At 39.0% G+C, this 72,089-nt stretch overlaps 1 long non-coding RNA gene across 1 annotated transcript; it reads left to right on the top strand.

Annotated features, from left to right (window-relative positions):
• Positions 1-25,784: 25,784 nt before the first annotated feature.
• On the top strand, positions 25,785-46,134 carry LOC128153833 (uncharacterized). Its single transcript, XR_008239114.1, has 5 exons — positions 25,785-25,899; positions 30,396-30,524; positions 42,664-43,132; positions 43,727-43,763; positions 46,045-46,134. It is a non-coding gene; the product is annotated as an uncharacterized LOC128153833 (long non-coding RNA).
• The last annotated feature ends 25,955 nt before the right edge of the window (positions 46,135-72,089 follow it).

Here is a 72,089-nt window from a genome sequence, read left to right as displayed (position 1 = left end):
AAACAGTCACATGGCATACTGCCATGTCAATCAAGCTTTTTAAAATGAGATTTAATTGAAACACTGCTTGCTTAAATGCTGTGTCTACACAGGCCCACACATCTACGCTCTCAATGAAATGAATAGTTGTCTAAAGAACTAAACATGTATTATCTGTTCCTTACACTGACATGAGCAATAATCAATACCATTACAAAGGAAGACTCTAGCAGACATGACAGACTTGGGATTTTGTTTTTTTAAGATCACATCGGGAACACTGGATATGAATTAAAACATTAGTAGTGTGTGTGGAGGGAATCAAATATCTAGCAGAATTAGAATCACCTATTTTAATCTTCATTGCCATAACATTGGGAGAAGAGAAGGGCATAGGGGAGGATTTTCTCATCATGAAATGAAGTTTTGTACGAAAACAAAATAGATTTGAAATTGTCAGAAAGATTCAACCATGAAAGAAGATTTTAAATATGTGGCTAAAGAATTTTGTATTTCCCAAGACCTATTGTAGAAAATCATTTCTCTCAGGAGTACCACGGGGTAAGCATGTCCCACTTCAATGTACCATTACCATCCAACTTTGCTGACCCTTTTGCCTGATCCACAGGCTCATGAAGTCAGCTAGAGCTTTTCTATTACCCTTTGTGATGTTCTCACTGATGTTTCCAATTCCTGGCTGGCTTCTGTCTGCATTTATTACTGAGGAATCCTGCTGGGTTATGGTGCTAACTCATTTTTCTTGTACACCAGAATCCCTAAAAAAATTATATTTAAAAAATAATTGCCAAGGACAAACTTATCTTAACGATGATGATATTTCTCTGGTAATGTTTTTCTTCAGTGATTTATATTACATTTTTAATGGATATGTATTTTTCTCTCATCCAATAACAATGATCTGATATAGTGTTGCAGCCCACCTCTGGTACTCTGTACCAGGACATTTCCTATTGAAACTCCATGCCTACAGATAAGGTAGTGCTGTGGTTGGAATTTCTTTTTTTTTTTTACTTGTTTTAAGGGGCTTGGAAAAAACAAATATGAGATAGTGATGCGAGCTTCCAGTTTCACCCATCTCATAGTGTGTTACCTTTTCTGACATCTCTGGTTTTCTAGTGGACAAAATACACCAGAGCTTAAACAATTTGTTCGTCAAATGGCAAACAAACACCATTATATTCTGTGCTGCTTCTGCATGTGGTGCCCCTCATTCTTTCCTAGCCCCAGCTGTAAGTTGCAGGTCTGGGTTACAGTTTAGTGTGTACAATTTATTTAGGAATAAAAGGAATTATGGAAACAGTGTGGAATGTTGCTGCATACACTAGAGAATCCCCTGCACATAACCAGCTCTGCATAACTTGTAAAAACCAACTGGAAATAAGGATGGCTGCTATAATATAGCACTAGAACAGAATAATATTAAATATATAAAAGGGAAAGATGAAGACTTTTCTTCTGTTCTTAGAAAAAATAATGCAATATGAAGTTTGTAGGCATGGGAAACATCTTTATTGGTCCAACTAACCGCTATTAAAATCCACCTTCTGTTACTTAAAAAAAGGTTTGTGCCTGTAAAAGTGTGCCCCAAAGTTGCCCATTTTTTCCAGCTGCATCCTTTCTTCTAGGTATATTACCCCTTCTCTGAAAACCTTGCCTCACTTCTGGCTTCAGGCTGCATCAGCTGCTGGAATAACCGTATTAAATAAACTGTACACAGATAAAAATCTTTTGCAGATATATTTTGAAAACATGCAAGCAGCTATGTTTCTGTCTGTATTACTGGTGAAGCAATCTCCATCTCTGTCAGGAGCACAAGGTAAGGTAGTAAGTGCTTGTCAGGGGGAGTTGCGTTATATGAGCATCCTGCGTGTGGAAGAGAAATAGTTGATGTATTTCTGTTTGTCAGTGGTAGGCACCAATTTGTAATGTGATAAATGCCTGCATATGTAGGTCATATTTATATGACCTATGCCACTTCTTTGTTTACAGGGTCCTTGCATTATTATCAAACAATCAGCTTTAAATCCAAACCTCTTTTCTTCCTGCATATCTTGTCCCTCCTATCTCTTCCATGTGTTCTTCACCTCTCTTGCCTCCCCATTTACTCTGCAGTATGCGCTTCTGCCAGACCTGCAGGAGAGACACATTTTACCAAGACCTATAGTGACAGGACAAAGGGCAACTGTTTTGAACTGAAAGAGGGTAGATTTAGATTGGACATAAGGATATTTTTACAATGAGGGTGGTGAGACACAGAAACAGGTTGCCCAGAGATGTTGTGGATGCCCCATCACTGGAAGTGTTCAAGGTCAGGCTCCACGGGGCTTTGAGCAACCTGGTCTAGTGAAAGATGTCCCTGCCCATGGCAGAGGGTTTGGACTAGATGATCTTTAAAGGTCCCTTCCAACCCAAACCATTCTATGATTCTATGACCTGTCCAGTGGGAAGAGGCAATTTTTCATGTTTTATTTTTTGAGGTCATACTGGTTCCTGCATTTACATCTAGGGGCATTGGGTTTGTCCCTGAAAACAACCTTTCTAGTTCAGCATACTTAAACTTAGCCTTTATACTAGTTCCAATACACAGCCCCTTCTGTCCTTGGCTTCATGACAGCCCTTAATCTTATATACTCAAAGGCACCCTTTAATTTTTTGTTGTTTTTTCTTTATTTAATACCCAGTATTACTTCTACAATCGGCTTTTGACTACAGTGCTTACTATTTCACATCTGTACTTCCTGGATGAAGTCATCAGAGCTTATGAAGGAATGGCACGAATGAGCGTTGAGAATGAAACTTCCCTTACAAGTGGATGCAATGGGTTCTTCAGGTAATATTCTCTCAAATATTTGATTTCTCAACAAGCTACGAAAAAATCATAAAAAATTACAAAAGATGCAAAAGACAAGTATCTTCAGAGACTTCTAGATTATAGTCATGACTTCCCAAAGTCAGTCTTCTAAAAGCTTGAAATCCATGTTTTGGCAAGGAGGTAGTGTTAGTCCATGCATGTTTTCCTTGATTTGAATGAAATCAAAGTTGAATATATACTCAGTTTGTCCTTCACTTTTATATATCCTGACCACATACATTTCTCCTTTCCTTTCTGTGTCCTACCTCCTCCTTCTTTGCATTGCTCTTGCTGCATAGTTAATCTTTCAAAAATATTCAACATTAATTGATCATTATCCTGTCTTGCCTATGCTATGTCAAACAAGCACAAGAAGGACCCTTGTTTCTGAAATAGTCCATGTTTCTTGGTTCACTTATTTTCTTATTAAGTTCAGAGAGGGGATGAAGGATGCTATTTAAAAAAAAACAAAATCAATTCAAGGACACAACAGAAAATGGTCCTGTCATTACTGCACCTTATCCAATCAAGATATTGAAAGTTTTCTAAGTTCTAAAAAGCAGACTGTGTTGCAGATTAGATATTTTCTCTCAGCTTTGGGTTCAGCTTCAATACTGCCATCTTCTTTCTGTTCTAATTTTCTTAACTCCTCAGAGCTTTAATTCAGCTGCTACAGGTGTTTCCCTTTTTTTCCTCTTATCAGATCAGTTTCAATTATAAATGCTGCTGCCATATTTGATGCTATCTCAAACTTCTTTTTGGATTTCTTTTTAGTGGTTTATCTTTTTTGCTGAAATCTTTGGAGAGTTAAGAGCCAGTACAAAGATAAATTATTTGGGGCACCTGGGCTTGACTTGCATTGGGCAGATATAAAACTCAGTTCCATGTGGAGGGAAAAAAGTTACATTTACAGCCAACCAGGATCCTTGTTCATATTTCTGAAACCAGAGAAGAGCAAAGTTAAGCCACTTACATCTCATAATCTCTCATCACTGTGTGCCATGATTTATTATTAAACTGGTAATTCACTTTAACTGAGAGTATCTGTGCCTGAATGCCTCAAAGCTCAGTACAAAATTAGAATGATGACAATATTTTTATCCAAAAGCAATAGTCTAATACCCTGAACTAAATCAAGAAAATAAGTTCAGTCAGGCCCCTTTTCTTCTTTTTCTTACAATGACTTCTGAACTAAATGTTATGCAGCTTCTGGATGATGTCTTGAGACTGACTACCAAATGACTCCATATATTCATATTGAAAGTGTTTGGGTCCCTTCTAGTAGCTATGGCCCCTGCCTGGTTTAATCCAAATCAAGCAGGTGAAGTTCATATCTTCCTTGAAATGATCACACATGTGAACATTCTGACTGCACTGCCAGTGGTGGAGTGAATTCCTACTGAATGGTACCATGGTAAACTCCTGTAATTTTCTTACTGCAAAGAGTGAGTTTTAGAAATATGACTTTCTAACCTCTCCAGTAGTCTCCAGATTAACACAGTTTGTGTCATTTGAAATTACTACTAGATGTCATTGGGCTCAGACAATTCAGTCACAGAGGGACTACCATTGACATTTGTGAGCACAAGATGCCATGTTCTGGATCTACATACCTCATCTAAAGCTCATTGAAGCCAATATGTTTTCCATGGACTTCAGAGAGTTATGCATAAAACCACACAAGCACAAACAAAATCTTAACACTGACTTGTTCTGTAAAAAATTATAGGTGAGCCTATTCACAACTACAGAGTGATGTACTTCTTTTACCTATATCTGAATATTCAGCACTAATCCTCTTACTCCTTATACCTTCCTTAAAACTATGTTGGAATATGTGAATATTGAATTATGAATGCAAGAATATTATGCTAAAAATTAACTTTGGATAACTTGGCTGTGAAGAGGTGTCATGAATATGAGCTGATGACAAGCTCAATTAACATCACTGCAAAATGTGAAAGATGAAAAACAATAGGTCAGGAAAGAAAGTAAAATTTAAAAAATAAATAAACAGAAAAAATCCTGTTGGACCATTTCACAGCAACTAACCTTAGCTGAACCACTGGATCTGTTAATCTTGAGTAGGTGAAAATTGTTGGTATCAGCTGTTAACTAACCATGGGTACAGCTGGATTCTTGTCCTGCTTGGACATTCACAACGCAGCCTCTGTATGACTCGAGCACAAAGCATAAGTGTTTTCCTCCTCCCTTTTTCTCCTCAAAGACAGAAGTAGATATCCTTTATTCCACTGCACTTGAGATTCAGTTTGGAATTTGGCTGAGGGTGCTTTTGGCTTAGCATGTCAGAAATGGGACTTCTTTGGTCAGGCCATTCCATTTAGCTCTAACATTTCTCTCTATCATGATCACCAATGAAAAGAGGTCACGTAGTACCTGGATGTTTTCCAGGTACTATGGAAATCCTTTCTAATCCCTTCTATAAGGCAGAAAGGAAATATTGAAAGGAAATACACTGAAATGTCTACTTGGAAAGCAAAACCACACCAGTTTAATAGGAGCTGCTGACAAGCTTAATTAATATAATTGGAAAATTTGAGAGATGTAAACAACAGGTCAGGAAAGAAGCTAAGATTAAAAATATATATAAAATAAAAAATCTTGTCAGAGCATTCCACAGTATTTCACAAATGACTAGGAGGGAGAGCTAAAAATCATCAATCTATTTTTTAGGAATAACACAAATCCTTCCTTATCCTGCCTATTGCAACTTCTTTTAGGGCAGTTCTACTATATATAGGGAAGTGGTAGACCTTGCTTTCTGAAGGCAGAATTGGAATTCTGTAATTTTTTTGCCTTTCTTCCATATCCTTTCTTTACAATATTCCTTATCAGCTTTCACAAAATGTTCATTTCTTCTGCATGTCATCCACTAAGACAATTCTAATAGCACACGTTTGATTTATCGTTACTCCATTCCTTGTAGTCACCTGAGATTCTATATTAATTAAGAGCCTCAAGAGAATAATTGCAGAGAAAGGCCTATGTTTTTGTGATTTTACCATTATTACAGAATTGATAGTACTGTGCATGTAGTTTTACTCCATACATAAAGTCTTCAGTGTCCCTTGCCTTATCAGTACAAAATGTAGTATAATAAAGTAAGCCTACTAATAAATAAATAGTATGACTACAAATCTGATTCAGCTGTAATTTGCCAAGTTAGAAAAATCTCGGTCTTGCTAAAGAGCCCTGAGTTACAGAGTATTGTAATAAATCAAAATCTGTCAAGAAAAAAACACCCTACTTATTGCAGAAAGTAGCTTTGATGCTAATTCCTCTTTTACTTCTCATGAGAGGATTAGCTCAGGGTCTTGAAAGTGCAAAGGAATCCAATCTGTCAACTTAAAAGATTTTTTCCATGTGCAAATAAATAGATGAATTTCCTTATAAAGCCAATGTGTCACCACCAGATGATGAGTCTCACATTTCCTCTAGCTCCCTGTGAGTGGTAGATGTCTCTTCTGACACTTCTTTTTACAAAAAAAAAAAACCTCAGCTGTTTTTTTGTATTAGGAAGACCATTATGAACTCTGTCCTTGGGTAATAAGGGCCCGTGCTTATTTTTCTGTTCTGTAAAAAATTCTAGGAGACTAACTGAGATGGGACCATCTTTTTTTTCTTTTTTTTCTTCTTCTTTTTTGTTTGTTTGTTTTGGATTGGTTCTGGTAAATTGCTTTTCAGTATTGGAACAAGGAGTCTGACATTCATTTAAAAAACAGAGAAATACAGTGGGTTTACTGCTTTTTTACCATTTTCATGGCCTGATTTCAGAGAAGGGTTTCTAATAAGTTGTAGTCCGATTTATCTGTGAAAAGATTTTGCAAAGAATCCTACTATTAGATATTTGTTTAAATTGGTGACTGAATAGGTTCCTAAGTGACCATGCATGTTTTGCATACAGAGTATTATTCTGCTGAGGGAAGGTCATATGAATTAAGGTACTCACGTGTGGTGGTGTGTCCTTATCAGAAGACACAATACCTGTAATACTACACAGCTACACAGCTACTTGACATTTAAAACTTCAGTGGCTGATGCAAGTATGTATATAAGTTATATAAATTACAACAGTTATATTATTTTCATGTTCTGCAAAGTCAAGGATGAAATCCATGTCTGCAGTGCTTAGAAGTCCCAGCATTAGTCTTTGAATTTCCCAATATAATATGTCTAAAACACCCATTTAACAAAGACAAATTCACATCTGAAATCTTTGCCTTCAGCTGTACACAGAAGTGCCTTTTTTTTTTTTTTTTCTTAAGTAAAAGGCAGAAAGCTTTTAACTTAGCTGCTTGGATCCCTCGCTGCTTTTCAGCTATATACCCAGATACAAGCTTCTGAACAAGCAGGAGTCATGATGTTTGGTACTGAAAGTAGTAAACACAGGGACTCTGCTCTCTAAAGATTTCTTAAAGTTCATATTGAGATGGATCTCTCACTGCATTGCTGGGGCAGAGGCAGGTCAGGACTAGTAGACATTTCCTTTTAGAAAGAGATTTCTTTACAGACAATTAGGAAGCTTTTGTAAAGGTATGTCAAATGGAAGTTCAGAGCTTTATTTTGTTTGTTTCTAAGGATGTAAATACTTGCAGAGCTGAAAACAAGTAAAACAGGTGACAAGATCATATATTTAAACAGCTGAGAACAATGTAAAGCATACTGCAGTATTGATGGAAATCATGCATGTGAGCTTCTCTATACCAGTTGCTCCAAGAACTGTTCTCATTTCATCTCCATCCATTAATAGTGACTTCATTTCCATGGAGCATTAGAACATTGTATTTTCTTTCCAAGTTTCTTCATGTATCACTATCAAAAAATTTATTTTTGTTTCTCCATCAGTTACTGAGAAATAAGAAAAAGACACAACAAAAACCTGAGGGACAAGAAAATACAGTTAATTTTTCTGGTTTATAAAGCTATCTTTACCATGTGGTATAACAGGAAATAACATAATGTTTTTTAGATTTGCCCAGCATGGTAGAAAATGCTCTCTGAACCGCCAAGCCAATCTTAACATGTTGTCTCCTGAACATATTGTCACAGTATGTAGACCATACTGTGTCTGGATCTTTCAAGGATTCCCAAGGGCTTTAGCTGCCTCTCAAGCACAGTTAGCATTAGCTCTTAACAACACTGGATTTCCCTTCAAAGCTCTAGAAGGCCATTCCTACAGAAGAACACAGAGAAGGTAATTTAATCTAAATGCAGTGGGATTCTTCCTAACATATACATTCAATTAAGAAAGAGACATTGTCCTTTTGTTCAAATGATTAAGGTTGTATTTTCAAGAGAAGGCAGCAGAAGATGGAGATGCTTTGAGGAAAAGATTTCTGAGGAGAAGATAGAGGAAAAATTGGTATATAATGTTAGAAAGTGTAGAATATGAGGAAAAATGTGTCATTTTAAAGGCCTAAGGGGTTTTGATCTATTGGATCAAAAGACAAATAGAAACTGAGCAAGACAATCTTGTAATCAGAACACCAGTATGAATAGTTGTAAACCAAATTAAGGAAAGGCAGAAGATGATGAGGAACTGTGAACATTTAAAAATGAAGGATCTGGTTGAGAAATTCTTCAACTAAGATTATGAGGATGGAAAGCAGAGCAGAAATAGCTGAGGGCATTGCCAAAAGGTATTGGTTTAAAGCTGATAAATGTCAATAGGTCTGGGAACATTTCAAGTCACTACACACTATGCTTCCAAGTAGGAAGGGTCTAGTGGTTAGAAAATGAATCCACAGACCTGTATATTAGTTCTGCCTTTTTCACTGGCTCCCAGCATGACCATAGGCAAATTGTTTCTTAGATCAACAACCATGTGTCTCAGCTTCTCTCCGTGTGTGCTGCCTGAATGGGATTTTACTTAATTCCTGTAAAGATCCTTGGTGTAAAATGTTATTATGTATTTAGGACTCTGTCTGGAAAAGAACAGCAAGTCTACTTGTTTATGTGTTGATTTTCATATCCATTAACTGCTTTGTTTCATTCACTTGTGTACTGCTTTTTCAACATTTTCCAACACCCAGCTAAGTCATATGTACTACATTATCATCTGCCATATAAAATGATTGCACTTAATAATCTTCAGAACTATTAGCTTTCTTTTCCTTTACTCCCCTCCCTCGACCCAGATGTTCATTGCTGCTTCTTTTTAAGTTGCAGTCATTCTTCGTGCAACTGTTCCGTCTTTCTTAGAATATCTGGCTTCAGGCTGGTACAAGTTTTGTCATTCATTTCTGGATATTAATCATTCCATTAATATTGCAGTTCTTAATGGTGGGTACAGACACGATGTTAATGTCTGCTGTAACTTTTTTATGACTGGGGACCATTTACAGTGATAAACTAGTCCTAGAGGGAACGTTTGAAAAGAAGTTAAAACCGTATAGTAAATTAAATATATAAAAATTTCCAAACTTATTGAAAACATAATTTGCCTGTTAAGTATGGTGACCTTTGGGTTAGTCTACTTTAATATCTTTTTTCTTTAAGACTTTATACCCTTTAAGCTACATTGAAGGAAATTGCTCACTAGTGAAAATACCCACACAGCAAGCATTTGTTTTAGCCCATATCTGGAGTTGTCTCATGTTTCCATCAAGCTGGTGAGCAGACTACAAATCACCTGTATGGAGAGAGCAGCACAAAAGGGACTCAGGAAGGGCACACCTGCTTGCCACTGAAAATTTTCCTCTGATTTATTCACAGATAGAGGCGAAATATTTCTAACATGTCTAAGTCCTAGAAAGGCCTTGCCAGTTCTGTAATCTATCGGTGTCCTCAGAACAGTGATGAAGATCATCATGTGCATGACTCCTATATTTACATGCAAGAAGCCTCCTAAAAAATGACAGATACAACTTTATTACAGTAGGTCATTTGCCCTATGTGATGAATTGAATTCCCTTTTGCTTCACATTCTCATCTTTTGTCCTTTCTCAACTTCAATAAACAAAACTGTCAGTTGCTTCCCAGAGCATATTTCTCAGATTTCTGTTTACATTTTCTTCTTGTTTTCCCCTCTTCTCTTTTTGTTTTAGAGACTAACTGACATAACTGGATGCTGTGAACTTGCATTTCTACTGTGTTGCTTCTTATACTAATAGCGTTGGGTAGGACTGGGCAGGCGTGGCAAAACACAAAAGAGATGCACAGACTGGGGAAGACCTGGATTCATACTCCCTGGGTACCCTGGAACAAACCACTGAATATCTCTGAGTGTGATAAATTAGGAATTTCTTTTCTGTCGAACTTCAAATCACTGAGTAAATGTCTGTGAGAACGATATTTGGACACCTGTATATCTGCCACTGGTAATATAACTATCTCTTTAAAACAGAATGAGCTCGTCTGCCCTGTGACATTGCCTCTATTGCTCTAATTTTCTCAGCCTAATATATTTATTTTTAATGCAAAATTATTTTGTTTTGTTTTATTTTTCCCTACTGATAGCTTTGTCTCAAAATTAAGAAAAGATGTGCCATCATTTCTTTGTTATTTTTTCTTGTAACCCCTGTAGTATGCAATTGCAATTTATTGAAGAAAACTAATTTTATTTTCTTTTTTTTTCCCCTTACTTGGTTTGTAATTTCCTTAGCTACATAGTGAGGCCAGTTCAGTATTCAGCAGCTAATTTAAATACATGTGATAAGTGTGATTTATGACAATTCAAGCAAAGTTTCAATGTCCGGATTGTATACAATATTCAAATTTTAGTTTAGTATGGCAGGGCTGAAATACTCTCCAGAATGCCTTGCAGTTGTTTATTGTCTTGGTTGGTTTTAGACAGACGTGAACACCACCAGGTAAACAAGGAAAAAATGAACTCACCTTACTTCAGGTGTCTGAGTATCTTGAACTGAATCCTTTGTGTTTGAGTTGCTTTATTTTATTTTTAATAGTACATTCAAGAAAAGCATAGCACATATTTTTAGATGCTCTTGGAGCTTCCAAATTCACAAGAGGGTATATTTTCCCCCTCGCTGCTTCTACATATATATTCTGATTAATGCAGATGTGAGTTATGCATTAGCATCAAGGGCAGAATTTTACGGCAGCTGCTGAGGTGCAGCAAGCCTGAGTAGGTGGTGAGGAGAGAATAAACAGTGACTTTCCAGTGGGAGTTTGAAAAGGCTGATGGGGAGTCTGTGTAGAGAAAGACATCTCACCTGTTCTGCTGTATTCAGACTTGTAGACTAGACACCTAAAATAATACACATTATCAGAAGACTGTTGAAGGATCCAGTGCTGCCCTTATCTGCTATAAGGCAGACACACATTGATTTTTGTTTGTAGGTAGGAGAATTCTGCAGACTTAAAATGCAAAGCGGTATGCAGTCTGGAAGAGTGAGTAAAGTAACTTCAACAGCCACAGAAGTCAAAGAGAAATAAGAGAAACTACTTCGGTCAGAGAGGTCATCATTTGAGACTTGGAGGACAAACAGGAGCTGAAAATGTAGTGCAGAAATATTTGGAAATGTGGGGTTTTACTAACTGTCAGGAAGAATTATTTGAAATTCTTCCTTACTTTTTTCCACTTGTTTTTTTCCCCACTATGTGGAACTTTCTGAAAGCATGAAATGGCTGTGTAAACTTTCCAGGAGTGACTTCAATAACTTCTTCCTTCAATACATTTCTCTACATTTTTAATCAGCTCTAATGCCTAGCAACTGCTACTGTGGGCAAGTTCATAGCAGTGGGGGACTAAGGAGTGTGGGATACAGTAGAAAAAAAGGAAAATGAAAGCAAATAAAAAAAAAAAGAGAGAATAAAGAATATATTCAGAAATCTTACTGGTAAGTACCCATCGAAAAGTTTTACATCTGATTAAGAGTAGATGAGGGCTCAGTTTTCATAGAAACATGGAAATTCCTGGTTCATAAAGACTAATCCTCTCCTACTGGAAGAAACTGGCTTGCTTACACATTCCTCAAGCTTCACTGTGTGGTAAGTCATCTGGTAGCTATACCAAGAAAGTATCCTTCTGGATCATCATGACTGGACTTATTTATCCACCCAGCATCTGAAAGGTGAGACCACTAGTAAATACAACCTTTTCTGCTGCCCATCTCCTTCTAATGACAGAAATGCCAGCACAGTGGCCAGGAGCTGCTCATGGAGGCAGGTAAGGAAGGAGACAGGCTTAAACCTAGAGGGTTGTCCATGTTTCGGGCTATACCTGTGGATGCACCTGGAAGCATAAAGAGAGACATAAAGGTGTACCTGTGCCCAGATATCCCTTGGATAGTAGCTTCAGGAAACCCTGCAAGAAGCAATATAGTCATAACCCAAGTTGTACATTTTTATTTGAGTAATTAGCAGTACAATCAAGAGTCTTCCTAAAACCAACAGCTGGCATATACCTTTTAACATTATTAACAGGCTTTTAACATGCAAACCTGAGGTGATATTTTGATAGGAAAGCAGAAAATAAAATAATTGTTTTTAACATTAAACAGTATTCTTCACCAGCATCTCAATTCATTTAAAGAAAGGAGGGCAAAAATCAACGTCCTCATTTTCAGATGGGAAAGCCAAGGCACAGAAAAGTGAAATAGCTTGTCCTAGTTTGTGCAGAAATCTGAGTGATCCCTAGTGATCATTAAGAATCCAGCCTATTTGTGGCTAATGAGGCCACAATATATGATGTTCTGGATGTGACTGAGACAAGATCAGACACACTTTGTGAAAGTGAAAATTTTACTAGATACTATATTATATTCCGTTCAGTGGTGTGACAGAACAAAGGCAAGAAAAGAAATCCTTGGTTTGGGAGTATCAACAGTTCAAACTTAAGGTGATGCACCAGTCTAGACAGATTTACTGTAATTTTGTTTAATTAATGTGGAGCTTTTTTTTTTTTTTTAAGTATTTAAATGTTCTCCATATCTGAACTTTGTGGAATTAGTAGAGGATTCTATTAAACTGTGACTTTACTAGTGTAATTGATGGCTCAACATCTCAGTGTGCCTAGTTTTCACTATTTGTTCTGCTTCAAGATTTGACATGATCAGTCAGATCTGAGAATTATAATTATGCAGTGTAGAAATAGACTTCAAGATTTCAAGTCCCCACAGAAAAAGCCAGTGGGTATGTAATTAAGAACGAGAAAAAAGGTCGACCTACTTTTTCCATTTAGTTTAAACTTGATTGATCTATCTTTATTTCTTTCTATTGATCTATTTATCTGCCTCTCCAGTCTGTCACTAATAATCTTGACCTTATTTTGCATTGATTGATCATTTAAACTAATTTCTAGCCTGAATGCTGGTAATTTAATAATGTGAGCCAATTAGCAGTTAAATAGAATCAATAAACCACTCTAACGTCAGTGAAAGAAACATTGAAGTACCACTGTCTGATTCTCCCTTTCAGCATTTTATATTAATATTTTTATAGCTGAAGTCAACCAAAGATACTACTGAAACTAGGAAAATAATTCATAACATGTTGTTACATTTTAGCTATTAAATTTTTCCAGCTTCAGATAATAAAATCCAGAAAAGGCTGTTCTTTGTTCAACCTCAGCAGGCATTCTTCATCTAATCAACATCTGGTATGGGAAAAGATGTGTTTGATTTCTCACTCCCACATTCATCGTACCTGTAATCCTTGTTTTCCAGCTGTTCTGCCCTTCACATCTATTTCAGTAGTAAAAAAAGAGCCTGATATCTTCTTAGCCAACCATCCAACAATTCAGATCAGTGTAATTCATGGAGAAATCACCATGTTGGTGAGAGTTTGAAATGTTTCTTCCAGAGAAAATTTGGAAAAGCAGCATTTCTGATACTAGAAATACCAGAGGAGGAGTTGGTTGGATCATTCATGATAACTGCACATAGTCACATGCTTTCTCCACTTAAGGTATGGTTATTATTATGGTTTCATCTCACAGGTACATACAAATATTGGATTCATAAAGGAACCAAATGGAGCTGATCCTGTAGTCAAGTGCTTTCAGCTAGCTCACTTGCCTTCATAACATTTTGGCTTTCAAAGGACAAGTGTCGGTTAATCCATCTTTTGTGCAACAGCTTTTGCCAATCTCTGGTTCCTCCAGCAAGACCAAAAGCAAACCAAATATCGAGAAAACAGTTTCATATCCTGAAAGAAGCAAGATTGTAGGTATGTCTGGGGATATTTGTAAGAATCTCCTCCTAAGCCTGCTGCCTATCATGAGGATAGGGATGATGGCAGTTGCTTGCAGACATCCATCCTTCTTCCTTACTGAACACCTTTGTGGAAAAGCTATTTTCTTATCTATTCCCTGGGTATCTAAATGAGCAAATAAATATACAACAATATATGAAAACCTAGCAGAATCTGAGATCTCTTAGGTTTTCTCTTACAATTTTCATCTCCCTTTTATTCCTAGATTAAAAGTTTCTTTGGTCTATCCATTGCTTGTGTTAGATGAATTCTAACTATGGTTTCCCACAGGCTTGAGTACAGTTTGTTGCTACTGCCTCTGGATGGTGGCAGACACATTCTGCTAGGCCAAGAGCTGGACCATATGTAAGTGTTAATAGCATGCATTAGCACCGTTGTAAGCCTCTTGTTTACTTTCCTGTAAGCCCTATCAGATGTTGCTTTTTTGTTTTGGAGTTTATTTTGCTTCATTTTATTGCCTTCTTGATAAATCAGTCCTAGCAACGAAACACAGTTTATTATGGGTTTAGACATAAGCTTCTGTGAAGGTGCTAGATACTGTCCATGTGCCGCTGAGCAGCCAATATAATCCTTCCCCTAAAATCTTTGTAATTCTTTGTAATCCTCTCCCTAATTTCTACTTTTCCAGCTGGATGGACAGTGTGGTTGTACTGGCCTGCCCCGCACCAGGTTCTGATTTAGGGTTGTTAGCTCTATTCTGCACATGTCCCTCCTCCGTGCCAGAACAGATTAGCTGTATTGGCTGCTATGTAAATCCAGATGTTTGCCACATGAATAAGTCTTAGTCTGTCTGAAAGCCTGTGACACAGAAGGGGAAGGATACTACATGCCAAATAACAGCCTACTAGAATCCTGCTTGCCAATTACTTCAGTTTGGGGAAGAAGGTGATGTGTAGCAGCCACCCTCACAGATATTTGCACATCAGTGCTCACATCAGTGTCTGCATGACACAGCCACCTCCTGACTTCAGTTCTCTTACATTGGATCTTTTCTGAATTTCAGCTGTCTGAATTGTGAATGGGATGAACAGAATAATCAAGAGGCACAGCAGTAGCATAGCAGTCTGAGCCAAAGTAATACATGCCTTGCCCCCCCTTCAGAAAACCCAAAACCAAACAGCAAGCAATTAAGGCAACATTTTAATAGACTTCTGCAGTCAAAAAACCAAAGACTGCATAAGGGGATGAGAGAGAAGAATATAAGGTTATTATATGTTGTTACGGAACCAGATGACATCCTCATTTTAGATTATAGGCGCACAGCAGTTTTTTTAAATCTCTTGTAAAATCAAAAAAGTAAGTTGTATCAAGGGGCAATAAACAGTTAATTGATATTGTTAGTGGAGGAGTGGGAAGAATCTCTGCAAAAGTAGTACAGGATGACAGGGAGGGTTTGGTGTGGTAATAAAAAGCTATATGAGAATGCCATTAAGACTAACAGTACGGTCCATCTGTCCTCCTCCTCTCCTAGTTCAATGACAAGGAAGAGAGCTTTTTCAACAAAACAGGAAAATTCTTTTCCCTCCCTCCCCCATCTGTGCAGTTTATAAATACCCAGCTGCAGAGTATCGGGGAAAATAACATAATTTTTTCACGAGTGTTGTCATTCATGTGCCAGAACCACATGTACAGTTGGATTTACTATGACCAAGCTCAGAGCTTCTGGCCCTCAGGTTTCTGGGATACAGGTTGGTCTAGAGGAAATTAGACAGTACACAACAGTGTTTGACACTCTTTTCTAAAGCTTCTGGATTGATAGTTGTACAGTATTCACCCATTGTGAAAACTGGTTTTCATGGTGACCTAAGGTATTGCCACACAGACTTTTGAGGATAGTATTATTATTATTAAATAATAATAATGATGATGATTGATTAAGAAACTCATTGACAAGAAACATTGACATTAAGGAGATCTGGTATTGAAAAGACAAATTTTCATGACAAAACGTTTCAAATGAACTACATCTCTAATTTTGTCTCTGCACACCTTTGTCTTCTTAAGCTGTCTTGAACCACAGGATGGTCAGTATTCACCGTTTGAGGGAAGAACCCCAGTAAGCTGCAGTTTTCTGAGACTGCTGTATAGTCAGCTGAGTTTACATATACACACACAAAAAATTTGTTTCATATTTCTTATAGTATTCTCTAATAATCAACCATCATGTAAAGCATCCCAGATTCAGATTCAAAGCAAGAAAAGAGGTTAGAGAGCACAAAAGGAAACCAAGGTTGTGGAGGGAATACAAATTCTAAAGATGGAAAACTTGGAAAAGTACAGCAAAAAATTAACAGTAAGTAGATGGTAGTTTACCTTGCATAGGAATGAGAAAAGGGAAAGTGGAACCTTTACCTGTGTTGCAAAGATACACCACTTTTTCCTTTTTTTTTTTTTTTAACATGGAGCAAAAACCCCTTAGTAAATTAGAGTGATACATAACTTAATTTGGGGGGGTTGTTTGTTTGTTTGTTTTTTAATCACAAGCTATTCCACAAATTGAAAATCAATGCAGCTCAAAATGAGCCCTCCATTTGCTGATCTATAATCTATATATTTTTACTTTTTGTCTGGCTCTAAAAGCTAGATCAATGGAATAGATTTCCTTTAAGAGCAAATGAGTGTTGTCCGTTTCCCTTCCTCCCAAATCAGTTATTATTTTAATTTCTTTTTCATGTAAGCTTCTTTTTGCATTATTTCTAAACCTTGCTGTGAGTAGATTTGCAAAAAGTGCAATAAAGTACCTGGAGACTCCATTAATGGAGCCCATTCATTAATGATAAAAAGCATCAGATTAAGACTCTTACATCAGTGGAGTTTCCTAATAATATTCAAGATTTCTTCCAAACATTCCTTTTTTGATTTTTTTTCCAGAATTTATGTTTATATTTTAAAAAAACCCTTTTATTTAATTTCATTTTGTTACTGTTAACCATAATTTTTTTTTGTTCTTCATTTTGAATTTTAGTTTTCTCTATGTTAAACTTAAAAGAAAACCACACTTATTTAACTGCCAGCTCTTCAGAGCTTAGAGATTAAATTGCCTTGGAAACTAGAAGTTTATGTAAGGATAATGGATTTCTGTTATTTGACAAATCAGCAATCTAATTATATAGTGAGAGATATAGTTCTGATCACATCTAAATTTATGATTGGTTAAAATTTCATTTTACAAGAATAGATTAATGATTAAGTATCAAATTATCTGTAGATTTTTGTATTTTGATTTGTTCATCATTCCATAGACACAGATAATAAAATGAAAATCATTGCAAGAACTTGTTTAAAAATTAAAAGAAAATTACGTATTGAAAACCAATCCTGAATTTTGCATGGCACATGTTTAAACTGGGTTATAAAATATTACATATTTAATCTCTCAGAGTAAAAGCTCCTGGTGGTTACACTCAGATTATTCAAACTCAGTTTTCAAAGATGATATAAAAGTATTTGGAGTGCCTGTGTCAACTAAATGGATAATATAACTCCTCCACACAGCATGGGCCTGATCATCAGTATCAGCTTTGTATAGAAATTCTGCTGCTGTTCTCCATCCCTTGAGTCAGTGTTTTGTGGAGGATCTATAAGACTTCCCCAGGCTGTACGCATAGGGCTGCAGCGTGCTGAGGAATATCAGTGGTGCATCTAAGAAATCCATTTTCTCTCCTGTGAAGTCAAAGCACTCTTCTTGACAGGTGCTGTGAGGAGGAACAAGCTGGGCTGATTCCATGCTGCAAAGATGCAATTCCTTCATGATAACCAGAGAAAGAAGCAATAGGATGGATAAGTTAGCAAACTAAGCTGGGAACCTTGGGAAAAACAAAAGGAGCAAAAATGGTTCTTTCTAATATACAAGGAAACAAATAGGCAGTTACTAGACCAGCTTTTGGATTTTTGTATTTTCAGTGTCCTGTTTGATCTTATCTGATTTGACCAAGCCATGAGTTCTTTTTAAAGGAATACCTGCAACTGAAGGTGCAGCTTGTGCCCAGGTTTGATGGTGGCTTTGCATTTTAAAATTTTCTACCACACTGTCACAATTTTAAAGTTTATTGATCCTGCCAGGGTCCACTTCCTCCAAGATGGAGCAATTACCAAAAATATTCGTGCAGTGATAATCCTTCTAGATTTATGCTCTCAACATGCAGTTCACCACCTGGGCTGAGGATTATACAAGGATTAAAACAAATTTCAGATAAAATTATAATGCAATGTAAAACCTGCAATTTCTGATTTGGATACGCTTTGCTTGTTGCCATCTATTCCTAGCAACTCTCTGTTTCCCCAGTTACAAATTTAAGCACGTGTGTTATTTTCTTTTGTTTTCTATGTTTCAATATGGTACTACTAATGTTGTGAGTTTTGATTAAAAAGTGAGTAGTTTATGCAAGGGAAAATGTCTTGGAACGTATCACTTTAATTCACACAGCTTGCACACTACTGGAGTCCTTTCCAATATCAATTCTACCTAGTTCTTTCTCATAAATATTCACAGAGAGCACTCCTTCTTAGCTTTAAAACCTGACCCCAGGTTCCATCAGCCTTACCGTCTCACTAACGCTATCGGACAGGAATTTTTATCTTTGTAATCCTGAAGAGCACTGTCATGGTAAAGTTGGTTTCTAAATAGTAAGAGGCAGTCATGTATTGAAATGAACACCAGAATATGTATTTTTTACATTCTTTCATAAATCAGAGACCTGAGGGTGTTTTGCTCAAACTTTCCCCAAAATGTTACCTTTTAACAGAAATGAGCATTGATAATTTTAAAATAAAGGAGCTGTGGTTTAGAAAATCTCCAAGTTTTGTTCACAAATAAATGCTTAAACATGAGAAATCAGGTTAGGAGTGCTATATAACAAAATTCATCTTCAATGCAGAGCCTAAATTAAATGTAAAGTCTCAAACAAGGACTTCCTTTGCAAGTCTTCTACAAATTCTTTGCAGGTTGTGTGTGACCTTTGGGAGCGTCTGGGAAGCCGTGGCTCAGAGCATATGGAAACAAAGGTAACTGATATTATTTGGTTTTGCTATTCAGTCTATTGTTTTCAATGAAGTTGAAGATTTGGCAATAGCATAGAAGAGATAAAGAAAACTCTTAACCCTTGTCAACACAATTTCCTGGTTAAAATTCACAATGGCAAAAGATGTGGAAGAACTTAGCTTAGATGCACTGTCAGATAAACCTGACATGGGCTGTCTGCATGCCAGCTGGAATGGAAATTAGACATTTTTCAATCACTGCCTGCAAAGGAAACCTCTGGTTTTCCGTTACTGAGATTATGTCTTATTTTGGGTATTTCATGCATTTATCACTTGGAGGTTACATATAGAGCAGTAATGAAGAAATACACCAGCTATCAAGGTGGTATGCCAAAAACAGAATTCTGAACTCAGCTGCAGCCTTCTGTCTGTCCTGCTTGCCTGACCCTTGCAAGCATGCTACTCACTGGGAGATAGGGGATTAATCAGAAAACCGGTAATGATCAAATAAACTGGGTACAGACTCTGCAAAGCCTTGCTCATGATTCATATCTAATACTAAGTAGCTGGAGAATTCTCTGAGACCAGGATTGAGAAGGTGTGATATGCAGTGCCAGCACTGACAGATGAACCTTGATTTCCATGTGAAAAAATTATAGCATAACAAAGATTATTACAGTATTATTACAGCCCAGTAAGCTTTCTCACTTCCACTCAGGTCAGACTGATTCTAAGGAGAGAGCTCCCTGTGTGTTGTTACATCTCTGTTGTAGAAACCACAGCCATTCCAAGGAAGATGAAATTAAATAACAGAGAGTATCATTAGGTAAAATTAAAGGGTTAGTAAAAATCAGGAAAGAAAGGTAGACTCACTTTTTGTACTTGACTTGACTTACCCAGTAGATGTTAGGCATCATGTTTGTTGCTGAAAACTGCATCATCTACCCTGCTTCAGTAGAGAAGCTTACTTGGGTGAATGCACTGAATGTAAATATCTCTGGGCTTTTGGGTTTAAATCAGCCATTAGCACTGCCTTTTATTTTATCCGATTAACATTTATACATTCAGTAAGGGAATACTTTCTTAGCCTAGCAATAGGGGTTTGTATTTTCCTCTTTACATCCTCAAGTACAGACAATAACCCCCTAATGAGAGTTGAGTGGTTTTTTGCATTTGATATGTTCTGAGGGAAGAGATTTTGGTGGGAAAAAGTGATTGGTGATGGGTGATTGTTGTTTCTTTCTTGCTGGAAGTCTAGAAAGGCAAATAAGTGTTAGAGGCTGCCACATTTCTCAAGCAGCAGTTTTTCTCCTGTGCTAAGGGAGAGAACTGCTACCACACGCAAATGAAGATCACAATGCTATTTTAACTATAAATTTACACAAGGTATGTCCTTTAGCTTAAGCTGTATGCTGCAATGAGTCAGCTAATACAGAATAAGGTTTAAAGGAAGTTAATGCACCAGAGAACGTAGCAGGACCTAATTCAGCTTGATGAACTAACATACTATATTCAATGTGAAATACAGACTATCTTGGGAACACAGCTGGATACTTTGTGCACCAGGGTCTTGAACCAGAGCCAGAGAGATTAAACTAGCCTAATAGTAACTATCCTCGTCTTGTAGAAATAGTCACTGGAATTACTTTATGTTCTCCCAGGTGTCTGCCTGGCTCTAGTGCCCTTGGTTATACCCCCCTTGGGAGTTTTAGAAGGAAGGAGAACAGGCCAGCCCTGCTCCCTGCCACAGGCTCTCCTTTTAACTCTCAACAGATCAAGCATTCTGGGCAGTTGCTATGAAACACAGGCAATTGTCACTGTGTCTCAGTGCCACGTTTGCCGGACAGGGTTAAAACCATCTCTTTCACAGGAATATCCTCAGATATGTTGTGAGGAACATATTGCAGATCAAACAAACAAGGAAGAAATATCAGATTAAAAAAACCAACCAAACAAAAAAACCCCCTATACTCAGTTGTATCACTGATAAAGAAGCATAAGATTACAGTTTTCATAAACTTTCTAATTCTCTTAGGAAGATTACTGGAAAGTTCTCCTCTGGAGTTGCTTATGTGGTAACATCAATAACAAAACAAAAATAAACCTTCAGTTTTCCCTGAAGTTCTTGTAAGTTAAAACTATAGCTCTAGCTCCCCATATCTGATGGATAGAGAATGCAGCAGTATTCTCAAATTTCTTAGGTTTTATAGAGACGATGATTCATCCTTAGAGCCACTGGTAGTTGTGTGATAATTGAAGATAAATCTGAGATTCTGTGAAAAAATGAAGAAGCAAATACTCTTGAGCATCTTTTAAAATAGAGATTTTTTTTTCCCCCAGAGTATTTTGTTCTTGGCAAATGCAGATTTAGGTGTTCGTGTTGGGGATTGCAATCTGTATACTGTTTATTTTAGGGAGAAGTCTTATAACAGCTTCTTCCTTGTAAATACTCAAAAGTGGTAGATTAGAATATGCCTGACTTGTATCAGAGTTTGTATATATCTACATTTTGCAAAATGAGCCTTCTCATTTTACTACAGGTCATGCAACATTTCCCCTGTTTTTTCAACCCCATAAATTGGTGACATCTCTAGTAGTGCATCTCATGCTTCACAGCACTGACAGATGCAGCCTCAGTCTAAGTGAAAGGTGGGGAGGCTTCATTGTTACATGAATGTGAAAACAAATGTGTGTTACATGAATGTGGTTTATGTTGTGATAGTCCTTATCTCACTCCTCCCCGCTACCAACTTTCTCTTCTCGGGTATTCTGCACAGTGCTAAGTATCTTAAGACAAACCTATACAAGAATTTAGCTACGTAAAAATGAGAATACTTGTATTTAGAAAAGTGTAAGTAATTAGGCAAATCCTCTGAAGGTTTTGACTCAAATTTCCCAACTATTTTTGCTGATGTCTCTTTTATAAGGCCTCCTTGGGTGATTTTGTGAATATTACACTTTTAAATATCTTACTGTGGCCTTCCTGCATGTTAGATTGTTGGGTGAAGTACTGTTATCGATGTGCTATGTGAGAATATGGCATATATGTTAATAATCAACATGCTGTACCATAGATTCTCCATTAATAACCATTAAGTACTCGAGCTTGAGTACAGCCATTTTTCTATTTGCCCAGTTACACGCCAGAGACTCCAGGCAGGCTTTATGCAATCTCCTTTGGCAGACAAGCCTGCCACTTGCAGAATAAACCAGCCTGAACTTTTCACAGTTGCAAATCAGATTTCTCTATCAGCGCAGCTATTTTTAAAAGGGAATATTCTCCTTTTTACCTAATTCTGTTGCTCTCTGTGTAATGGATAGAAGCAATTGAAATATCCTAATTTTGTGCTTGCATTTTCAGCTGAGGAGAAAATAAACATCCAGGCACTACTCTGTGACAATGGCTCTCTGGGGAAAAAGAGATACACGCACTTCTTTTTCCCGTTCTGCAAAAGAGCCCCAAGTAATTTGTCCAGGTCATTTTATACAGTCAACATAGCTCCTGACACATATGTTCCTTTTCCCCTAGAGAAGGAGACACAGTAGCTCATTACTACTGTAGGAATCTTCCTCAGTGATTTAGTCAAGTTGCTGTCTGGCTCCCTGATTAATTCACGCGGTTTCCTCAAAAACTCTTAATGGAGTGACAGAGTTCTGGCTCGGCAGGTTCCCACTCTCTAGCATAATAATCACATGGATTTCTGCAGCAGGCAGGCTGCTGGAAAAGCTTCTGGGTCTGGACAAGCTGTTTGAAAAGGGATTTGGCTGCAAGACAAAGCCATGCTGGCTGAACCTCCATGCTATCTCCCAAGGAGATTGCCATGGTAGTGCAGATAGCCTATTAACAACCTTCTCTGTTTGCTTCTGTCTCACTGGGCAGCAAAAATACTTGTTTAAAGGCAAACACAAAGGCTGTCAAACAGAAAAGGAAAACAAACAGCTGAGGTCTGATAGCACATCCCAAGTCATGGCTCAGTGGCCGAGTGCATATGTGCAAATCAACACATTTAAGAGCTACTTATACACAAATGCCACCTTCTAGAAGCAGCCACTTGTCCCGGTCTTCAGACTCTGCACCTTGGTTTCATCAGCCCAAGGGTCCTCATGCCACTGTATCACTTCATGCACAACCACTAGCCCATGTAGCTCTTTGCCCTTCCCTACCTTCTTCTAGTGTATGTGTTTTCACCTTTTGCCTAGTTGTCAGCTGGTATCTCAGCATATATCTTTGAATTTTCTGTTCTTTATCAGCAGCCTTCTCCCTCACGGCCAATTTCTATTTCATGGTAATATGCAGAAAGTGGATATATAGGTAAAAGAGCTAATTAGGAACTTTGAATTGAGTCTCAGAAGACCCAAGTTCTGTGCTTAGATTTAAAAAAAAATACTTTTTTGTCTCCTGAATATAATTCTGGCAATATATAAACTTTCATAGCAGCTTAGATCAGAGCACAGAAAGAATCTGTTTCCTGTAAATGAAACAGAGTTATTTTTACCTGTTGTAAAAAGGGGATTGGACAAGATGACCTTCAGAGGTCCTTTCCAACCTCAATCATTCTGTAACATTTATATGTCTGAGCAAGAAAAGTAACTTCTAAGGATCTCTTATTTTACTACTATAATAACCCTGACAAAATCACCTCTGCTGTTTCATGCATGTTGTAATTATGGCTCAGAGAAGGGAAATTAGAAAGTTCACAAAATGAACAAACTAAGCTGTAACTGTGAGGTGTGGCTTGGAATGTTGTAATATCAACAGAGTGCAGTGAGTGGGGCTTGCACCTATTTATTAGCTAATTCAGAAGGAGTCTTCTGACAAACCCTAACAGACATGAACACCCTGTGGTGCAAACTCTCAGTATTTGTTCTTACTCCTCTTTTACAGAGAATGTGCAAAAGGGAGTGGTTTGTAGTTTGGAAATGGCCATTCTAACAGGTAAATATTTCCTTCTCGGGTTTAACGGTATGTCTCAGAGAATCTTTTCAATAGCTGTGAACAGCAGTTAGGAACTTGAGACCCCTTTTCTTCCTATTAGATTAATTATTTCTGTAACATAATCATGGAGATGCATGGGCAGGGATCAGGTCTCCAATCTTCTGAAAACATGTAAAAGAAAAACATTGTCTTAAATAACTTCTAGTTATAAAAGCACAAGAAACAGTAACGCACTTGAGTGTGAAGTAACACAATTTTCGTGGTTAACGAACACTGTTGTGCTCTTCATGGACTTTTCAGTTCAGTGGCTGTTCCAAAAAATTATGGGAACAATCCTTTGGAAGTGTCTCCTCCAAAAATATTTTGCTCAAAAACAAATTAATTTTTTTATTTCTTCTGTTTGGGGTGGTTTTTAACTCAATTTGTAATTAAAATATTTTAATTTTCTAATTGAAACAGTTCTAAAATTGAGGGTTGAAATGCTCTATTTATAACATGTTAACATCAAGTGATTGCAATTATCCAATGGCACCCTGTCCATGGCTATTATTGCTTTAACCATAATTGTCATCAAGTTTTTTGTAAGCGGCATGGTGCAGGACATTTAACACTTTTCTAAACTGTGCCTTCTCTTCCCTGTACTTTTTGCAGGAAGAATATCATATGATAGTCACTAATATGAGACAGCCAAAAGATTTGTCTTTAACTTTTCTTCTTTCATACATCTACCCCACCATGTCATTTGCTACGTTTTAACAATGACTCTGATGATGAATAAGGAAACAACATATCTGCAATGTCAGAATAAAAATGGTAGTAAATGTAAAACAATAGAGGCTTTTGTGAAAATATAATTTGTATGATTTATACTTTAATTATAATAAAAGTAGATTAGAGAGGGTGGGGGTGGCATTGGGATTGCTTTCTCTGCGGGCTTCTGCTATCTGGAGCCTACAGAGAGTCAGTTTTGAGATAGAGTGGGAAGGAAAAAAATACAGCTAACTATAAAAGATTATTCATGTATTCTCTTTATAGTTATCCTCAGCATTTTCCTGAGCTCTGATTCTGAAAAGATTTTTGTTTGGGTTTAGATTTATACTGAGCTTTGCTGCCCCTAGTTGCTGTCCTCATTTCTGTGGTTTGGGTACATCTAAATAACCTCAGGTATATGTCTTTCTGGGATAGAAGCTGTGTTTGTCTAGGTGGATCTTTGTCTCCAAAGGCTTTGGATGAGAGCATAGAATACCTTGGGTAGTATAACAAGCTCTGCAGAACATTCATACTTCATTTATATTGCATATGAAATTTAATTTTCTAGGGCTGATATAAGAAGTGCTAGTGGCTGCAGGCAGAGGTAATTTTATATCTCTTATATGAACAACGAAGACCTAGATAGGTAAATATTGTGTTCTCAGGCAGGACAAGTTATATTCTAGAGTCAGCTGGAAAATATAGTTTCTGTTCCATGTGAGTTGTTACGCCCCAATCATTACAATAAAATTGGAGTTCCATCTTGAAATACTTATCATTAATGAAATCTATCACACCTTGTTTACTCACTCTCCTTGTCATTTTGTGGAGGGGTAGCAGTGATTGAGCAGCTATTCATTTAGCTGCTATAATGTATATATTTTAGAGAAGGCCACGTCAATGAAATGCACGTAACTGTTCAAGCAAAAGATGGGAAGATTTGTGAGGAACTGAGTTCCAGGGACAATTTCACACTGCAGCTTTACTTCTGCTCTCATACAACTTCTTTTGGCATGGCTGTACTTTCCTTGTTGTAACGCCATGTCATTCTGCAAAGGGGCTGAAAAGAGTCCAGGATCTGGGAAGGCGATGGAGCCCACAAAGATTAGGACCAAGACCTAGTACTCAGTTGAAGATCTGTGGGAAGTAAGCATTAACACTCAATTTCTGCCTCCTGTACTTTCAGGTAAGAGTGTCATTCTTCAGTGCCTATCAATTTGTTTCAGTTGCAGGATCTTTATCTGCGTGCAGCCACACATAGATTCTGTTCTTGTATCAAAGCTTTACTCTTAACTACTTACAAAGTATGACATTGGGCAGTATTTCTCTAGAGCTAAAGTAGGTTGGCCAGGTTTGTTCCATGACAGTTGGTGCACTGCAGTGGTTGGGTGAATGGAGGGTGATGCAAGATGTTGTTCTGTATAATTTCTGGTCTCAGGTCCTAGTATTATTCTGCTTTCTTGCAGTACGAATGCTGTAACTGGGAGCCTTTCCATTAATGTTTGCACTAATGCAGCAGAAAATAAAGCATTTTATTTTCTTTTCAACAGTATTTCTTGAACTGCTGTGAGCATGAACCATTTATGGGCTCCAGTCTCTTCTCATAACTCTCCTTTTCTCTCCCTCTTTCCTGCTCTGAAAACTCTTGCAGCACCTGCACCTTTTACTCCTGGAAGCAGCTCTGATCATCTAGGGCAGAGGGATGAGAACTAGTTAAAATTACTGAGGCCAGTTGTAGGAGGACAGAGATGTGCCCAGCAAGTCTAAGCTAGTGTGATTTTTGTGACTCATTTATGACCACTAAAGAGCTGTAAGCCACAGTTTGAGAAACGTTGTCTAGGAACTCGGCTCTGGTCATTTACTCCAGAAACTAAGGTAAGTTATACTTGGTTAAATCCAGTATAAATAAGCTCAGACTTGGGCCCAAGTCTGAAAAATCTTTATTCAACACATTTTTAAGCTAAAATGCTAGTAAATGTCACTAAAATGTTAGACTGAAATGTCACCTGCTCTTTCATTACCATCACCATTTTGTATCAGTTTGTGTTGACTTTCATATCTCAGCAACAAGGCAGATGCCATTCTCATTTGTCTTCGAGGGAAGAGAAAAAAAGAGATAGAAGCAAGACAGACAAAAGCATATTCCCTGCACAGAAAAGGGTAAAAAGCCAACCAGAAAATACACATTCTTAAAATGAATGTTTACATTTGATTGGAAAAGGCTGACCTTTATTGCATGGGCATGTATTTTTCTTAATCTGCAAGAAAGCAGAACAGTGACTGGCAATAGAAAGATCTAATATGTCAGAGAATTTACATATAATTTGCATATAGTTTTTTTCTATTTATTGTTTATTTTTCTTGCTTCTGTTTTGCAACCTGCAGTTCATTTCATTTCATCTTTCTGTATTCTGTCTGATGAGACGGAATTTGAGTTACCAAATCATTCTCAGGTAATCTACTGCTTCAGCACATTAGAGACATTTCGTGGAAGAAACTTGGGTACAGTAAGACATAAAACAACTGCAGATGGTTTGGGGAGGTAAAGGAAAGCAAAAGATCTAGTTCTTATTTCTTCAGTAGTTTAACCCTCTTTCTTGTAGCAAAGTAAATTGTTTAACATTAAACTGTCTGTATTCGTTTCCTCTAAGATTAAATAAGTGTTATTAGGAACTAAAATTAATATATCAAAGCGCACATTCTAATGTGTGTATATGCCCATTTTGTGTGCATACATGCACCTATGTACAAAAGAGTGCAAATGTGTGCTCTTTTATCAAGCAAGTTAAAGCAACATGCACCAGAAGCACTTCCTTGGGGAAACAAATCAGAAACTGAATGATAAAATTTCTTTTACTAAAAAAATATTCAAACACCAAAATCTTTCAACTCTGTGTCTCAGCACTTTGTCCAGCTTACCTTTGAAAGATGAAGAGCAGGTCAAATTACTTCAACAGTGTCTTTGAGGTGAGAACTGCAATTCATCATAATAAGTCACAGATGACTCCTGTGCTCCCTTCAATCTATATCCATCTGTAGTTTCTTTCCGTATACTAGTATCGTAAGCTCTACTGGGGCATGAAGCAGGTTTTGTTCTCTGGTTGAAGTATATTCCCCACAGTGGATTTCTAATCTGTGACTAGAATTGTTGTGATATTATACTGCACACAGTAAAATATTTTGCTGTGATACAAGGCAGAGACATGCTTTTCCTCATTTACCCAACACTACCCAGTCACCAGTAGTCTATTCCCCAAACATAAGGAACCAAAGACATTTCTGGAGTAGCCTTCCTTGCTCAAGTGAAGATCCGAAGACACATAAAGACAGATAGACAGTAGTAATACTCCTGAGGGAGAGACCAAAAGGTACACCCAGCTGAATGAATAGATTTCAAAACTTAAGGTAATGACTTAGAAGGGAAGACATCCTCCCTCAAGCTACCCATATGCAAAAGTATAACTAAAGGAAGTTCCCAGTGGATTGTATAATTCGCAGGGTATCAGAACTCCTGCAAACCCAGGAGAAAGCAATTGAATTTCAATGATAAGATTAAATATAAAGATATTAAAATAAAGAACAGACATGACCAGCTCATCAAAGTATTTATTCTGAAAGAAGTCTACAGGCCCGTATGGGCATTAAATCTCAAGAGACTTATTAATGAATTCTTTTCCTTCAATATTTTAGCCTAATTGGTTGCATATTTTTCAGGCTGTGCAGTCCTACCATTATGCTCCATGGGATTCATGTTCTGAGACTGTCTGCTTAAAAAAAGTGAAAGATAACATCTTCACGTGATCAAACACACCATGAGCAATCAGTCTAAGATAGCAGCTCAGTCACACTTAATCTCCCCCAAACATTACAAAAATGCAGTCTAAGTTTGATTGCTATTAAAATGAAGGGAGGAAAATGTCCTTCCGCCATTATTTTTTCAGGCAGCTGAAACAGTTCTCAGCCTTGTTCATTAATGACCCTGGAACCAGGGAATCTGATGCAATCAAAACTGTGCAATTGGGAATGCAAGATTAAAAAGAAGCAAAACAGTAAATGATGGCAATGAGGCTAGAAAGTGCCAATAGGGACAGCCTTAGTTCACCCTTGGGAAAAACTGAACAATAAAAACATGATAAACATGATAGAGAAAATGGATTGATTTTGAATTTAACAGTGGATGCCACAGAGTAGCAAAGAGCCATTAAGGTGATTAAGGGATTGGAGCATCTGTCACAGTAGGAGAGGCTGAAAGAGGTGGGACTGTTCAGCCTGGGGAAGAGGAGGCTCACAGGGATCTTCTCCATTTGCATAAATACCTGATGGAAAGAGAAAATAAGATGGAGCCAGACTCTTTTCAGTGTTGCCCAGTGAAAGGACAAGAAGCAATGGGCACAAACTGAAATTCAGGAAATTCCATTTAAACATGAGAAAACGCTTTCTCACTGTGAGGATACTCACAGACTGGAACAGGATGCCCAGAGAGGCTGTGGAGTTTCCATTCTTGGAGACATTCATAATCCAACTGGGCATGTGTCCCTGGGCAGCCTGTTCTAGCTGCTCCTGCTCTGAGCAGGGCTTTGACTGGGTGGTCTCCAGAAGTGCCTTCTCACATCAGGCCATCCTATGATTCTCTGAGCTGACTCATTTGCTTAAAATCATTTAGTTTTGCAGCATTGTTTGGTCAATGATGTAAGCTGGTCAATTTTCCTACGGCTACATTTGCATGATGTCCTGGTTTCAGCTGGGATAGAGTTAACTGTCTTCCTAGTAGCTGGTACAGTGCTATGTTTTGAGTTCAGTATGAGAAGAATGTTGATAACACTGATGTTTTCAGTTGTTGCTCAGTAGTGTTTAGTCTAAAGTCAAGGATTTTTCAGCTTCTCATGCCCAGCCAGCGAGAAAGCTGGAGGGGCACAAGAAGTTGGCACAGGACACAGCCAGGGCACCTGACCCAAACTGGCCAACGGTGTATTCCATACCATGTGACGTCCCATCCAGTATAGGAACTGGGAAGGGGGGGCAGGGATTGGCCACTCGGGGGACTGGCTGGGTGTCGGTCGGCGGGTGGTGAGCAATTGCACTGCGCATCATTTGTACATTCCAATCCTTTCATTATTGCTGTTGTCATTTTATTAGTGTTATCATTATCATTATTAGTTTCTTCTTTTTTCTGTTCTATTAAACCGTTCTTATCTCAACCCACGGGTTTTGCTTCTTTTCCCGATTTTCTCCCCCATCCCACTGGGTGGGGGGGAGTGATTGAGCGGCTGCGTGGTGCTTAGTTGCTGGCTGGGGTTAAACCACAACACATGAGTTGCCTCATAAGCAAGGAAATGGCTCATAAAACCTTATAGCTACCACACAAGTTTTTTCTGATCCATATTTTAGGAACATCACTGTGGCAAAGCTATCAAAAGATTGACAAATTAAGGTAGGTTTTGTTTGCTTTCAGATGATGCTTCATGGAGATTGTAGCTAAGCCTGTTTCTGACTCTTTTTAATTTTAGGCCAATTTCAAATTTAATTGTTTTCTAATAAAAATGTATTCTTCATTTAAAAAAAACAGCTTTTAGAAAACTTAGCTTTCCTTTGAGAATATTTCTGGCAGATCATTTATACCTTGCCCTTAGTATGTTTTTCTGCTTTCTGCACTGTACTTATCTATTTTCTCTCATGTTGCAGGATAAAGTCTGAAACTAACTTTCTTCGGTATGTGTTCATCCAATGTCTAGCATGAAGTGCCCAGTACACATACCTGCTTTCAGAGAGCAAATTAATAGCGGTAGCAGTGATAAAGCTGATGTTTAAAAGGTAAATTTTCCATAATACCAGCATTTATTTGCCAGAGTTTTTGTAAATAAGTAGTTTTACCTGCCCTATCTGCTGTCTTGTACATGCTTGTATGTTTAATACAGGTTCTACTGAATATAAACGTAAGTAATGGTTTCTAAAGTCTTATTACAACAAGCTATAAAATTTTATTTGTAGAGGACCTTAGAAATAGGAGCAAGTCTTCATTATTCTAATTCATGGGAGAGAGGAAACAGCTCCTATTGTTCCTACAGTTCCCAGTCTGGGAAGAGGCACTGGCCTTTTCGGAAGCTTTGCTTTGCCATTTTCTTTGCTAGCCTGCCCCCATGTACTTCCCTGGTTTTCCTGCAACATTTCTCCCTCTCCTTGTATTTTACATGAATATAACCTGCCATCAGGGCAATGGGAGGTCAACTTACCCCTACTCACTTAGAAAAATCCGTATGAACTGGCTGAAGAGAAAAATGTGGTAGAGCCAGCCACTTTTCATCATAGTCCTTGCAAGTGTGTGTCTTTAGTTGTTGCTCACAGACGTACAGACACAACAGGAAAGTGGGAGATTGTGAAGCAGAGACTGTGAGCTTGGATTACTGTAATATTACAGTATGATCAGTACATGTGCACTACTTCCACATGTAATCTTGAGTAAAAAGTATAGTTTATCTTTACTGCTACCTAAGGGGATGAGTGGGTAGGAAAAAGGAAACAAAAAGGAAGGGGTAAGAAAAGTACAGTTAAAATATACTTAATACATGAAGTGGATTCTATAAAAGGGATGGAGACGTAAAAAACATATTTAACAATCACAGTGTTTAAGTTTTCCTTAATAAACTGGCCTTATTTTAAAAGTACTTTTTTGCTGGATTCAGCATTGTCTACCTTTGCTTCCAGGGATCTGCAATAATCTATTCAGAAACACCCAGAGCACATGCTAAAATATACACCAAAAACTAACAACCTGACATTTATATGGCTTATTCGACTTCTACAGGTGTCCACTGAAGCCACAGCAACCTGGGGTGAAATTCAACCTTATTGATCAGCCCTCTTTAAGTCCTTTTTTAACTTGACTGGCTGATAAATTTTTGTTAGGTTCCCTGAAGATGGATGAATTCTGCTCATAATGATTAAAAATCAGCAAGGCTATGAAATTTCCGTGTGTACTTTGCCAATGCAAGGCAAGCATTACAGTGAAATTATCTTTGGGATTTTCAGTCCTGCTAGCAGAATGTGATAAGGATACTTGATCAATTGTAGTCTACTACATATCTATGAAAGCAGCAACGTTCTCATCAATTTGATAGAGTACTAAATTATACCACCTACTATCTGAGACATCCTGGGTACCACAGAAAATTAAATACTGTATTTGTATGTGAATCAATACTTAAAACATCACTGTAATTGGCATTAAGTGCTAACTAATGTGAGTTAGAAAACTGATGGCCAAAGGTAGCTGAGCACTTGAGGTGAGGATATGTGCTATGTGTTCTATCTCTGAAATGTACAGCACACTTAAATCAGACTTAAAGTTCCCTTAAGGGACAGCAGAGAAGAGCTCATTAGCATGAACTGTCCATTTCAAATAGACTTTCTGCAGGAGACATCCATGGCTGTGAATATCAATATCATCCACGTGTGCTTTCAGTTGTATTACCCAGTTAGGTACCAGAGTGAGCTCTGCAGAGTCCCATGAATCACTTCTGATGGAATGAGCTCTAGCAACATGAAAAGCTGTACGTTTGTGAGAAGGGGCACGAATGAAGAAGCAGGAGCCTACATCCTTTCTACTACTTTCATAGTTGTAGTGGAGTCCATGGGCATTTGTTATTTATATTTGTTTGAATGATTTTCTTTATGCTGGAAAAATATTGTACTTGGAGATTTTAAAATGCCAAGAAGGAAGCAAACTGAGCGACTAGGAGAGCAGAATTAGTATCTGGGCACTACTATTTCATCCTCTAGAAGATCTATGCTTGGCTGACATCTACAGGATTTAAATAGTGCAGGTTTCAATCTTTGGTAAAAAATTAAAATGGATGGATTTGCGTCCTGGCAGAAGTGCATCTGTTCTCCCTTTGACCCATTGTCCTCCACCAAGAGTATGATGGACATGAATCCTAATGACCCGCATGAAATAAGATCAATGCTGCTAAGTGATTATAAAGTTTTTTTGGATGGAATGCAATGTTTGCAGTTCTAAGTAACAACAGCATTGATACTAAGGCTAGGTTAGCAAAAACTATGAAAGGTGCTTGAATAAAGTAGGTATGAGGACCTGATTTTCTTTTTATTTGCAGAATAATGACTAACTTGTGGCTCTTGGAGCACATATCGCTCACAAATAGATGAATTGTGGCTCTCAAACTTTGCCTGTGAATTTTCCAGGAGTTCACTCATCCTTCAGGTATGTGATATATATCCAGTGGTTTTTAGCTATATCAAGCATTCAGTCTGCAGTGTCAAGATTATTGGACATCTTTGCATTAACTAAGTACTTTGGCCCTGTAATTTTTGTGATGCCATCTCCCATGTAGTAGCCATGTAGCCTGAGTCCAAAAAAACTGTAAAATATGTCATCCTCCCTAAGAATTATATGCAATACACAATTCTCTGGCTAATAACAGTTTTTACATCTGTCTGTGATAGTTTCTAATGGACTGGAATTTCTAGGTGATAGGACCAGCTTACACATAGATTCCACTTGAATGCCCTTGAAATGGGAGACAAGTTTTGTTCAGTCACACAGAAGCTTTAAGACCAAAGACCTAAATTACTTGTAAATGATTTATCCAATGAAAATATATTTTAGTTTTGATTGCTAATCTCTCTGTAGAAAATAAAGAGGCTAATCTCTGGAATCAGAGCAGAAAACAGAGGTGAGCTGGACCTTGAACCTGATTGTTATATTCCTTGCTTTTAATAATTTTTATTTTCCAGTAAAACAAATCTGTTTGTTAGAAAAGGATTGGACAGGCACCCTACTGCTTGCCTAGAGTGGCTTATAATAATGTAAGGGTTTGCATGAAGATGATCTTTTCTTCAAGAGCTAATCTGCCAGTGGGTCTCAGTGTGATAGATATGTGCACTGGCAAGAATGGCTCAGTAGCAAGCCTTTGACTGTATTACCACATTTATTTCACATGATGAATAAATTTTTATTAGGAACAGGGGCTATAGATTATGCCTAGTACTGGTAGTTCATCACGGAGATGTGTTTTGTGCTGCTTTTCAATACGGGCATAGATATGTCCCTGATGATTTCAGAGATGTTGAATACTGCTTCTTATTTTTATCAAATGTAACCTGGGTTTTTTTCTGGTTACTTTTTACTGAGAACTCTGGGCTGAAGAAGCTGGGTACTTCTATCTTACAAAGCTATTCAAAATATGTGCATTTTACACATAGATATTTTGACTAGCTCCTCATCTACCTTTCTTGTAAAAAGGTGAATTTTTTAAATAACTCATTTGGAGGTTTACGGACCAGGGAATTTGATTAAAGTTTTGCTTTAAATTATGGTTGCCTCCTCCCTGATTACCACGAAGTATAACCTGTGAAAGAGTGTCAATTTTATATCTGATCTAATTACTTTTATGCAACTGCTAGTTTAATGATGAGAATAACATTTTACTGATTTGGGCAAGATGTTAAAACCTTGTTACAGGTGTAACAGCATTTCAGACAGAAAAAGTGGAAGGCCTTTATTTATATTTATACACTTAACCATGACCTCAGTTCAAGAAAGCACCTCTACAAGACAGAATATAAGTATATATAAGGATGTGATCAACATTAGCCACATTATTGAAATCATACTAACACCAAAGCCTTCCAACAGAAGAGGCTAATTGCTTCATTTTCAGAAGCTCCAGGGAGTGGAAGTTTCTGCACTTTCATAATTTTTTTTTTTATTCAAGCTAGCGTTAGTACTGTAAGTTCAAATATTTGGCTTTCATCTTTTAAAACCAAAGAATGTCCATTATGCCTATAAAAAAACCAAAATGGCTCTTTAACATCTGTGCACCCTAGTATGATGACAAAGATTTTATATTGCCTATTGTATCAGAACAAGTAACCTCATCAGTGGTCTAGGACAATTATATATTGTTTAATTTTAATCCAAAAAAAGTGAAAAGTAAAATTATATTTGATAATGACTATACCTGGATGATATTGTGGAAGGTGGCTTAATTCAATCTATCATTATAGCAGCTAAGCTATAATGAAATGTGGGGGAAATTGAATTTGCCAATTTTGGTTACATGCAGCTTAATTATAATTGATTTAGTGCTAATGCGGTATATCTCATGCGGAAGGCTGACTGGGTAAAGGATTTCTTAAAATTCACCAAAGCTCTTTTTCTCCTCCAGTTTTATACTGCATATAGTATACTTTTAAATGCAGATACTTTGATTATTATAGCTGTACCATGAGTATTGTCCAAGTACCACATGAAATGTTGTCTTATGTCTACAGATCTCCCTTCCTCCCTCTCTTCATCGGATCTGACTGTCAAAACCGGCCAAGTAATTGGGACAATTAAGGTGCCCCTGAGATATAATTATCCTTTATAATTTCTCTATATGTTTAAGAAAAATGATGATTGGCTCACAAAAACAGGTTCCCTACGGCACAATGAGAAAGAGGATACTGGAAATGAACAAATCAGCTTTAAGTTCTTGCACTTAAATAGTCCCTAAAATAATTTAAGCCCAAACTCTTCCTTCCCTGCCAGTAACTTACACCACAAAGCAACACTTTAAGTATGTGTAGACAAATAAATGAGGATCATCGCTGTTCAACATATCCTTTGGTGTATTAGGATACTGGTAATGACTCCCAGCTGCTAGCGTGAAGAAGATAAATGTGACAGCCATTTTCCCATGCCCCACTGACTCACTATTCATCTAGCTAAGTACATAGACAGTCCTCCGAGTACCCCTCCCGCCTCAGAGCTCCTCTATGGCTGAGCAGCCTTATTCCCACTTTCACAGAGGAAGAACTGATTTAGACAAACAGAATGTCTTGTCCTTGTTGTTTGGGCAGTTTATGGGGGAGAGGTTGGATGCCTACCCCCACCGTATAACTGGTAGACCAGTACCACTCACAAGGCCATGGGAGCAGGACCACGCCTGCCATGAAATCACCAGCATTTGCAACAATTCACAGAACTGGCCCTTGACTGCAAATGTCCGGGGCTCCTCAGACATGTCATTGTCCAGCCCAGAAATTTTATTCTTCCTCCTCTTGCATCTCCAACTGAATATAAGGTATAAAACTGAAATAAAAATTTTTACTTCATTTTGTGAAGAAAATTTAGATTAATAATGTGCAGCATTATTATTGCTTAGGTTGAATGAAGAGCTGATTGTAAAAAGTTTTAGAACACCAGTGTACTAACACAGCACTCTCTTATCTCCAAACTTCAAAATACAAATAGAATACTAAGAAGTTAATATTTCCCTCAGGAAATTGAGGTGCACCATTTACTTCAGTTTCCAAAAAATGCATACATTCAAAAGGATAAATATGACACAATGGTACAGGAATAGATGTATTCATGAGAAAGATGTTTATACCGCATCTATTCCCCTAGGGAAGAACATACACTTTCCCACCTCCACACCTCAACTGTATGTTTCTACAAATCCACATTTCTACAATTACATTCCTGAGGAAAAATGAGCGGTAATTGCTTTAAATTTACCTCCTTTCAGCCCAGAAACAGTTCTTACACTTTCTTCGCAATGGGTATCAAATCATTTAATTCCCTGACATGAAATAAATTCTTATTTAAAACACATAGCCCTACAGAAAAAGTCAGTCTTTAAAGTCAAAATATGATACTATCATCTCATAGGGGACAGGTTGGAAAGAATCAGTGGAACAGAAATCAGAATTTGGGGAGATTGTCAACTGGAATCTTTACTCAGATCTAATTTGACTTCTATATACCCTAAACACTATATCCGTGCAGATTAAAGATTTCAGGAAGAATTTACTGTTGCTTAGCACCTTGCATATTCACGTACATTCAGCAAAGCGTGAGTATACAGTTTACACTATCCCATCTGAATGAGATGGTATTTTACATTTGCTTTGCATTCTCCTTGGCTGACTGACAACATATATCAGAAAGCAGTTTAAAATCCAGCACTTCAGCACATACGTTATCTTCTAATAACCAAACAGAGCAAATAGCAGCTACTTCTTTCACCCCTTTCTCACCTAGAAAATGTGCATGCCTGGTCTATAGAGTGAGGTTGAAGACCATTTTACTGTAGCAGCAGAAAAGACAAAAGCAGTCTCTTGACAGCAAAAGAAACCAATGTGGTTTAGATACTGAAGAAATGTTATGTCCAGATTTGGCCAGCCTGAGTTATACCTAAGACTTTGTTCCTCAGGCCTCTTGGATACATAGGTCTAGAATCATCTGGTTGAAACCATTGGCTAATCTGAGCCTTTCCCATCTCTAACAGCCCTTAAGCACACAAAGGGCCAAGAGTTCACCTCCATTTTCCATAGCAACTTTGGTCTTGAAACTCCTTGTCACCACCTACATACATCTACTCACTTCCAGAAAGCCTCAGGGACTTTTGAAGTTTGGTTCTGGAAGAAAGAAAAGAATATGTGTTTCTCCTTTGTATTTTCATTTTCTCTGTGCACTTTCCTGGTTGCTTCTCATTCGCTTGCTGCCCCCGGATTGAACTGGTTGCAGACGTAAAAGGGAAAAGGAATGCAGCTGACTGTACTGGCAGGCATGGGCGAGAATGTGAAAGAGGGTTGCTCGTGTAGTCAGCAAGGCTCAGATTCTTCAAGCTTTGCTTGTCATTGTCCCTACTTTAAATGTGTCATACAATTCATAGCTGATATTACCATTTGCTTACCCAGATAAAACATTAAAATATTAAAGGAGGCTCTGAGATGTGTTTACTGCCTCTGGAGAAGCCATTCCCTTAGTTCCCATTTGTCCAACCTATTTACTGTGCTCTGAGCCTGTCCCAGCCCTCCTATCACTCTGTCACCATCAACTCCCCTTGGGCAAATTTGACCCATTGTGCTAGTAATACAATGGCATTTAAATTGTACAAAATACATTAAGCTGCATCAGAGGACTGTGCTCATCTTCATATAAAATATTAACTTTGCATTTGTCTGTGGGAAAGGAAATACCTCAGAGCAATTTCTTGGGCCTCATAGCAAAATAGCAGGAAAAAAGGCAGAATGATATTTCCCCTGAGAAATGCTCCAAATTGCTGAGAGAAGCGTCCCCCAGTGGCCAATTCCACAGGATTTCTATAGGCACAAGAAAAAAATTATACTGAGGTATGTGCCCTGTTCACCTGAACTCTGTTTTGGTTCATTTTGCGTCATCTTACTGAAGTTTTGTGAGGAATATTATTCAGAAGGGTTTCTAAAGCCTTTCCTACTAACTGGCTTTTGTCAAAGGTGATGTCAGTCAGTACAAGATATGTGAATGTGTTGGCAGAGCAGGGATTTTGAGATGTTTATAGTTCCATTTTTAAAACATATATATATAAAGAATTTTACATTAGTATGGACAGGATTTGTTTTATTCCTGTTTTTATTCCCTTGGCAGAGACTGAATATGAGCTGAAATAGAAACTGTGGTCAGTTCTTCTGGTTTAAAAGAAATAAATGGCAGCTTGCAGAGTCCTCGGAGCTCATGGAGATGTGGCTAGAGACAAGGCAAAGGCAAGAACTGGTGCTACAGCTAGCAGCAGGACTCATGGAAACCCACAGCATCCCTTCCTTCCTTTATTGTTTCTCAGTTCTTTTGCTCCCCACTTACAAATACAAAAAAAAAAGCAGAACCTATTATAAAAAAAGTTATTCCTTTCTTACATTTTCATGTGAACTCCCTTTTTTAGCCTTTATAAGTGGTTTGCACTTTATAAGTAATTTTGGTGAAAAGAAAATAGAAATTTATATTTTTCATTTATTTTCAGTTTTATCACCTTTCCCTTTGTGTGTCTGCTCCTTCTCTCTTCTGATTTATCTCTGGAAAAGGAATGGGAGCAAGGCAGGGAACGATATGCATTTTAAGGGCTTATTTTCCAACAGTTTTAATGGAAACTTCAGGTTTAGTAAGAGGTTGAGCTTTCAAGTGATCTTTTAGAACAGCTAAATATAAAGAGTCTCGACCAACTGTTTGGACATATGTGTTAGTAATAGTAGTCATAGTATATAACACAGAGTGGTGGTACCTGGGCCTATTGTTTTTGCTAAATATCTAAAATTGCCGTCAATTCAGTGCAACACAGTTGAAATATTACATTTTTATTTAGATCTTGAGATATTTCAAATATTAGGATATTTTTGAGTAGCAGGAGTGAAAAGAAAAGATAAAACTACCTTATTGTTATCTGTCTTGAACTGAAAGTATTTCCTTAGAACTAGCCTGGTAATTATCTTCAGTAATTGCAAGGCTGCTAGGTACTTGCCATATTATTTAAAATCCTGGGTCATCTTTCTGTAATTTTGATCAGCATGGTTTTCACTCTGACATGGTTTTCACATTCTAAGTATTACAGTCAGTGCTGCAAAGCACAAGAGGTAGCACATTGTATTACCTGAGTGATATTAAAATGTATAATGAAAAAGTTGAGCTTTAACAAATTGTATATCTTACAAATAAATTTTTAAAGCAACACCTTGGGCTTCAATGCCCCACAAATAATATATTACAGATTCCCACTCTGCCTTAATTTGGTCTGTGCAGGTAAAGAGGAAATACATGAGATTAATATGAGATTTTTTTAAAAATTTGTGCGATGTAATCCATGTTACACATAGGTTTCTGGGTGTAGGTACAATTATTTTGTTTCCTGCATTAGACAGAGTTTAATTCTGAAATGTCAATTAACTACTGAAGCAAATGTACAGTATAGGAAACTAGTAAACATAAAATAGCAAATGCATACTATTGGGGTTCCCCCCCCCCCTACAGATTTGGCCATTGTAGGAAACCTGGGCTAGTTTTCGAGATACTTATATGAATGTTGATCTTGGTTATTACTGGGAACCACAATTAATTCCATAGTTCACAGTGAGTGTTATATATGTCATGAATTTCTACACCGATTATTAATAAAAGCAGAGTCTCAAGTATGCATAAAAAGACTACATCAGTTGTACAATTCTTCCCTAGAAAAGGTCTCTGCAGTTGAAAATAGACTAGTGCCTCACCTCTGTTATTCAGGCCTGAACAGCCTGTGCAATTAGAGGTAATCTAAGCTTGTAAAACTTTTAAGCAAGTGTTTGGTTGTACATACTTTGAGTCTCATGAACTTCAGTAATTAGCACAGTGCAAAGCAAATATGAACATCTTTGAAGAATTGAGGAGCAAATACAATTTCCAACAGATGCGTAAAAATAAAAGTACTAGTTCAGCAGCAACTGCTAGAAACCACGTTAAATATAGGGCTATTTGGTCTTAACTTAGCCTGTTTGAGTTGAGGATGATTCCAAAGAACTGTCTTAAGTCTAGATTTTTCATGCTTTTGTATTTGATAATCCTTGTAACAAGAGCTAGGACATTCCAGTCCATTTCTCTGGGATATGTAAAAGTTAGCAGGCTGTATCTTCACTTGGCTGCATGAGTTGATTTTAAAACTAATAATGGAAGTGTCCGTGGGGTAGAAGTATCTTTCAGGAGTTTGGGAGCTCCTCAGCAGATTACTGGGAAGCATGGGATACCATCATACTCACTGAAAAGGCCTCCACAGCCTTTAAATGTCCTATATGGATCCTGACTTTCTTGGAAGGTTACTTTATATATTAACAAAGTCTCTTGTCTCTTTTCCCCCACTTGTTCAATAAATGAACAAGCCATTGAAAAGCCTGTGGGTGATAAAAGTATTCCTTGAAATCATCTCAAACAGAATGTAGCCACAAGGTAAAATTCTTCCAAGAGCAAAAATTGGTCATGCACGATTACTTTCTGACACACAAAATAACTAGCTTAGAGTTTATATCATCATTAAATAAATGGGAACTAACAAAAAGTCCTTTTTTCTTTGTCTGTCCTTATTACTGCAGAATATGTTTTGACAATGTTTTCTGAGTTAATTTGGACCCAACTCAACCTTGCTCTTATTCTGTATAATGATTTACAGTAATGCAAAGAGGCTATATAGTGCTGCATTTTGGATTTCATAGCTTTTTATTCCCACATCGGTAGGCACGTACAGGACAAGTGAAGGGGATGGGAGGTAAGTCTCAGTGGTGACCAAGAGGAGTCCTCTGCAGTAAGACGGAAGGAATGCTGTATTGTAGTGTGTCTTACCCTCACCGCTAGATCTGTCATTGATGGACCAGATAAACTTGACACAAACTCTAGACATGTCTTTACTCCTCATTATTAATAAGAGTAGCCTGCCTTCTGATTTACTATGGGCAACGTTCTGCTAACATTAACCATATTAAATAATACCTTCCTCTCACATAAAGTCAGTGAAGCTCATTGCAGAGTGTTATCTGATATGACTGAAGATTTCTGAACTGTCTCCTTTTCAGGAAGACATTTCTGAGGTCAGGCAGCTCACTCTGTTGCTTACCAGAATATACACAAAGTCTTTGGAAACAATGGCAGCTAATGATAGCCTGTAGTGCTACTGCTTTTCTTTTCAGTGCTGGCACTGTGATCCGTTATATGGTTGTGTGAATAAGAGCAAATGGGTGCATGTTAAAAAAAGAAAAATGTTAATAAAGGCATTGCGCTTTACTCATCTTACTCAAGTCATCAGCACAGATTTACTAAGTAGTCCCTCCTTGCTGTTATCAGCAGTCAGATCAGCTTTCCTGCCTGCATCATATCACAGCCCCATGGCCCTGCTGCTCTCCCTGTCTCCATGCCAGCTACATCCTCCCCACCCAGCACAGCCAACCACTGCTCTCCAAGTCAGTCCCTTTGAAGTTAATTATGCCACTCCTGAAAGAAGGTTCTGCTGAAAATGGAAAAAAAAAGGTACAAAGTTCAAGAAATATAAGCTGTATGACTCAGTGGTCAAAGGAAATAGAGATAAATGCTGATCTGTAAACGTTTAACAACCAGAGCATTAATCAAATGATGTAAGGTCATCATTCTCCTCTAAGATTGACCACAGAGCAATGAATAACAAATGCAACATCTTCCACGTGTAAAAGTGAAGAAATAAGACTGAAATCCAGACTCTGATTTGATTCTCACCCTTTTGATGAGAGATTAATAGTAGTCCTACACTTCAGTAAAGTCTCTGGAAGTGCCAGATGAGCTCTAAAAGGGAAGTATTTGAAAAGAGTATCTTCACCCCCCAAATAAGAACAGGTAAACATTCAAATAATAATTATTACAGCCACCTGATATTCATTTTGGATTGTGTTGTTATAACCCATTTGGCAGAACAAAGAGGTGTTTATGGGAGAGAAAGTGCCTTTCCTTAGGCTGCTGCTCAGCCGTGCTGTCACTGAGCCCATCGGACATACAGGGGCTCAGACAGGAGGCAGGTCAAAGCAGCAGATAGTTGGATAATTCCTTCTTTGTATCTATGGCAGACAGTAAGCTATTTAACAAGCAGGTGTGAAGTTACTCCTTATGCAAGCAAGGAGCAGGGAAAAAACCCTGACTGAGTCACAATTTGTACCCTGGTCTGACTGTATGGACTATTTCACCGCGCACTCGGGATCAAAGCAGCCGGGTGTCAGCCAGCAGCTGGCTTAACTGCATAGGCAGGGGAAATGGTGAAATGCATCACATACGCTTTTCCTTCTGACTGTGAGATGAACTGTAATCTTGAGAGCAAGACTAGCTACGAGGCTCTGGTTCAAAGTCAAGTTATAAAACCCAGAAACGTATTCCATTCCCAGCATGACACTAATGGAATATCTCAGTGGTGAGTGGTTGTTTGAGAGCTGGTATATGAAAGAGCATAGATATAAGTGATACTTACATGCTGCAATCTTCGAGAAAAATGACAAATGCACTGTAGTTCCCATTATGGTGATTAGCTATGAGTGGAACATGCAGGTCAGTTTGGATATTTTTTGCTTGTTGAAAATACTCATGACATTATGGGAGGGTGAGGGGGGGAGCAGAAGGGTGTCTCATATTTCCTTCTTTTGTTTTCCTTTAAAGCTGAAGATACCACAATATGAGAAGTCATCTGAGAAAGTAAGTTGCTTGGGTTAGACCCCATCGCTGGTGTGTTTGTACAGAACATGGCAGAGCTCCTGGGTCCTCCCAGCCACCACCGAACAAGTAAGCTCTTTCCAGGGGATTGCAGTGCCGGGCATGTGGTTGCCTTATTGAGAGAAGTACAAACTCTGGTTAAGGCAACTAGCTCTATTCAAGACAACGTTCGTAGTGGCTCACTAGCTTCTATAAAACTGAAGTCTCTGACTGTTGTGCCAAGCCTTTCATCTGACCCTTGACTTGCTTTCAGTCTCCTGTCTCTGGGTGCTAACACATGGGGAACTGCCCTTCCAGAGGCTGAGTTACCAGTCCTGGACCTCTTTACCATACCTAGACAGACTCATCTGATATATTACAACATAACTGAATTAAAATCAAAGACTTGCATTAATTTACTAGAAAGAAAATCTGGGTGAATATATTTTGCTATACATCTGCATGGTTTTCTGTACAGAATACAGTGTTTCGATGTACTTTTTTCATAAGTCTGTTGACAGCCTTTGTATCCCAACTGTGAAAGAAAAATACCAGTAAAGCTTACTAGATTTCAATGTGATCTTTATAACCCATGTTATAAAATTAGAGTGCCTGTGCATTAATTTTCGTAAGTAAATTGGCTATGGGGTAAAGGCAATTTTCTTTTCTATAGTGAATTATTGCAAACCTGATTTTCCACTTCTTTCTCAGAAGATCACCATAGCAGATCAAATAATATATGATCCAGTAAAAAACATTTCTCTCTCTCTCTCAGCCCCGCCACCTCTTCCCTTCATCACTAGGAGTAAAAGTTTCATGAGAAGAATATATATACAATTGTATTCTGCTGTATTTTGCTTCACGTCTGGGTAAAGATGGATTTTTTTCCCCCACAAGGAGGAACCCAGTCACTTCATGGCCATGACTTCTATTATCTTCTTGCCTGGAGAGTTTAGATCTATTCAACTGTGAAATAGCTTGTCCCTGTATTATGCAACCTTGATAATCCTCTGTTTGGCATTACTCACAGATGCTTAGGGTGGAAGCATCACCTCTAGGAAAAGAAGGTAGGAAGTTGAATGTGCCACCAGAACTTTAAAATGGGATGGAGGAGGGAAAAAGAAAGAGGTTCATGTACCTTAGGAAAGTGCAAAATAAGAAAACTGAAAAATGATCTTTGAAAACTGATAAAGTGTCTTTGAATAGAGTGTGGGATATTTTTGAACAGCAAATCCCATCTGTTTGTAGAATTTTCCATTATGCAACTGAGCATTTCATGCCAGCAGAGAATTTTTTTCCACTGTCTAGGCTCAGTAAAAAAATCTAGTTTGTATATACACTTACACACATGTTCACATATTATGGAGATGTCAGACGTGATGCCACAGTTAAAGATGATTGGTTGAAATGTATAGTTAAAGCAGTACTAAAATCCCTTTTCTTCACATTTCAGTGACTGAATTTGGTATCCAACTTTGACAACAAAACTCTGTAGAAGAAAATTTAATTCTGGCTTTGATTTTGGTAAATAACTTGCAGAAGAAATTTCCTCCTCCTTCTCTTGCTTGTTCTCTGTCTACAGGATGGATTAAATTTTCAAAATGTTTGGGTTTAATTTTCATTTAAGACATTTATAGGAGATATGTGGTCCTTTCCACAGCCAAAGGCAACTGTAGGATATCACAAAAATTTCAATATTCTTTGCTTCAGAAACTCTTCTGTGTATTGTACTGTTTTGGGAAGGCATATGTGTGAACGTGTCTGTGCAGATGACAGGCTGATCACATGGAAGAGTGAGGCAGCAGATGTTTTTGTACAGCCTGAGCAACACCTGGGTTTGACCTTGACAACAGATTAAAGAAGTAGGCTTTTGAGGTAACGTGGCAGCTGAACAGAGTTTGGAGCTGTAAACAAAAACCAGCGTCACTTGATTCTCTGTATGCTCAAGAAGGTGGGATTTTGTACATTTTTATAAATAAACAGAAATGCAACAGTTCCACCATTTTTTTCCTGCTTAACCAGAATGCTCCCAAAAACATTAAATATTGATTCTGCTGCTTGGGTCAAAAGCAATACTACAGCCCATATCGTTCCAGGCATTCTCTAGCTAAAATAGTATCTTCTCCTCCTGCTCTGCTATTGATATAATACCCATAGTCTAACAATATCTTGAACATAGTCCAATTCTGACATTTTAAATGTGAACAGATTTAGATTCTGTTTTTCAAAACACTTTATAGTGAACCACACAGAGATTAATCAGTAAGGCTGCTCCTATCTCCAGCTACTTTTATTTTACCTTATTTCAAACCAACTTTTTAGGCCAGGACATAGGATAAAAAGCAAAGAGAATGTATGTTAGTGCTTAGAGGGACTGGAAGATGAAAAGTGGGCATGGTTTTGTATGGGTTGATGAAATTTTGCAGAAGAAAAGTTAAATAGCAGAGCCTTTAAGAGGTGCGTGAAGGAAAGGCAGTTTGGTATTTGTGTGGAGCCTGCAGCTAAGATAGATTCGACTTTTTTGAGGTGAAATATCTATGTGATTCCTTCCCCACCTGCCCCCTGGATGTCAGTTGGGCATTCTTGAGTGCAAAAATGCCAGCGGATGTATCCAGAGCTCCAAGTCCTTTCTGATTTTCATCCTGTTCTTTTTCAAGAGCAATAATATATTCTTTAAAAATTTTTAAATGTCAGATGATGCTGTCTCAGGTGGTTCTGTAGAAAATCATTTTATTATCTACAGTATTTTTTCATTCCCTCAATAATTCAGTTACAGATTGTTTTGACTGTCTTTCTGCTAAAATACTGAGTGCATTATAGCAGGTAAAATATAAGTTTGACAGGCAAAAACCTTCTAAAAGAATACAGTTCGCCTCTGCTACATCACACAACGTTGTTAGCAATTATAAACACCAACTCCAAACACTGTGAAAGGTTTTTAAGGAATTTGATGGTTTAGAAATGTTCATCCACATAAAAGTAGCATAATTTTTTGAAATGACTGATTCAGACTGATATGGAAATACCTGGTCCTGATTATTTTTGTCAATGAACTTTGGGACTGAGATGGATGCACTCAACTCCTTAACCAAACTAGCGGTAGTTCAGTACAGGCTCTAAAGGAGGTAAAAGCCTAAGCTGTAACCAGGCCAAGAACTTCTCTAGGTTCCAGTCTGTTTCCTGAAAACCCACAAAGGAGCAGAGTGACACAGTGAGCATCGATGCATATGAGCTTGGAACACCAATCATGTAATTAACACATCAATAGTGGGTGGCTTTTCCAAGACTCATTTGTCCAGAAACAAAGTTGTGGGTACAAGGAGTCTCATGCATACCTTTCCATTGCAGGCAATTTGACTACAAGCCAACCACTTTATTCCATAAATATGACAGCCTAAGGGAGCCTTCTTTGAGTTCTCCCTGCTAAGCACCCTGGCTGCATGGTGGTGGTCTCCCCTTGAGCTGGGACACCTCTCAAGGTTGCTCCTCAAGACAGAGAGACCTTTCACCAATGGCAGATCTCTAGTAAGTGTATTGGCTTTGTGTGGCGAGGTTTTGGTAGCGGGGGGGTTACAGGGGTGGCTTCTGTAAGAAGTTGCTGGAAGCTTCCCGTGTCCGACAGAGCCAATACAGCTGGCTCTAAGACAGACCCGCCGCTGGCCAAGGCCAAGCCCATCAGCGATAGTGGTAACGCCTCTGGGATAACATTTTTAAGAAGGAAAAAAGTTGCTGGGACAGAAAACGGCAGCCAGAGAGAGGAGAGAGAACATGTAAGAGAAACAGCCCTGCAGACCCCCAGGTCAGTGAAGAAGGAGGGGGAGGAGGTGCTCCAGGCACCAGAGCAGAGATTCCCCTGCAGCCCGTGGTGAAGACCATGGTGAGGCAGGCTGTCCCCCTGCAGTCCATGGAGGTCCATGGTGGAGCAGATATTCACCTGCAGCCCCTGGAGGACCCCACACCGGAGCAGGTGGGTTCCCAAAGGAGGCTGTGACCCCGTGGGAAGCCCGCGCTGGAGCAGGCTCCTGGCAGCACCTGCGGATCTGTGGAGAGAGGAGCCCACGGAGCAGGTTTTCTGACAGGATTTGTGACCCCGTGGGAAGCCTGCGCTGGAGCAGTGTGCTCCTGAAGGACTGCACGCCATGGAAGGGACCCATGCTGGAGCAGTTCGTGAAGAACTGCAGCCTGTGGGAAGGACCCACATTGGAGAAGTTCGTGGAGGACTGTCTCCCATGGGAGGGACCCCACGCTGGAGCAGGGGAAGAGTGTGATGAGTCCTGCCCCTGAGGAGGATGAAGTGGCAGAAAATAACATGTGAAGAACTGACCGTAAACCCCATTGCCCATCCCCCTGCGCCACTGGGGGGGTTGGCAGAGAATCTGGGAGTGAAGCTGCGCCCGGGAAGAAGGGAGAGGTGGAGGGAAGGTATTCTGAGATTTGGTTTTATTTCTCATTACCCTACTCTGGTTGATTTGTAATAAATTGAGTTAATTTTCCCCAAGCTGAGTCTGTTTTGCCTGTGACGGTAATTGGTGAGTGATCTCTCCTGTCCTTATCTCGACCCACAAGCTCTTTGTTATATTTTCTCTCCCTTGTCCAGCTGAGGAGGGGAGTGATAGAACGGCTTTGGTGGGCACCTGGCATCCAGCCAGGGTCAACCCACCACAGCAAGCAACCGATATCGTGCATAACCTTTTATTATGGTAACTTTGATTTTTGTCTCAGTAACTTAGACTCTGCCTTGGTAGTTTTGAACCATTGTTCAAATGATTGTGCAGTACAGTAATAGACTGAACCTTGACATCACACTTTGTTAATACATTTGACAGTGGTTCTTTAAGTGGTCTAAATCACCCATTCACGACAAATTGGTGTAGTCAGCAGGATGGCAAGTAGTATTACTGATTACTTATGGAAGCATGGAATAAGTCTGAGTCCCAAATTCTCAGAAGGGGCTCATGATCACTGGCATGATTGGGGTGCTATTGAAGAACAATTAAAATTAACAAGAGGAAATATTAAAGACGGTAAAGGAAAAGGAATTACTTGTAAGATGTTAGGCACCTGCTTGGAAGCTGCCTGTCAGAATAGGAAAAACCATAATAGAGAGAGACAAGATCTAAGAGAGGAAACAGAAGGAAGGAAGGCAGCAGAGTTATTACTGTCCCTGCAAATTGAACAGCCACAGAAGCAGTTACAGGAAAAAAAGGAGAAAAAAACAAAAGTTGGAAGAAGAGATTGAGATGATGCTCATGTGGGCTCCACACCCTCCTAACCCCATGCAAATCAGGAAACTAATAGCGTCCCCAGAGGATTGGAATGGTGATATTTGGGGTGATCCTGATGACCATGATGAGGGAAATGTTAACTTCCTGCTCCTTTCAGACTCCTCTGAATATAAGACTAGACCCATCATTAAAGTAGAATACTCTGAAGGACCTTGGGGAGATGGTCAGCGATATACTATGCAAAGCACTCCATGGGATGTGTTACAATTGGCAAATTTACAAAGGAAATATGGCAGAAAGCCAGGTGAAACTAAAACTGAATATTTGTAACGTGAATGCCTTAGTAGTGGTGACTGAATAATGTTGAGTGCAGACAAAGCACACAGTTATTGGGGTCCAAGAGTTTTACTAAGCCTAGGACATGACCTGGTAGATGAAGCCCATTCTATCGCCAGCAGGGTAGCCTACTGGGCTGGGGGAAAAGATGCCTTGGATCGAGGTTAACCTTCTATAATTCCCACCCATTCCCTACGTGAGCTCTCCGCTGCCATCACCAAAGCCGCCTGCATATAAGCTATGCACAAATGGGGAGAATCGGGTGATACCCCGATACCTGCTACTGTAGATTATACCATGTTAAACCACTAATTAGGGGAGCCCTGGCAGTTCTCAAACCTTATTTAATTGCAAAAATGGGATGAGATTATGAGAGACACAGAGCACAATGAGGAATTAGGCAGTGATGATCACCACAGACAAGTCCCTGCATGGGCAGAATTAATGCACAGTGTTGTAAACCATGGCCGCGAAACAGGGTGGGATGATCTGTCAACCGAGAAATCAGACCCAAGACCCGGAGCAGAAAACCACCAGGTGTGACCCATAACACAAACACCCCCACAAGGATTAGGAAACAGACAAGCGGAAGGAACATAAAAAAAAAGCCCTATAAGTAGAGTCTCAAGAAAAAAGAAATGAATTATGGAGAAAAGCACTAACGTTAGATGTTCCAAAGGTGGCAATAGAGAGACAACCAATAAGTATAATACTAAGCTTAATACAAGCATTCCAGAAATTGAGTGAAAATGGGGAAATTAAACAGCCCCTTAATGTCCCACCACTGACACAGACTCCACAGGGAGGCCAAAACCTTTTTAAACCTCTTAGGGAGGATTTGCAGACCTTGAAGTGAAAAAACAAATAGCTCCAGGATGGCAATTGGGCCTGCCCATCCGGCGAGTGGAAGCCTAACAACGGCTAAATGAAGGAGGCCCTTACATTTTAATTCCAATTGGCCCAACAACTGATAAAATTTCTAATATATATGGGAGCACAAATTTCAATACTAACACAACAAGATGTCAAGAAGCTGGGCATGTGACCTGGACGGCAGAGAGCTAAAGAAGTCACCAGAGTAAATGGAGCAAGTTACATGCCAAACCACAACAGTTAATTTATGGCTTTCCGGCTGTATTGGGTTTGTGTGGTGGGGTTTTGGTAGCAGGGGAGGGACTGCAGGGGTGCCTCCTGTGAGAAGCTGCTAGAAGCTTCCCTGGCTCCAAGTCAGACCCGCCGCTGGCCCAGGCCAAGCCCATCAGGGACAGTGGTAGCACCTCTGGGAGAACAGATTTAAGAAGGGGAACCTGCAGCCTGCAGCAGGGGAGGAGATGGGAATGTGAGAGAAAGCCCTGTGCAGATACTGAGGTCAGTGAGGAAGGAGGGGAGGAGGTGTGCCGGAGGAGGGGATGCCCCTGCAGCCCGTGGGGAGACGGCAGGCTGTCCCCCCCAGCCCATGGAGGGGAGCGGGGGAGCAGATGCCCACCTGCAGCCCGGGGAGAGAGGAGCCCGTGTCGGAGCAGGGGGATGTCCCCCAGGATGGCTGGGACTCCGCGGCAAAGCCCGCGCTGGAGCAGTTTGTGCCTGAAGGACTGTAGCCCATGGAAGGGACCCGTGCCAGAGCAGTTTGTGGAGAACTGTCTTCCGTGGGAGGGACCCCATGCTGGAGCAGGGAAAGAGTGAGGAGTGCTGCCCCTGAGGAGGAAGGAGCGGCAGAGACGTGTGATGAACTGACCCCAACCCCCATTCCCCATCCCCCTGCGCCACTGGGGGCAGGAGGTAGAGAAAATTGGGAGTGGAGTTGAGCTGGGAAGGAGGGAGGGGTGGGGGGAAAGTGTTTTATGATTTGGTTTTATTTCTCATTATTCTAATCTGATTGGTAACAAATTAAATTGATTTGGGTTTTTTTTTTCCCCAGGTCATGTCTGTTTTGCCTGTGACCATAAGTGGTGAGTGATCCCTCCCAGTCCTTGTCTCAACCCATGAGCCTTTCATTGTATTTTCTCCTCCCCATCCCACCAGTGGGAGAGAGGGGAGAGGAGTGAGCGAGCGGCCGCATGTGCTTTCTTGCTGGCTGGGCTTAAACCACAACACGGGCAAGAAGCACATGTTGCCTACTGGCTTTGTGATAAAAAAGCACAATGAAAATATTTGTGGGGTTGCTGTCTTGACCAGACAAAACTGGTGATTGCCAGACAGCAGCATGTGGCTCTTCGGTACAAGTACCAACCCCAGCCCTGGTGGAAATTGGGTGGCTACAGTACATGTACTCCACTCAGCCCCTGCACTCCCTGACTCAAAAATTAACTATATATGTCATGCAGTATTTGATTTCTGCTGTGGCACAAAATGGAATTTCTGATGTAATAAGAGACTTGGAAAAACATCACATTATTTCCAGAACACGCTCCCCATACTATTCACCTGTCTGGCCAGTCTGAAAGCCAGATGGGAGATGGCACCTGATAATTGATTCTCAGCACCTAAATACCAACACACTCTGCTAAGAACTGCAGTACCTAATACTGCAACTTTAACAGCCATGGTACAAGCAGCAACACATCCATGGATGGCAGTGCTAGATGTCAGAGTATTGTTCTTTATGGTCCCCTTGCAGTAGGAGGATAAAGAGAAATTGCTTTTACTTGGGAAGGTTACAATATACTTTTAACAGACTCCCACAGGGATATAAACATTCACCTACAATTGCTTGTGCTGCACTTGCTGAACTTTTACAGACAGTCTCACTTCCTTAGAATGTGAAACTGTACCAATATACAGATGATATTCTGATTGGAGGGACCTCTCCTGAAAAAGTGGGAGAAGAAGCAGCAGCAGTGTGGCAAGCTTTATATAAAGCAGAAGTTGAGATTCCACCTGAAAAATGTCTGGGACCAAGTAGAGAAGTAAAATTTTTAGGTACCTGGAGGATTGCAGGTAGTGCAGCAATTCCACCAGACATCCTAAATAAAATGGAACAATTGCAGATGCCCCAATCTAGGAAAGAATTACAATAGCTTATGGGTACTTTAGGATACTGGAGGAAACATGTACCTGGATTTTCTATCATTGCTCGCCCACTGTAAGAGATGCAATTGTTATCTCAAGCCGTTTGTCTCAAAGATTGTTAGGTGTGAGGGACTGGACTGTCATCTCAAGGAACTGTGAACTGTTTATCTCGAGCCCTTTGTCTCTGAGATGGCCTGATTAAGTAGGACACTCTGCTGTCCATAAGGGCGATTACCAGGGCATTGAGGCATCCAGGGGAGGAAATGGGGCTGGAGCTGAAAAGATACTGGTTTCTAAAGTCGATCACGCGAAGGTCGTGTGATAGACGAAACCTGCAGCGCATGACGTCATCGAAATATGCCCTATAAAAACCCGTAGAGACAAGCCAGGGGGCTTTTCCCCACCACTGAAGAATTGAAGGTTGAGGACCAATGGGACACTGCTGGATCCATGGTGGTGACCATCCTTGCAACTCCCACCACCGACTGCTTGCCTGAGGACCAACGGGACGCCGCTGGATCCGTGGTGGTGACTATCCTAGCAATCCTATCCCAACTGCTTGCTTAATTTCTACCTTTTCTTCCATTCTATCCTATCGCCATTATTTTCCACTTTTGATACTTTTGATAATAAAAGCTCTTCTGGGTATACAGCATTTGACCTCGTTTGTGTCTTAATCTCGCTCTTGGGATCATATCGAAACCTTCCCCGACGTTGGATCAGGACACCCACTGTACTCACTTTTACAAAAAAGAAAACCATGGAAATGGAAGCTAGAACATGAAGAGGCAGTCAAAACACTAATACCGGAATTAAAGACGTATTGGTCACTGGGGCCAGTACACACCTGTGACCCTATTATAGCAGAATGGAGTTTTGCAGAACATGGTACTTATTGCAATCTACTCCAAACCAGGCTAAAAAGGCCTTTAATGTTTGGCTTGACTGCATTTAAAGAGACATAACAGAAATATTCCAAGAGGGAAAGGGACTTTTGTCCAAGCAGTTAAATAAGTTGAGCCACTAAGAGGTCATCCATCTGCAAAAACGCTGCTGAGACTTGTATTGTTTTCCCTTTCCAGGAACGATACCAGGAATGATACCAGCACACCTCCACTGGAGATCAGGTTAACCAGCAGAGGATTGCTTATCCTTCTTGCAGGAGCAATCATCGCCAGCACCAACCAAATTCAGTTCACACACCAACAAGCCCAACCCACAGGGTGGAGACACACACTTCTTTTATTTATGCTAATCAATACAGTAACTATCATACATTCTGCACCATACATGTTTCTCAGTTATGTGTGCACTCTACTGCAACAGCAATTATATGGGAAGGAGATGAGGGCACCTTGCCCACTGAGATTCGAAAGGTAATTTGGAATAATGCAACTCAATTCAAAAGGGATTTCCAATCTTGGTGGCATCTAGTTAATTTTACTTATGACCCCACTGACAGTAATGATACAGCTTTTGTTTTGACAATACACAATGCTTTGGTATACACCATACACCCAATCATTGTGCTGGGATTAAATCACAATGGAACTGTCCTCTATCCATTAGAACACAGAGTATGGGCCCAACAAAATGGGAACAAATGGCAAAGTATTGATGTTGATGCATGTGTTGTACGGAAACAACGGGGATTTATTTGTGAAGGTAATACCATTGAGGCCCAAGACGTTTGTCCTGACATTGAGCAAAATGTTTGTCGTTTTGAAATATATCCTGATGAAACCCCTGAAACTGTACTTATATGTGTTAGAAATCGATGTGCTTGTGTGAGAATGCTTTGTGATTTTGTATTTATAGACATCACTGTAGAGACACATAATCACTCAAATATCTGTATTTGTAATTTTACCATAACTATGGGATGCGACTTTAACTATTCAGCTCCTGTCACATCCCACTAATTGCTACAATCTAACTATACATTGTATCAAGATTTATTGCCTACCCCCATTGCAATGAATCTCACATTGGTGAGAAAACTGTTGCAACATGATGACCTGAGTCAATTGCTAAAATGAATTTGGATCAATGTGGCAAATAATCCTGATAACCATCTATCGTGATGGAAGCAGAGAGGATACACCACATCCTAGAAAGAGTGAAGACAGATGGAGAACATCACTGGTGGGAAACTCTTTTTGGATGGTCACCAACAGCAACTGGAATTTTGAACTTGATGCTGTATGCAATTGTAGTTTTGTTAGTTTTGACCTTATGTTTATTGCTTATAATCATTCTGTATATCAAAGTTTGGCAAAACAGGAAACAAATTATGTCAATCCAACTTATAAAACATACAACCAACTGATACTGTATGTGAAATGGTATATAATTAGCATTGTGACACAAACTAAACAACTTATTAAATAATTGTACCCTTACTGCTGACCTGCAATACGCCACATATTTATTACATAGAGGCAAGAGGTAACCATATTACAACTCTATGAGTCAATAAAGTGGATTGACTGTAGTCACGGGGTGGAGTGTGATGGATGTACTCGACTCTACCCAAACCAGCAGTAGTTTGGTATAGGCTCTAAAGGAGGTAAAAGCCTAATCTGTAACCAGGCCAAGAACTTCTCTAGGTTCCAGTCTGTTTCCTGAAAACCCACAAAGGAGCAGAGTGACACAGTGAGCATCGATGCATATGAGCTTGGAACACCAATCATGTAATTAACACATCAATAGTGGGTGGCTTTTCCAAGACTCATTTGTCCAGAAACAAAGAAAATTGTGGGTACAAGGAGTCTCATGCATACCTTTCCATTGCAGGCAATTTGACTACAAGCCAACCACTTTATTCCATAAATGTGACAGCCTAAGTGAGCCTTCTTTGAGCTCTCCCTGCTAAGCACCCTGGCTGCATGGTGGTGGTCTCCCCTTGAGCTGGGACACCTCTCAAGGTTGCTGATCGAGGCAGAGAGAGCTTTTACCAATGGCAGATGTTTGGTAAGCAACCGATATCACGCATAACCTTTTATTATGGTAACTTTGATTTTTGTCTCAGTAACTTAGACTCTGCCTTGGTAGTTTTGAACCATTGTTCAAATGATTGTGTGGTACAGTAATAGACTGAACCTTGACATCACACTTTGTTAAGTCGCACTTTTACGACATCATATTCCAATAAAACCACTTTTGCTAATACATTTGACAGTGGTTCTTTAAGCAGTCTAAATCACCCATTGGCAACAGGGACAACTGGAACTGTATTTCATCCATTTAGGGCTGTTGAGACCCTAGTTCAACAAAGTGCCTGCTGCGGGAAGCCCATGTACTGAACCATTTGCCTTTCTTGAATCACCCAAGCTGTTCTGCTGAGAGCATGTGCTTAAATATCTTTCTGAATCATGGCCCATGGATTGTTTTTTTTTAAAACAGTATTTATGGTGTTAACATCCACTGCTTAATCACCAAGGTAATTAAGTGTTTTACAAGTAGATTAGATTTGCTCTAGAAAAGAATGAACCACAAATGCATATGCTAAATAGCAGTAGTGATATCATACTTCATTAGGTGTTAGTTTGGTGAATACTAAAGTGGGAGTGAAAAGAAGCAGTTGCCTCCTGGGAGAGGACTTCCACTTCACATGACAAATAAAGATTTCTACATCAATCCTCCCCATCATCAGGGAGAAGGTTGTGACCCATCACTTCAACACAAACATCTTCCTCTTAATTTTCTTTTAGAGCTGAAGTCCTAAGGGACAAACTAAATGGTGTGGTGGAAATGGTGCAAGAATTGTGACACATTCCCTCATTAGAAATTAGGTAGTGAGGTACTTCAACATGGAAGATGGAGTTTGTGCCTTCTGCAAAGTCATAATCTCACTCTTAATGCTTTGGTAGTCTAATTAATGTAAATACACAAGTCTGAATAATTGCTTTGGGGTCATCTTAATTAGAACTTCCATCTTTTAATTGGCAGAGAGATTAATTAAGATATACCCTCAACCGTCCACTAAATCCCATCCCTTATATTTTATGAAGAATTATTCCATCTCTATTCAAGTGCAGGCCAAGAATACTAATCCTACCTCACTATTCCACTTTGCCAGTGGTAATGCTACGAAGAAAAATACTCCTTGCACATATAGACTAAATCACACGGAAACCGTGGCATCAGGCTCCTTGCATTTCCCATGTATGGATGAGCTATGGAAGAAATGATTGTCACCACTATAACTCCTTCCCTGGAAGTCCAGAGGAAAAGAAAGGGCAGAGCAGAGGGAGTACTGCCCCAAGCTGGAAGGACCAATACAGAGACCAGCCCTCTCAGAGGAGCACTGGACATGTCCAAGCCTTGTCAGCTGATTGGCAGCCTGAGGAAGAGGAGCTGCAGGCCTGTAGCCATGGTAGGATGCCTGGAAATTCCTGGGGCAGGGAAGGATGGGGAAAGACCTTAAAAAATGGTTAGCATGAGACGTGTTAATGCACAACTTTCTTTTATCCAGAATGCATGAATTCAAATGAATTTCACAATCTCAGCACTATAAACTAGGGTAAGTACATCTGCACTGAGTTTTCAGGGGAAATTAAGTGAGAACTGGAAAAAATTTGGAAGGCGGCATTTCCAGCCAAGTGCCTCTGCCAGGTGTAAAAATTTCTGCAGCTATTTACAGCCAACCCTTGGTGCTGCTGTTCAGTTTCTGCTGACATCTCATCAGATGGGGGTCCAATAGACCTCTTAGGACAAACTAAAGCCAGGCTGCTTTTGAGTACGCCTAGCACTTGTCCAGTCTGGCAAGAGGCATGCCTCTGCAAAAAATGAGGTTTCTTGATGAAAAACAAAATCTTAACTACCAACTTGTGTCAGATCAATTCCTTCAGTACTAGCAATCACACAGTCAGGATACTCTGATGTCAGAGTGATTAAATTTAGCTGAAGTGCTTGTGGAGTAAAGAGAGTAGTTAGCAGATTTATTGCCAAATCAGATACTTCTTGATTAACACTTGAACAAAAAGTCAACATTTCCTCCTTCAAATAGGGATTCTGTCTTGTCCATTCAATGTCAGATGAAAAGTGTGCCTGGGGGTGCTGAGTTATACTTTAACAAATGGCGTCTGTTGAAATCCCGTTTACACAGGAGGTGGACCTGGAGCTGTGATCCCACCAGAACTCCACTGCCTTAGAGAAAGCTGGGTAAGCAGACAAGTTGAGATTACCACTAGAAGTTATAGTTTCTTTCAGTGTTTTCCTCAGAGGAGAACATATAAATAGCTGTCCCATGGACTGGTACAATCTGTAGGGAGGGCAGCAGTGATATAAATAAGTTCCTCCTCTTTCTCTTTCACCAAAAAGAACCCATTTCTAGCACAGCTGCATATAAAAATTTAGGTAAGTTAGAAAGTAGGATTGAGGGGATTTTTGTATAATGGATTCAGACTTCTGTATAACAGCTCAGAAACTGCAAGTGTAAGTAGTCTTTGTTTCTGACAAAACCACCCATGCCCTGCCATGAACAGAAACACTTCTTCCTAGTGTTTCCTTCAAACACAGATTTAGAAACAAAAATCATACTACATCACTAGATAAAACTATGGAAAATATGTTGCTTCAACGTGTGAAGCCAGGCATGCTGTATTAATAACATTTTACAGCACAGAAATACTGTACAAACAAAACCCCCTATATTAATAAAAATACATTTGCCTTCAAAATTATTTCAGTGATCCAGTGAAGCCTCAGGTAGCCACATACTTTCATTACTGTACCAAAGTCAGATCAGAATGTGCAGAACCTTTATTAGTTTTTCATTAAAACCAAAACAAAACAAACATTATCTCACACTTTGCTAATCAAAATAGATAAGGGGGTTCAATGTGAGGGATATGACCCAGCTGGCTTTTCCAGTTTTTTTATAATGAAATGCTGTTACATATTTAGATGTTTGGTGAATCCTTTTATTGGTACGTGCAAGCACACGGTCATGAAGCCCGAAAACCAGCAGAAATAGATTGAATTCATTTTATCTATTGTTGTTTGGATTTTGAACAAAATCGTTGGAGTATGAACCAGTTGATAAATCCTGTTTTAACTGGAAATTTTCTGTTGAAAGGCCAAAGGGGCAGAGAACCAAATTCTGTGGGAAGAAATTGAATGTCCTTGAAGAAAATCCTGCCAGCTGAAGGAAATGGTCAGTCTGGAAAACGTGCATGCATGTAATGGTCAAAAAGGCTGGACCTTCACAATTCCACAGTTTGGGGACTTACTTTCAGCAGGTTTGCAACCGGTGGCCCAGGGCAGTTCCTGTAATAATTATTACAACAGCTTTGAGTTAAAACTGGAGAGCATAACAACCATTAGTGATGAAAGGTGCTAGAATAAACTGTCAGCACATTTCCTGCCCAAAACAAAGCCACATGAGAGTCACTCTAGACAGAGGCAGAGGATATTGGTTTTGTGGAAACAATGTGCTTGTGTACCCATATGTGCCTGAGACAGAGGGAGCCCACAGCTCTACTTATCTGTAGTGCAGACTTGAGAAAAGCTGGAGACAGAGAAATAGCACTTGAGACAACTTTTCAGCCTGGCAGACCAGCATATAGAGGCAGAAGCTGTGAGCAAAGATGCTGCTGCTTCTTGTTTGATTCCTCTAGCAATTCAGGGAAACAGGTCTGTGTTCTCTGAAAAAAAATCATAGGTCTGCCTCAAAGAGCCACTGGCCTTCATCACATATTTCTTCTAAGCAGAACACCCTGCAAAATCCTGAATGTGTGGTTGAATGCTCAGTTCAAAGGGGCAATTGTTGCTTCCAAGTTGTCTTGTCATCTAAGTGACATTACTGAGACCAAGGCCTCTGAAGGATCCTGGCATCAGGGGACCTCCCATAGCTCCTGCGAAGAAATCAAAGGAGTCGTCCAATGAGCAGTATAATCATATTTCCCTTTCTGAAATGAAGACCTCCCTCCTGACCTCCTGGCTGCTCAGAATAATTCCAGCATTGTTAGAACACATTCATTTGCCCTCAGGTGAAAGAAGGTGCCTTCGCCGGAACATTTCCACTCAGCGACATTAAATACAAGCAGATTGGGGGTGTGAGTGAAAGCCATGCATTAGAAACCTTCTCATCTACAACCTTCCCTCTCCTCTGGGCATAAATATCCCTTCTCTGACAGGGTCTTCGAAGCACTAAATCCTGCAGGGCTGTGTCAGAACGTCACAGCCGTGAGCGACAGCCAAGTGTGTGACACAGACCGGGCTGGTCTGGCGTGGGGCTGTGGAATTGCTCTGCCGCAGCCCAGCTGTCCTGAAATGATAGAACGCATAATAAAACCAAGACAGGTACTGAATAAAAGCTACTCTTAGGAAATATGTACAGGATTTTTTTTTTGGAACTTCTTTACTTCCTTACCAAATGGAAAGTATGTCAAAACTAGAAAAGAAATAAGTAGCAATTTCAAAAATTACCATTTTTCTGATTAAAGACAGTTATCGACGATCTCTACTTTTGTATGCATCTATACTTTTATTTAGGCTTTTGTCTGTCTTATAGGACCTGGATAAATAAATGACAGATATGAGACAATGGAATATAAAATGGGCATCTTCTTATAGATTACTTTCCTTGATATCACATAAATCATAGACTTTGTGGTGGATTAATCATCTCCTGCCCAGTCTTCATTAAAAATAATCCTGGATATTATTCTACCATCTTTCCTAAGAGAGAAGCAGAACAAGGCTGGAACTAGTCTGAGACTCACACTCTGAGGCTTGCCTTTAGTACCAGGCAGGAGGAACAGAACTGGCACTTTTGTGGGTAGATCCCTGCTCAGTGATGACTTCTAAGCTATTTGCCAAGGAATTTAGGAAAATGGAGTGAAAATGTCGTTCAGTCCATGCCAGCCAGGACAGGAGAGGAGGTTGGAATGGCTGCTTCCCTGACCCCAGGGGCTCCAGCACTGAGGTCCACCTATTCAGGACAGCACAGGAGCTGCTTAGCACCTTGTAAGCACACACAGCTGAGCTCCAGACGGCCTGTTTAGATCATCAGGTTAAGAAGTTGCAATGAATCAGCCACGAAAGTCTGTTCATGCACAGTTTGAGGAGGTCTCAAGTTCAGAGCCCACCCACCTCTCTTTTTTTCCAGTTTTTGCTAAGCATGTAATGGTGTTTTGAAGTAGAAATTCAGATTCTCCTTCTACCAGGACTGCTTTTCTTTATTTTAGTCAAAACTGAAGAAAACTGAAAGCTCATTATTTCCTGCTTGAAGCACAATAGAGTATATATTGGAATGTTCCTTATAATCCTATCAAAAGTGTTCTAGGAGCTCAGTAATAAATGAGCTTCTAATTAATTAAATGCAGCTCTCCATATAGACAGATCACTCCAGAAACTAACTTCCTTTTTTTCTCCTCCTGCATCAACATCAGTTGTTACAAAGCAGGAAGAAGGTATTCACTGGAGTTTAATACAAAGCATCATGATTGCAGAATTTTTCACTCATGGTGAAATTCATCCTTAGTGAATTAATGTTAAAAACTAAGTAGAAATATTATTAGTTCCACTGTTAAAATGTAATTTATTTGGGTACAGTTTTTGAACTTGCTTTTTTTTTTTAAAGTATTCTAAAATTGGTAATGTAAAATTGGAACTTCCGTCATTTTTAATAGGATTTTTAATAGCATTTCTCTCTAATTGCATTTAAATTACATTTTAGAAAATTAACATTCATTCTTGATCAAGACAATGTGAAATACAACAGTTATTTGTGTGTCAGAAGGGAAAAAAGGATGATTATTTTGCAAATGTTAGTAGTGGGATGAAAGGGCTAGTTTCAAACCATCTAGGTATTTCAAGCCAGTTTACTACAGGTGTTTCGCTGTCAAGAGAGTTGCTCTGAAAAAAATCAAAGTGGACACTTTTCTGCTTTACTTGGTTAAATACTCCATGCATTTGCAAAGCACAAAAATTAGGCTGCAGGACATTCCAGAGAAAACTGGCCAAAGTGCATTCATTCTGCTACAGTGCTAAGGAGTTGCTAAGGAGTAAGCTTAAATATCAACTGCTCCATGAAGATGCCCCTTTAATGTGCTCTGTGGTACGTACACTGTGCGGAAGGTGTGAAACAGAAGTGAACTCTTTGGGTTTACTCTGGGACGGCGGCTGCAGGGTAGCAAGCGTGCTATGTAGCTGTATCTCAGCTACCCCATATACTAGGAAAGGCACTTTGTTATAATATTAATGTATGGGCACCAATAGGTAAGAAGAGTGGACTCGGGCAGACATTCCTGAATCATCTGTGCTTCAGGTCTCTTGGGTTCTAGGAAACTGGTGGCTTACGTATGTATATGCAGTGTAGAATCTTGATAGCATCTACTGAGTTCCTGGTGAATGGAGTCTCAAGGACCTTAGGAATGGTGAAAGGAAAGAAAAAAATGTTCCTTTGCTACCTAAGAACATGTTTGGTCCAGAACAATCAAAGACAAAAGGAAGGATAAATGTAAGCTGGTGGGGGGAGGGTGTTCCACCTGAGCTACAAGATTCAGGATACTGCTGATGCCGATTGGTGCAACATCCCCAGCTTCAGGCCACACTGAGCCTTAACGATAACCTGGGGCATGATTTTGGATTCATAAGGTAGGCAAAAGTTCAAGTGCTCATTGAAGGGGATCATGCTGGAAATAAGGAATAAAATTCATGTGCGAGAAAAGTTTCCAGGGACTTACAAACAAGGCAGAGCAAAAAAGGCATTCCTGCTACTCAAATTAAAAATGTGTCTCCTCAAGAGACTGACAGTAGTGAAACAGCCGTCCCTAACCGATTCCTGAAGTCCCACCAGCACACAGCCAGATAGCAAAGTTGCCTTTTAGACTAACACCCGTTCCAAGTGCATCAAGGAACCAGCACTGAACAACCAGAGAAACAAAAATCCATTCCTTTTGCCTCGGTGCTCCAGGCTTTCCTGAGCCAGTGAAGTACTGACAGAACTGCAGCCGGTGATCTTTGAGCTAGGAAAAGGGAGGAGGCTGGACAGAAAGGCTGACAGTGTGGCAGCAGAGCCAGAGAGCTGCAAGAGGTGGGTACTGCTCATCCTCGCCCGAGGGAAGTGTGATGCTGAACACATCCAGTGTTCTAGGTAGAACAGCTAAACCCCGTGGTCTGATGCACCAGCATCTGCCGTTTATCCCCACAGTTATCTGGGGGCCATGTGGCTTTTAAGCTGAAGTTCCTGCATGGAAAGTCATTGTTAAAACATTTTTGTCCTCGATCTGTGTGCCTGCTTTGACATAGAAAGCTACAAAGGAGCAGGTCTGCTTAAAGACTTTGGTCTGTCTACCTTTATCTCCATTCATAGCAAACCCATCTTGAGCTCAAGTCTCAGCAGCTGACAGATTTTTGTTCTTTCCAAAAAGTGTCAGTTTCTACACCTGAAACAGTGTGCAACAGCCCTTGCTTTGAAGCTTATCCCTGGTAAGAAATCACTCTCATTGAAATCTCTCACTAGGGCACCAACTTGCCTCATCAAATGTTCTTTATGAGAATTCTTTATGATTTTCTTCCCCTATAATTTCTACTGGAGAACGTAATACAGAACAAAAATTAATAACAGCAGCCCCTGAAGATAGTGTGGTCAAACTGATCCAGATTTTTCTTAACAGCCCTTGCATCTGACTTCCCATTGTGCCTGATTGCCTTCCCGTCATTTATGTGTGTAGTCTCTGCTGCTTGTATAACTGGGAAATCTGTATTTGTTTAGAGCGGCAGAGTTGGAAGAACAAATCTCTTGGTCAAATTCACAGAGAACAAAACTTAGTAGCAAAACTAAGAACTGGATTTAAAATTTAATCCAGGGGTTTAAGTATATATTCTGTCTACAGTTTGGTACAAGTGACAGTTGTCGATTGTCTGAACTTTTACTAATGTTGGAGTAACATGGGAAAAATTACTAGGTTGCTTTCTGAGATGAAAACTGAGTCATTTGTGGGCATGTTCATATTCTTACTACATTTGCTTTCCACAGTCATGCCACATAAAAATAGGAAGGCATAAATATTTATGTAGAATAGAGTTTAGGGAGGCACAGCCAGAGTATTACACAGGCATTTGTATCTACATGAGTTTGGGGCATACTCATCCCATAAAAAGCTGATGCTCATGAGCCACAAGAGATTTAGCCTCAGTAGTTCTTCAGGTCCCCATTATCCAGGTGTTTCTTCAATTCAAAAACCACATTTAGCAGGAATGATTATACTGTTGCAACAGAAGTTATTAGTCACACACATATTAGTCATACACATAAAATTCAGAGCCCTTTATTAAAAGCTGTTAGTGGGCAACTAAGTTTTGAGGAGTTTGCTGGATTTTTGTTTTATTTTTTTTTTTTTAGTAAAGGTATAATTGAAATGGCTGGTGCTTTTAGAGGTTGTGGCTCAGTTGTGGTGCAGTCATATCAGCCAGGCCATAATGCAGAATGACATTTGGGTTAGAGAAGAGCTGGTATTGCAGTTAATTGTTCATCCATATAGATTTTCACTGAATAAGTTCCATTTTAGTGTCTATATATATTTGCCACTACTATTTCGATTCTAAATGCTCTGTCCAGAAGATTGCAAATGCTGATGATATTTAATACAGCATTTTAAAGACAAAAGGCACCCATGGTAGGAAGTAGTGATGGGTTAAGAGAATGACACCAGAGTGACACCAATTAGTTAAAGGTTATGAAACAAGAGCTACTTAGTAATGGACATGTGCAGAATAAGAAGGATACTCGATACCTTCTGAATTACTGGGTTCATAGATTATAAGGTCCAATCTAAGGCATAAATCAGAGGGTTTTGCTGAATTGATTTTTGTTTGAATTACAGCATGACTTCTAAGGAAAAAAAACACAAATATTCTTACATTGTCCTGAAGCCCTGAAGAAATTCAGGAAAGGCTGCCAATAACATGAAATGTGAAAGATATTATCTCTTTCCCTCTGTTTCTCTCTCCCCTCTCCCCCTGCCTTAGATTTATGGAAGAGACACCATGTCAGAGAGAGTCTGCAATTCTCTCACAGGTATCAAAGTGGAGCTACCCCAGCTCAGAACTTGTATACTAGTGGTAAGCAAGATGCAGCTGGGAAGGAAATATCCTCTCTAATATCATCAAATGATAAAAGCTGTGGGCTCTGGATTTCACTAGCCTTTGAAAGCTCCTGCTTTTAATCCTTTTGAGGGAAAGTCTTCATCTATTTGTGAACACACAGGCATGTCCTTTTGAACTGTAAAGACTGTAGAAGACTTCCATGCTGCACAAGTTTTGTGTGACTTAAATTCACTACCATGAATGTCTGGGGAGACAATGCTTGGAACTAGAGATAAAACTGATAGAAAGGGACCAGCTATATAATAACTGTGTAGGGCTCCAAACCTCCAGAGTGGGCACTAGTTAGAAGCATCTTACATGGACCATAATTTTTTTTGATCACTTTCACTAAATCCCCTGTGCAGACTTACAATTAAAAAGTAGGTTATTATCCCTTTCAGAAAACTATCAGGGGTAGCAGGAAGAGATACTATTACTTAGACTGAATGGATACAGTAGGAAAAAACAGACTTCTCAAAGCTGCTCTTCAGGTCTTAATGAATGTGAGTGGACATTTTGGTGACTCGGCAGAGTTGAGTTCTGAAGGTCAGTATACAAACTACTAGGTGATCTTTCTGTTTTAATTCATTTGGATATTTTGTAGAACTGATGTGGTACTGAGGCTAAAAGAAGCTGAAATATTTAAAAACAAATGGCACACAATTTAAAGCTATGCAACAAGTGGCTCTTTCCTAGGTCCACCCAGTTGTGTTAGCTCTAGTGCTGCCTTCCTTGCTTCTAAACAATTTCAACGACACTGTGAAGACCAACAGGAAGATCTGATTTGTACTGTGATAAAGCTATGTTAATCAAACTTGTGTTTCATTACTAGAAACTAGCCCTGGGAATGACTAGAAATAACTATAGCATTGCATTTAATTTGTGGTGTGAAATTGATTGTATGTATTTGAAAAACTAGTGTTGATTACATATATTAAAGTGTAGATTACTGAGAAAGCAGATGTAAATGCTACTTCATTACTTTCTTAAGCCTTGGTAATGCAAAGTCAACAGTGAGTGCAAATAAGTGCAAGTAAAAGCATTGGTGTCCTTCTTATCAAAAGAGTGGAACCTCCAAAACCCTGGCATCAAAGCAGTGGCTGCCCAATGTCAATGGTTCAGCCCTTTGAACATAAAATGCAGAGTAAATGGGATTGAAAACTACAGGGCACTGAAAGTACATGACAGGCAAAGGCAAGGGTGTCCACGACCCAGCCGAAGATGTACATGCATGACAATGTGGCCCATAGTATTTCTCTACAGGTCTTTGCAGTTGTCACAATTCTACATGTTTCATTGATTAGAATAAAAGGACAAACCCCCTAAGGTTTCTGATCATGAGTTTTAAAATGTTTCAGACCTGAAACACTTTTATTTGAAGGGGCACACTGCTGCAACACTTCCATTTTTGTGATACTTCACCCAGTGTTGTTTGGACATCATCAAATCATTTTATATTCTCAAAATATTTTTCAGAGATCCAGCTTGAAACTGCAAGATGATGTTCAGATATTTTTTAGCTCTAGCATGTAGCAATTATGATGAATCAGAGTTTATTCTCTGTTCTGTCGATCACCATAGTAACCTGTACTCTCTGTATTTAATAGGAAGCAAAAAGTTATTTACTTGACAGGGATGGAGTTCTGGGAAGCATTGATTTATGAACATTGGCAAAATATATTAATGGGACTATTTGCTTCTCACGTTGTTACGTGTATCAGTAATTTGATCTTCATCTGTCACGCATACAAGAAGAAATTGATTGTAGTCAAAATGTATTCATTAGGATTATAGCTATTTTCTACTCTTATTGGTTGTTCTATAAAGCTAGACGGTGCCCTATTCAGTCCAGATTATTTATGTATATGTAAAGCATAGCAAAGGTACCTTGCTAGCTATTGGGCTTGTTTTGTATTCTCAGGAACCAAAGGGTTTCCTAAACTGCAAACAAGAGATAACAATTGTTTATTGCTATTTAATGAAATCATTGCTGTTCAGTATCAGACCTCTTAAGGTCTATTTTTTTCAAGCCCAAACTGTGAGATTCCCCATCAGATTTTAATAGTTCCTTTGGTGGTGCAAATTGATTTATTTTATGAAATTACTTACTTTCAGCCTGTTAATTGATCTTTCTGACTGGTTACTCTTAATGGGGATCAATCCATTGATCTGCCTCATAGAAGTGGCCCCGCAAAACACAGAGACAGCACAGGGGCAATAACTGGTATTCAGTGTGGGGCAGAGGAAGCTATGGAAAGCTGAAGAGTTCTTTCTGCCCAGCCCCTTGCTCTGTGGGCCTCAGACACCAAATCTGCCTTCTTACTGAACTTTTCCTTAAGCAAATTTTAGTCTTAGAGGGCAAGCTGTTGGGAAACCAGGGTGATTGCCTATGCAGTTTTTCTTTACGAAGAGAGTTTCTGCACTTTCAGTACCCTGGCGGAAACATCCCATGATATGACATACTCTCAGAAATGTTTATAAAGCAATCCATCAGGAAAAGATGTGGTCATTACATTTCTGACCTCCGCTACCTGCAATGAATGCTTCATTATTGAACTTCACTTTTATATATCTATAAACCATTTAATTTTTTTCTACCTTTACAACTTACCTAAACTATAATTACAAGCACACATTATTGAGGTAGTCTCCAGTCCCTCAAGCATTCGTGTATTCTACCTATCTTTTGTTAAACATTTTATCATGCTGCAGTGAACTGTATTTTACAATGCATACAAATCTAAAGCTTGAATTTCACCAGTTCTATAGGGAATGTTTTACCCAGAAGGGTGAATTTATTTCTTCCAACTCAGGAAGAATTTTGATGTTAACTCTGAGACATTAAAACTTATGGAAAAAATAATGGAAAACACATCTATTAATTCAGAACTTTTATTTTATCGGAAACACAGTGCTAGTATTTAATATACTTATTCTACACACTTAAATATACATTATCTCCTGTAGAAGCAAATGCAATCAATACCAAGCATCAAACCATATGTGTATATTGATCATACAAAAAAACCCTTTCACACTCATATTATCAAATAGGTTTTCTAACCTCTATTCTTAGGAATGCAATTTGGAGGATGTGCGTATGTATGTGTAAAACGAACTATTATTATCACTTCAGCTGTGTGTGTGTTGGCACTGCAGGCTACCAGTTTTGCTGAAGTAATAATTTGGTCATATCAAGGGATGGAAAATTGGATCGTCAAAGCACTATTCAGAAGGAATGGCTGAGTAAGTTCATTGTGTTTTTTCTTTCCTGATAAGAGATTAAACATCATACCTGGATATTATCTCATAAATACTACACACGGAGTACTTATGAGATAGATAAGGGAAGACTGGTAGCACAAGCAAAAATCAGAGGCATTGGGAGTTAGGAAATGTTACCTGTGATAGATGCATTTTTCTAGCATAATGAGCTTACTGGGAATGCAGTGGGTTTGCTCTACAAAACAGTTAATCAAAATATTAGCAATGCTTTTTCATTCTAAAACCTGCAGAAGACGGGGACCTGGGGATGGCGTGCTTGATGGTTTAACTTTGGAGACTAGGTTCAGATTTTTGAGCAGCTTTATAGCAAGCTAATACTGCATTATCTCCACTCTAAACATTCAAAGATACAGAAGTCTCATTTTCAAATTTATTTAAGGCAAGTCTAGATAGGCAGGTGCACAAAGAGACAGGCTTTCACTAGGCACACTCTGAAATGGCCACCACAAGCTAGTTCTGAACAGGAACCATATAACTGTGCCTAAGCTATTAAGCCCCACTGAGCTTTCCTAACAGTCAGGATCAGCCCAAGTGCTCTAGCCAAATGCAGGATCACGAGATTCATTCCTAGCTCAGAGCACAGACAGGTAAAATTTGCATTTGCCCTTGCAGCTTTATCTGCAAAATTGGTATACAAACATCTACCTTTCAGAAAGGTGTGGTACATTTAAAGAATGTAATATTGGATACAATAAGAAGATCTTGGATGGGAAACTGCATAAATGCAAAGCATTAGATCATTAATGCCCACAGTTTATGCTTTCACATTCTGATGATCAGTGTATGCTTGTATCCTTTTTCCAGAAAATAAAAGAATTATTTCTGAGGAAATGGTCAACAGCTTGTAGAGAACTTATATATGAGTTGTGCATAATTTATGCACTGAAGAATTTACATAGATATTTCATTTCCTCCGCAAATGTCATTAGTAGAGAACACTGGTGAGAGTTATCACATACAATCCACCTTTTGTTAATTTACATAGAGCCACAGTACACAGGTCACACATACCAAATAGAAGATTTTAGCTCAAGAAAAGAAATATAATTGTAGACTGGATTTGCTTGCACAAATGCATGGAAAATTTCAAATAAAGCGAGAAGACAATACTGATTTTGATAAAGCCACCTCTAAAAATACAGGCTTTAGAGAGTCAATACTGTCTTGATTTAGGTTCTAACCCAACCCAAAAGTCTTACATTCAGCTCCATCCACTTATTATTGATTTGTCTGGCATGCTGGGTTGTTTTTTTTCCAGAAATGCTTTTCTGCTCTCAAATTTTAGCTAGCTCTCCCAAAAGAATGTCTAATACAGTCACAAAGAGCAATTCTATTCCTTACAACTGAGCTATTGACTATCATAATAAAAAGGAAAGACAGAAGTCATGTCAGCTTAGCTTCTGACAGGACCCTACAGTGGTCCTTCAGTCAAAAACACTTATGTAATCAACAAGCAGTGAGTAATGAGTTGCAAAATATAAGCAGCCCTTAATTTTCTATCAGGTATGATAAAAATGTTATAAAGCTGTGCTATTTTTAAGGAATAAAAGACCTTATAACTATCACCAAGACATCAGTTCTTTGCTATTTTACTGTAATACCTCTGCTTTTCCATTTTTTTTCTCTCCTGCTACCTGACATCTAAATGGCTATAATTTTAGACATCAGGACCACATACTGGCAAAAAAAAAGTCACAGGCAGAGAGCTGAAAGATATTATTTTTCCATTTGTAGACAGTAGTTTCACTTGATGTGCATATTCAGCACCTTCTTCATCTTTTCATGGGGAGGGGGACAAGATGCAGGAGCACAAAGAGAGCACAGCTTCTTTAATAAGCCTCAACAATTTTGCTTTGATTAAATTTGTACAGTAAAATTGAAATCCTTTGGGTAGGGGTAAAAAAGCCCCGTTGATGAATCATAGAGGAAATCAAGAGAGTAAATAAAGCCATGCTTAGAAGATATTAAACAAGCCATAAAGTTTTCAATAAAAGTAGCATGTAGGAAATAGGAAGACACATAAGTGATTAGCTGAGGTGCAAAAGTATGTGCGGGTAGGAGGAAAGTGAAGGGTACATTTGTCTGGGGAGTAAATCCATTTAGGTCATTATAGTTCAATATGGCCATGATCCAGAAAAACACTTGAGCATATGTTCAGTTTTAACATGTGAGTTGCTCTCTCAAAATCTTAGCTCTGCTCCCTTGCTGAGGCTCAGGTTTGAGTTATTTCATTGTAGCCAGGATCCTCTCTTGAATTATATTGCCCCACTCCAAAGCCCATAAGTCAACTAACTGAAAGATTGAATGGCTTTGGATTGGGTATCTACTTGAAGAATCCTTTTTCTGGACACAGAAAAGTGCACACTCTGCCTTCCATTATGGCATGTGCTTAGAAATGGAAACACATTTTTGCACACACAGAGGTTGAAGGAAGAGGAGTGGTGATGGCAGCCAGAAGGGACGTGACATTGGGACTCTGCAAGCTTTTTGATTTCTGGAACACTGTATTAATATTTTGTGAGAGGTGGCACATGATAATCAGATTTAACTCGGCCAAAATTACTATGCACTTAATGCTTATTAGTGTGGTTTGATTAGCAGTGCCTGTGCTTGCAGGCTGCAGGGCCACAGTGGAGAAGGACCAGCTCAGGGCAGAAAGCTGTGCCACAAGGATGCCCAAGGATGAGGCAGAGCAGCTCTTCCTCTCACCCCAGGAGCATAAACGGGGCTCTCCAAAGTGTCTCTGTGAAGACACTTCATGTTGCAGGCATTAACTGCTGATAACAAGAAATGGATTCTTTGACTGTTCTTTCTACCCCAAGTTTTGGTGGGAATGACTTTGGGAGAATTCTGACTAAGTCCATGGTACTGAACCACTAATTTGGGCTCATTAACTTGTGAAAAGGCCACAAGTTTAAATCTTACATATTTTTCCCCATCTTCTCATCCTTAGGATTCCATTCTGCTTCCTTTCTAAGTTCCAATCTTCTATTTTCTAGGGCAGAAAGAAATATAATTTTGGTTTTTCAGAAATGAACAAGGTAGAAAAGATAGATAGATATACATGTCAGTGTCACCAGGTACCATAATATTTATTTTTCTTAACTCTGTTTCCTGAGAAATGGGAATAGAAGAATCACAGCTTTCATTGAACAATAAAGTTAATTTCTAGTTCTCAAGGTTTCACAGAAAAGCATTAAAACAGGATTCTTGCAATGTCACCACAAATATCACCTGGACTTCTTGAATTTTCCTTGCTTCTGAGCTTGCTCTCTGAGGATGCAACAATTCACTTAGACAAGTAATTTGCAGAATAGAGGGACCTGTTTATCTAATATGCCACAGACTTCTATTTCTCCTACGAAGCCATGATGATGCACACGAGCAAACATCTATATTTTTATACAACCAAAATGTTCACAAGATATTTTTTTAACTGCTGCATTTTATTAATAAGCTACTAGTTCAAAGGCTGCTTTGAAACAATTCAGAAGTTGAAATGAAAAACTGTGTGTCTTTTTCAGCATCTTTATGTTTCATTTCTTGTCAAACTCTCAGTCAGCAAGATGAGGTGGCTGATAATTATTCAGGGTTGCCAATTAACCTACTTAGCAGGTCACATAGGTAACTGGCATAGATTGTGTCAAATCTCATTACTGGGATAATAATTTAATCAACCAGTGCATTGACTGAAGGCCAGAGAATCTGGAGAATAAATTAAACAGGAAAATAAAATCAGTACCTAGACAGACATTATACTTAAATACATGAAAACAGTTTGTCACACAAAATTATAAAGCATACTACTCACTAGTAGAAACCCTGCAAAGTCTGGGGTGGGGATTAGTGGTTTTGAGGGTGGGGGTTTTTCAATCATAATATACACCATGAGTATAAAAAAATGTTATGTGTTGCCTTGCTTTTATGAATGAAAGATAGTTTTACATATGAAGAAGTCATGAGCATTTGTATTATTCTTTAGCATTTAGACAGACATGCAATGCAATTGTCTTTAATGCAGTGTTAGAGACCACAGCTTCCCAGACACATCTGCTTTGTGATCTACGTGGAACAATCCTGGCCTCGTGTCTGTTATCCCATATCCCATATATCCCAGCCTTGTTCAGTTCTATATGCCTGGCTTTAGAGCAAAGACAAAGGAATGTCAAGTAAGAAGGTCACATAATGGATAAAATAATATTGCTGGATCTTTCAAGATGGACAGGAGAGAAGAAAAATTACAGTAAGTGCAATTGTCAAAGTCATAGAGTCAGTGAAAAAGCTGTGCTTTCTCTGTACAGTAATGCTCTGCATTTACAAGGTGACTGGGTAAATAGGAGGTCGGAAGAGTAGAGTCTGTCTGGAAGAAGAAAAACAGTTTCTGGGCAGATAGGGAAAGAGCTGTTAGGAGGAACAATAACATCTTTAAAAATGGGTTTGAGTATGAAATACATATTTATATTTGCTTTAAAGAGAGGCACAAACATTACTAGAAATTATCAGAGTTCTAATATTCAAAATATAGACTGGAGAAAAACTACCACTACTAATGACAGGACCTAGTTGGTCCTGAATGTGTGAGGTGTGAGGAGTCCCACAGAACAGACAAAAGTACATGCAAGACTCAGGAAAAGACCAGAATATGGGGAATATGCCCTTGTCTTCATAGTCTATATCAGTGGTTTACTGTGTACAAGAACACGAGGGCTATAAAACAAGCCATCGCTCCTCCGAGTAGTGGATCATTCAGTTCAAACATATCTCATAGGTCTTATGGCCAAGAATTACAGCATACCATGCACTGCTCCAGGACTTGTAATTTATTCACTCAGTAGGAAAAAAAGTGACTACCATATCAGCTCATGATAGGCCTGTAAAATAAAAACAGCCAGCATGTAAAAATAGCCAGCACGCCAGGAATATATGCTGATCTCTTAACTAGCTTTGGGGTTTTTTTATAACAATGAGCAAGAATACATGCTTAAGTTACTAGACATGACCCAGACTACTCACTTATGTTGTCAAATGTATTATTTTGAATCATAAATTGTCTCGCTACTGAAACAGCATACATTATAGCAGAAAGGCTGAGCGTATCTATTCCAATTCTGAAATTACAGAAACAACACATAGCTCTTGTGTCTATTTTAATTGTGCCCACAGAATACAAATGCTATAGTAGTCAGTAACTTCTTAGATTTTTTTTTTTTAAAAAAGACAAAAGCAGGATAGCACTATGCATGGATCCTACCCCCTAGTTCAGGAGTACCAGATAACAGAAACTGCTTGCAGAGGAAAAAGCACTTTCACCTCATTAGTAGAAAACTTAACATCGAAGAGTTAAACTCCCCTGATAAAAAAGAAACAAGCTTAAAGATAATAGCCTTTTTTTTTTTTAAACATAGATAGAGCTCAAAAGTACTAGATAAGGTCAGTGTA

The sequence above is a fragment of the Harpia harpyja genome, chromosome 18 (genome assembly GCF_026419915.1).
Source record: "Harpia harpyja isolate bHarHar1 chromosome 18, bHarHar1 primary haplotype, whole genome shotgun sequence".
NCBI classification, from domain to species: domain Eukaryota; kingdom Metazoa; phylum Chordata; class Aves; order Accipitriformes; family Accipitridae; genus Harpia; species Harpia harpyja.
This window is presented reverse-complemented; position numbering and strand designations above follow the sequence as displayed.